Raw genomic sequence first — 72,089 nt, forward strand, 5'->3', positions numbered from 1 at the left:
TGGGATCGACCCTTACTCACGTAAGGTATTACTTGGACGACTCAGTGCACTTGTTGGTTAGTTATGCGGAGTTGTGAAAAGTGTGATCACAATTTCGTGCACCAAGTTTTTGGCGCCGTTGCTGAGGATTGTTCGAGTTTGGATAACTGATGGTTCATCTTGTTTCTTAGATTGGGTAATTTTATTTTATGTTTAAGTTTTTTATTTTTATTATAAAAAAATGTGTTTCCGAAAAAAAATCATTCAAAAATTTTTAAGAATGAATTCTAGAGCTTCATGAGATATGTTGAAACCTGGCTGGCTGTTAAGCCATGCCTAAGCTTTTGGACTGAGGTTTCCACTTTCCATTGTAAAAAGGACATGTCTGTATTTGTTATGCTAAAGCTTGGCTGGCCATTTGGCCATGTCTAATTCTTTTGGACCAAAGCTTTAGAATAACATTGCATGAGCCTTTGGATTCTTAAATCTAATATTGTTATTTACAATGTTTTGCTAAAGCTTGGTTGGCCATTTGACCATGTCTAATTCTTTTGGACCGAAGCTTTAGACTAACATTGCATGAATCCTGGAATTCTTATTAAAAATTTTGAATTTCTTATTTCTCTTTTTCCAAAATACTTTTTCGAAAAATATACAAAAAATTTAATAAAATCATAAAAACAAAAAATTGTGTTTCTTGTTTAAGTCTTGTGTCAAATTTTAAGTTTGGTGTCAATTGCATTTGTTTTAATTTTTCTTAAAATTTTCAAAAATTCATGCATTATGTTCTTCATGATCTTCAAGTTGTTCTTGATGATTTCCTTTGTTTAATCTTGTGATTTTCTTGTTTTGTGTTTTTTGTTGTTTTTCGTATGCATTTTCGAATTCATAGTGTCTAAACAACAAAAATTTCTTAGTTTGGTGTCTTGCATGTGTTTTTTTTCTTAAAAATTTTCAAAAATATGTTCTTGATGTTCATATTGATCTTCAAAGTGTTCTTGATGTTCATCCTGACATTCAAAGTGTTCTTGCATGTATTAATTGTTTTGATCTTAAATTTTTATGTCTTGTGTAATTTTATTGTTTTTCTCTTTCTTCATTAATTCAAAAAAATCAAAAATAATATCTTTTCCTTATTCTTCTCATAAATTTAGAAATTTTGAGTTGACTTGGTCAAAAAATTTTTAAATTTAATTGTTTCTTGTTAGTCAAGTCAAAATTTCAATTTAAAAATTCTATCTTTTCAAATCTTTTTCAAAATCAAATCTTTTTCATTTTTCTTTCATGTTTTTCGAAAATTATTCAAAATAAATTTTCAAAATCTTTTTCTTATTTTTATTTCATATTTTCGAAATTATTGCTAACAATTAATGTTTTGATTCAAAAATTTCGAGTTTGTTACTTTCCTGTTAAGAAAAGTTCAATCTTTAAATTCTAGAATCATATCTTTTAGTTTCTTGTTAGTCAAGTCATCAACTTTAATTTTAAAAATCAAATCTTTTTAATTTCCTTTTCAATCTTTTTCAAAATCAATTTCAAATCATATCTTTTTCAAAATTTAATTTCAAAATCTTTTTCTAACTTCTTATCTTTTCAAAATTTATTTTTCAAATCTTTTTCAACCAACTACTTGACTTGTTTGTTTTAATTTTAAAAGTTTACTATTTCTTATCTTTTTCAAAACCACCTAACTACTTTTCTCTCTCTAATTTTCGAAAACCACTAACAACTTTTTCAAAATTCTTTTTAATTAACTAATTGTTTTAAATTCTAATTTTATTTTATTTCTTTAATACTTTCAAATACTAACCAATAATTAAAATAAAAACAAAAATATTTCTTTTTTCTTTTAATTAATATTCGAATTCACTCTCTCTCTCTCATTTCTTTCTATTTATTTATTTATTTATTTACTAACACTTCTCTTCTACTCATAATTCGAACCCTCTCCCTCTTTCTGTGTTCGAATTCTTCTTATTCTCTCTCTACCTCATTCTTCCATTCTTCTATTCTTATATTCACATAAAGAAATCTCTATACTGTGACATAGAGGATTCCTCTTCTCTCTTTGTCTCTTTTTTTTCATATGAGCAGGAACAGGGATAAGGATATTCTTGTTGAAGCTGATCTTGAACCTGAAAGGACTCTGAAGAGGAAGCTAAGAGAAGCTAAAGCACAACACTTTGGAGAGGACCTTACAGAAATTTTTGAAAAAGAAGCAGACATGGCAGCCAAACCCAATAACAATGGTGGAGATGCAAGGAAGATGCTTGGTGACTTTACTGCACCAACTTCCGACTTCTATGGAAGAAGCATCTCAATTCCTGTAATTGGAGCAAACAACTTTGAGCTTAAGCCTCAATTAGTTTCTCTAATGCAGTAGAATTGCAAGTTTCATGGACTTCCATTGGAAGATCCTCATCAGTTTTTAGCTGAATTCTTGCAAATCTGTAATACTGTTAAGACCAATTGGGTTAATCCCGAGGTCTACAGACTTATGCTTTTCCCCTTTGCTGTAAGAGACAGAGCTAGGATATGGTTGGACTCACAACCTAAAGAAAGCCTGAACTCTTAGGAAAAGTTGGTCAATGCTTTCTTGGCCAAATTCTTTCTAACTCAAAAGATGAGCAAGCTTAGAGTGGAAGTCCAAACCTTCAGACGGAAGGAAGGTGAATCCCTCTATGAAGCTTGGGAAAGATACAAACAATTGATCAGAAGGTGTCCTTCTGACATGCTTTTAGAATGGAGCATCTTATGTATATTCTATGATGGTCTGTCTGAATTGTCCAAGATGTCATTGGACCACTCTACTGGTGGATCTCTTCATCTGAAGAAAACGCCTGCAGAAGCCCAGGAACTCATTGAAATGGTTGCAAATAACCAGTTCATGTACACTTCTGAAAGAAATTCTGTGAATAATGGGATAACTCAGAAGAAAAGAGTTCTTGAAATTGATACTCTGAATGCCATATTGGCTCAGAATAAAATATTGACTCAGTAGGTCAATCTGATTTCTCAAAATTTGACTGGAATGCAAGCTGCATCCGACAGTACTAAAGAAGCCTCCTCTGAAAGAGAAGCTTATGACCCTGAGAATCCTGCAATGAAAGAGGTGAATTACATGAGAGAATCCTATGGAAACACTTACAATCCTTCATGGAGGAATTGTCCTAATTTTTCATGGAAGGATCAGCAGAAGCCTAATCAAGGCTTCAATAATATTAACTATGGGAGAAATAAGTTTGGCAATAACAAGCCTTTTCCATCATCTTCTCAGCAACAGATAGAGAATTCTAAGTAGAGCATCTCTGACTTAGCAACCATAGTCTCTGATCTAACTAAGACCACTCACAGTTTCATGACTGAAACAAAGTCCTCCATTAGAAATCTGGAGGCACAAGTGGGTCAGCAGAGTAAAAGAGTTACTGAAACTCCTCCTAGTACTCTCTCAAGCAATACAGAAGAAAATCCAAAGAGAGAGTGCAAGGCCATAACTATATCCAAAGTGGCCGAACCTGGAGAGAGTAAAAAGGCAGTGATTTCCAATGAGGAAGACCTTGCTGGACGTCCACTGACCAATAAGAAGTTCCATATTGAAGAACCAAAGGGATCTGAGGCTCATACAGAGACCATAGAGATCCCATGGAACTTAATGCTGCAGTTCATGAGCTCTGATGAAGATTCTTCCTCTGAAGAGGATGAAGATATTATTGAAGAGCAAGTTGCTCGGTATCTTGGAGCAATCATGAAGCTGAATGCCAAGTTATTTGGTAATGAGACTTGGGAGGATGGACCTCCATTGCTCATCAATGAACTGAAACGCCTTGGTTCAGCAGGAATTACCTCAGAAGAAACCGGATCCCGGAAGATTCTTAATACCTTGTACCATAGGCACCATGACCTTTGAGAAGGCTTTGTGTGACCTGGGGTCAGGTATCAACCTCATGCCATTCTTTGTAATGGAGAAACTAGGGATCTTTGAGGTACAAGCTATAAGAATCTCACTAGAGATGACAGACAAATCAAAGAAACAGGCTTAAGGACTTGTAGAGGATGTCTTAGTGAAGGTTGAAGGCCTTTACATCCCTGCTGACTTCATAATCCTAGACACTGGGAAGGATGAAGATGAATCCATCATCCTTGGAACACCCTTCCTAGCCACAGCAAGGGCTGTGATTGATGTGGACAGAGGAGAGTTAGTCCTTCAATTGAATGAGGACTGCCTTGTGTTTAAGGCTCAAGGATCTTCTTCTATAACCATGGAGAGGAAGCATGAAAGGCTTCTCTCAATACAGAGTCAAGCAGAGCCCCCACATTCAAACACTAAGTTTGGTGTTGGGAGGCCACCCTCATGCTCTGAGTCTCTGTGAAGCTCTCTAAAAGCTCATTTTCAAGCTATTGACATTAAAGAAGTGCTTATTCGGAGGCAACCTAATGTTATTTAATTATATTTATTTATAAACATTTGTTTTCCATTCTTATGTTATGTTTTCTTTAGGTTGATGATCATGTGGAGTCATAAAAACAGCTACAGAAGTAAAGCGGAATAAAAAAAACAGCATCAAAAATAGCACATCCTGGAGGACAGGCTTACTGGTGTTTAAACGCCAGTAAGGATAGCAAAATGGGCGTTTAACGCCCAATCTGGCAGCATTCTGGGCGTTAAACGCCAGAATTGGCAGACAGACTGGCATTTAACACCAGAAAAGGGTGTCTGGATAGCGTTAAATGCCAGAAAAGGGCATCAGCCTGGCATTTAACGCCAGAAAAGGTAGCAGAGATGGCGTTAAACGCCAGAAATGGCACACAGAGGGCGTTTAAACGCCAGAAAGGTGCAGGGACCCAAATTCTTTGACACCTCAGGATCTGTGGACCCCATAGGATCACCAACTACCCCAACTCTCTTTCTCTCCTCTTCACACCTTTCCATAACACTCTTCCCCAAATACCCTTGACCAATCACATCAACACCTATTCTCCAAACACCATTCACCTATCAAGTCATACCCTCTTCCCCATGATCTCTTCACCACTCACATCCATCCACTATTCAAATTCAAAATATTTCCCTCCCAAACCCAACCCACACGAATTCCCTCTCTTTCTTACCCTATAAATACCCCTCCTTACCACCTTCAATTTCACACATCATAAACACTTAAACCCCCCTTGGCCAAATTCAAAATACCCCTCTATCTCCTCCATTTCTTCTTCTTCTCCTCCTTTCTTTCTTCTTTTGCTTGAGGACGAGCAAAACTTTTAAGTTTGGTGTGGGAAAAAGCTATGCTTTTTGTTTTTCCATAACCATTAATGGCACCTAAGGCCGGATAAACCTCTAGAAAGAGGAAAGGAAAGGCAGTTGCTTCCACCTCCGAGTCATAAAAGATGGAGAGATTCATCTCAAAGGTCCATCAAGACCACTTCTATGAAGTTGTGGCCAAGAAAAAGGTGATCCCCGAGGTCCCCTTCATGCTCAAAAAGAGTGAATATCCGGAGATCCGACGTGAGGTTCGGAGAAGAGATTGGGAACTTCTCACCAACCCCATCCAACAAGTCAGAATCTTAATGGTTCAAGAGTTCTATGTTAATGCATAGATCACTAAGAACCATGATCAAAGTGTGAACCCGCACCCAAAGAATTGGCTCACAATGGTTCGGGGAAAATACTTGGATTTCAGTCTGGAAACTGTAAGGTTGGCATTCAACTTGCCAATAATGAGAGGAGACTCTCATCCTTTCACTAGAAGAGTCAACTTTGATCAAAGGTTGGACCAATTCCTTACAGGCATTTGTGTGGAAGGAGCACAATGGAAGAGAGACTCAAAAGGCAAGCCGGTTCAATTGAGAAGGCCTAACCTCAAACCCGTGGCTAGGGGATAGTTGGAGTTCATCCAACGCTCTATCATTCCTACTAGTAACCGGTCCGAAGTAACTGTGGATCGGGCTATCATGATCCATAGTATCATGATTGGAGAGGAAGTGGAAATTCATGAGATCATACCTCTAGAACTATACAAGGTGGCTGACAATCCCTCCACTTTGGCAAGGTTAGCCTTTCCTCATCTCATTTGTCACCTATGCAATTCAGCCGAAATTGTCATAGAAGAAGATATCCTCATTGAAGGGGACAAACCCATCATTAAGAAAAGGAAGGAGCAAACAAGAGAGCCCACTCATGGACCTCAACAAAAGCATGAGGAAGTCCCTCATCAAGAAATCCCTAAGATGACTCAAGGGATGCATTTCCATCCACACTACTATTGGGAGCAACTCAACACCTCTTTAGGAGAATTGAGTTCCAACATTGAGCAACTAAGAGTAAAGCACCAAGAGCACTCCATCATCCTCCATGAAATCAGAGAGGACCAAAAGGCCATGAGAGAGGAGCAACAAAGGCAAGGAAGAGACATAGAGGAGCTCAAGCACTCCATAGGATCTTCAAGAGGAAGAACTAGCCGCCGTCACTAAGGTGGACCCGTTCTTTAATTTTCTTGTTCTTATTTTTCTGTTTTTCGTTTCTATGCTTTATGTTTTGTCTATGTTTGTGCCTTCATTACATGATCATTAGTGTATAAGTGTCTATGTCTTAAAGCTATGAATGATTCCATGAATCTCTCACCTTTCTTAAATGAAAAAATGTTTTTATTTGCAAAAGAACAAGAAGTACATGAATTTCGAATTCTATCTTGAAAATAGTTTAATTATTTTGATGTGGTGGCAATACTATTTGTTTTCTGAATGAACGCTTGAACAGTGCATACTTTTGATAGTGAAGTTTATGAATGTTAAAATTGTTGGCTCCTGAAAGAATAATGAAAAAAGAGAAATGTTATTGATAATCTGAAAAATCATAAAATTGATTCTTGAAGCAAGAAAAAGCAGTGAAAAACACAAATCTTGCGGAAAAAAGAGGCGAAAAATAAAAAAAAAAAGAAGGAAAAAGAAAAAGCAAGCAGAAAAAGCCAGTTGCTCTTTAAACCAAAAGGCAAGAGCAAAAATCCAGTAACCCTTTAAGCTAAAAGACAAGGGTAAAAAGGATCTAAGGCTTTGAGCATCAATGGATAGGAGGGCCCAAAGGAATAAAATCCTGGCCTAAGCGGCTAAATCAAGCTGTCCCTAACCATGTGCTTTTGGCATGAAGGTGTCAAGTGAAAAAGCTTAAGACTGAGCGGTTAAAGTCGTGGTCCAAAGCAAAAAGAGTGTGCGTAAGAACTCTGGGCACCTCTAACTGGGGACTCTAGCAAAGCTGAGTCACAATCTGAAAAGGTTCACCCAGTTATATGTCTGTGACATTTATGTATCTGGTGGTAATACTGGAAAACAAAATGCTTAGGGTCACGGCCAAGACTCATAAAGTAGCTGTGTTCAAGAATCAACATACTAAACTAGGAGAATCAATAACACTATCTGAATTCTGAGTTCCTATGGATGCCAATCATTCTGAACTTCAAAGGATAAAGTGAGATGCTAAAACTGTTCAAAAGCAAAAAGCTACTAGTCCCGCTCATCTAGCTGAAACTAATCTTCATTGATATTTTTGGAATTTATTGTATATTCTCTTCTTTTTATCCTATTTTGTTTTTAGTTCCTTGGGGACAAGCAACAATTTAAGTTTGGTGTTGTGATGAGCGGATAATTTATACCCTTTTTGGCATTGTTTTTACATAGTTTTTAGTATGTTTTAATTACTTTTTATTATATTTTTATTAGTTTTTATGAAAAAATCATATTTCTGAACTTTACTATGAGTTTGTGTGTTTTTCTGTGATTTCAGGTATTTTCTGGCTGAAATTGAGGGACCTGAGCAAAAGTCTGATTCAGAGGCTGAGAAAGGACTGCAGATGCTGTTGGATTCTGACCATACTACACGTCGAGTGGAATTTCTGGAGCTACAAAAGCCCAATTCTCGCGCTCTTAATTGCGTTGGAAAGTAGATATCTTGGGCTTTCCAGCAATATATAATAGTCCATACTTTGCCTGAGATCTGATGGCCCAAACTGGCGTTAAACTCCAGCTAGAAACTTTTTGGCGTAAAACGCCAAAACAGGCACCCAAGCTGGCGTTTAACTCCAAGAATGGCCTATGCATGTTAAAGCTTCAATGCTCAGCCAAGCACACACCAAGTGGGCCCTGGAAGTGGATTTCTACACTATCTGCACTTAGTTACTTATTTTCTGTAATCCCTAGTAACTAGTTAGTATAAATAGCACTTTTTACTATTGTATTCGAATCTTTTTGACAGTTGGGACTTTTATGTTACAATTAGAGGCTGGCCATACGGCCATGCCTAGACCTTTTTCTTATGTATTTTTTACGGTGGAGTTTCTACACCTCATAGATTAAGGTGCAGAGCTCTGCTGTTCTTCATAAATTAATGCAAGTACTATTGTTTCTCTTTCAATTCACGCCTACTTCTTCTCCAAGATATACTCTCATACTTAATTCAGTTAAGTCAGAATGAAGGGGTGACCCGTGACAATCACCCACTATCTTCGTTACTCGCTTAGCCAAGATCCGCGTGCCTGACAACCACAAGCGTACATGATGTTCAACGTAGTCATTGGACGACATCAAGAGTATATTCTCTTAGGTCTCTAATCCATGATTTTCATCGCCTCTCTTGACAACAGAGCATCCGAATCCATAAGATTAGAACCTTCGTGGTATAGGCTAGAACCAATTGGCAACATTCCTGAGATCCGAAAAGTCTAAACCTTGTCTGTGGTATTCCGAGCAGGATCTGGGAAGGGATGACTGTGACGAGCTTCAAACTCGCGAATGTTGGGCGCAGTGACAGTGTGCAAAAGGATAGAGAGATCCTATTCCAACGCTAGTGAGAACCGACAGATGATTAGCCGTGCGGTAGCTGTACCTGGTATTTTTCATCCGAGACGAGAAATCCGACAGTTGATTAGCCGTGCAGAAACTATACCTGGTATTTTTCATCCGAGAGGATCATACAGCTTGCCATGGAAGGGAGCATGCATGGTTGGATGAAGACAATAGGAAAGCAGAGGTTCAGAAGCAACAAAGCATCTCCAAACGCTTATCTGAAACTCCCACCAATGAATTACATGAGTACCTTTATTTTATTTTATGTTTTATTTATCTTTTAATTATCAAAACCTCATAATCATTTGAATCCGCCTGACTAATATTTATGGGATGACCATATCATGCTTCAAGCCGACAATCTCCGTGGGATCGACCCTTACTCACGTAAGGTATTACTTGGACGACCCAGTGCACTTGCTGGTTAGTTGTGCGGAGTTGTGAAAAGTGTGACCACAATTTCGTGCACCACACGCGTACGCGTGAATAAGCAAATTCACAGACTTCACGCTTAAGCATGATGCACGCGTACGCGTGGGTAAGCAGAACGTTGGCCCTTCAACATTGAGTCAAATGCCAATGACAGCAAAGTATCTGGTTTTTTCTGAAAGGCGTGGCCATCAAACGTTGACTCCAACGTGAAGCATCAGGACTTGCAATTCAAACTGATCTCTTCTCAACAGCAAGAAAAACCAATTGGACAACTTCAACCCAATTCCATCAAGACCAAAAGCCCAATTCAGGGATTGAAGATCAATGAAAGAAAGTGTATAAATAGCTTAGAATTTAAGTTAGAGAGGGACTTTTACTTCACTTTTCAATTTTTGGTTCAATTGAGTTTTCTGCAATTCTTTAATTTTCAGCAATGTATCTTTCGATTTCAATTTCCATTTTTAGAGCTATGAACAACTAAACCCCTTTCATTGGGTGATACGCACAAAACTTGTCTCTCAGCAAATTTTCTTCGGCAAGTGTACCGAATTTGTCGTCAAGTAAAAACTCACAATAGAGTGAGGTCGAATCCCACAGAGATTGATTGCTCAAGCAACTTTAATTAGAGGAATGTTCTAGTTGAGCGAACCAGAATTTGATTTGAGATTTGCAGAAAATTAAATGGCAGGAAAGTAAATAGCAGAAACAGTAATTGCTAGAAATAAAGAGCTGAATGTAAATGGCGGAAAGTAAATTGCAGAATCTTAAACGGGAATGGGGCAATTTCTCATAAAAGTAAATGGCAGAAATTAAAGAGAATGGGTAAGATCAGAAATGGGGAGTTCATTGGGCTCAGGAGATGTTGCATTCTCCGGATCAAGTTCATTTTCATCTCTTCCTCAATCAATGCATTCATTGATCTCCTTGGCAATCTTAAGTGATCGAATTCCAATTTCTTGGTAATTCAATCTCTGAAATCTTGATCAATAGCCAATTCCTTGGTCAATTGCTCTTGAGAAGAGATGAAGTATGGTCACTGATTATACCACATGCATTTCCCAAATCAAGTATTGGTAGGATTATAGTCACATATCCATCCAAACCCAATTTGGTCCAGCATGAGAAAGCATTTCTAGCATGATCTCTTCATTCCTCTTTCAAGGTTCAGAAGAGATCCAAGTATGAGTAGCTTCTTTTCCAAGATAACTACCCAATTGGATGAAGATCGAAAGCTTTCTAGTAAAATCAAGAGAAAAGATAGAAGAAGGAGAATGAAAACTAATATTGATCCATCAAATTACAACAGAGCTCCCTAACCCAATGAAAGGGGTTTAGTTGTTCATAGCTCTGGAAAATGAAAACCAAGATGGAGAATACATGATGAAAGTAAAACTAGAAGTGCAGAGAAAGTAAAATACAAAGAGTAGTTCTATGCCAAAGGCCCCCTAAAGTTTCCAACCCCCTAACTAATTCAAAGCTACTCCTATATATACTACTCTTCTCATCTTCTAGTTGGCTCTTCAAGTCTTGGGTATGGGCCTCTGAATCTTGAGTTTGAAGCAGTTATCCTTTTCATTGGGCTTAGCTTTGCTTGCAGAGAGAAAAGGTGAAGTAGGCAGGGACTTTGACTCAGGACGTTAGTGGTGTCAACGTTAAGTGAAAGTGTGGGTTCGAGAACGTCAGAGACAATCACCTTTTTCACTAACGTTCCTAACCCAAATATGATCACATTGACTTCAACGTTAGTGGCACTAACGTGACCACTAACGTTGCCTCTTGGTCCTTCGCACACGTTATTGGGACTTACCTTTCCCAATAACGTGGAGAGTCCTCCCTTGTCCCTACGTTAGAGTCCATGTTAACTAGGTTAACGTGGCTTCTAACGTAGCAGTGCCAATTCTTTGAGAACGTTAGTGACACTTACCTTTGTCACTAACGTTCCAATGTGCCCCTATTTCCCACGTTAGAGTCCACGTTAACTAAGTTAACGTGCCTTCTAACGTAGTCATGCTAGCCATCTCCAACGTTAGTGACAAAGGTGAGTGTCACTAACGTTGGCTCATCATCTCTTTATCTACGTTAGCTTCCACGTTAACTAAGTTAACGTGGGAGTTAACGTTGCTCATGGTGGCTCTTGGTGGTTCACCCCAACATTAGTGACAAAGGTAAGTGTCACTAACGTTGGCTATCAATTGCTCTCTCCACGTTAGCTTCCACGTTAACTAAGTTAACGTGGGAGTTAACGTGGCTTATAGAGGCTTGGCTAACGTTAGTGACAAAGGTGAATGTCACTAACGTTGGCTTCTCTTTTGCTTCTTAACGTTAGAGTCCACGTTAACTTAACGTTAACTAAGTTAACGTGGCCACTTATGAGCTTGGTCCAACGTTAGTGACAAAGGTAAGTGTCACTAATGTTGGCTCTATTTTCTTTCTTCCATGTTAGAGTTCATGTTAACTTAGTTAACGTGACTCTTAACGTGGGTTATGATGGCTTCGAGAGCGTTATTGGCGATTACTTTTCTCATTAACATTGCAAGCTAGCTCCCATTCCACGTTAGTGGTCACGTTAGTTAGACTAACGTGGCTGATAACGTGGTTCTTCCTTGCTTCCTTTGTCCTGAAATCAAGCAATAAAGTGCATCAAAGTTCTAATCCAAATCATGAGACATGCATCCTCTAATTTGTCATATAATTCATGCAAAATTCTCATGAAATCATGTAAAGTGCACAATGTATGCTTGAATCAAGATGTAAGTGAATATCTATCCAAAACTAGCTTATTTTCTAAGAAAATGCATGAAACTACCTTAAAAATAGTAAAGAAAAGGTCAGTGAAACTGGCCAAAATGCCCTAGCATCACAACACCAAACTTAAAGCTTGCTTGTCCCTAAGCAAGTACTGGAACAAGAGAATGATGAATGGAATGCCAAGAGAAAATGAGTCATTCTTGTGGAAGTCATGTTCTTGGTTTTATGGTGGTTTCATGCATAGCAACTTAGGTTCATTCCTTCACTGGCTTTCAGACCTGTATCATGTTCTAGAATACTCACTTGATTGCATCCTATGAGACTTTTATTCATTGATCCTTTTGTTGTCATTTCAGGGCTTATTTGTGTTCTTAGGCTAAGTGCTCTGTAAGGGGGCAACTCTTTAAAATAAGCTTTCAGCCAACACTCCCGACCCAGTTGGTTCAAGGTGCTAGGTGTTGAGACACCCCTAAGGACTTACTTCCTCAAGTCTCTCCCCCATACATACACACCACAAGCACATGGTTTGTTTATTTTCTTTCCTTGAGGTCTTGGTGTCCAGCACCTCTTTGGGCTACTAAATGTTCTGTAGCAAAGATTGCTCTTGATAGTGGACTTTCAACTGATAATCCCGGGTTAGTTAACCCAAGTTACCAGGTGATAAAGCACCCCTGAGAGCTTAGTAATCTAAGCAGATCCTTGGTACAGGAACACCACAGACACATCCCTCAAGACTCAAACCCTTGGTGCCTAGCCTCTTTTCTTGCTATTTTTCTTTTATTCTTTAACTTTGATTGTTTCTTTCCCTTTTTCTTATTAGGATCTTGTTATTTAGCTAGTCTCATGGGGTGTGTTCAAAGCATATGATTTAGGACAGATAGTTGTCTTCCCACCTTGTTGGTGAACCAACTTAGCTAACTTATGACTACACCATAAACTTAGGAACTTACTCCATAGTATGAACTCCACTCTGGTCTTTTATAAAACACTCATTCTCTTTTCATTTGATTCAAAAGGACAAGCATACAATTAAGTAAGGAAATGATGCAGTAATGACATTCAGACTAGCAATCCTAGACCTAAGCAATGAAAAACTTAAAAGACAGAATTTAAAAGGGTTCCAACTAACGAGTAACTATTCATCAAAAGTGCATTCGGACTTCCAACTTTCAACATTCTAAGTACATGGAATTAAGTAACAATACAACCTTCGGGTGATGGTTTCTAGTTGCCCTTTTTTTTGTCATCATCCTAGTCTTTGCTACCTCACTTCCTTGGGTGAAGGAGCACCATTTCCTTATAAGATTCCTGCAAAGTTATTGGAAGTTGCTTGTTCCCAAAGTACTTGAGAAATAGTTAGCTTGCATGTATGCTTGTGACTTCTGAACTTAATTTAGTGTGTGAACACCAAACTTAGTTCTTTGCTTAGTACAAAACCTTGCATATATGCAGAGAACCTCATATCTTGTTATTAACAAAACAATTATTAACTAAAATCTAACTACATCTAAGTGGTTTCCCTTGATTGGTTGGAGCTAGCAATGTGCTTTGGGAGTGGAGTGTGATTCTAACTAAGATCCTTTGGTGGAACACCAAACTTAGAATTACACTTTCACTCTTGGATTGTTTTGGTGTGGAACACCAAACTTAGCTCCTCGCAATACATGGGAAACAACTTGTGACCTTTATTGAAATAAAGATGAAAAGGAAACTACCTGAGGTTGGGTTGCCTCCCAACAGAGCGCTCTTTTATCGTCGCTAGCTTGACGATTCCTCAATTACTTGAGATGATACTTTACTCTGGGGTTTTCCCCCATGTTGCCCATATAATGTTTGAGTCTTTGTCCGGTCACAGTGAACGTCCTCTCTGAACCTTCATCCATGATTTCTATGTGCCCATATGGCGAGACCTTTGTGACAAGGAAGGGTCCTGACCACCTTGACTTGAGTTTGCCAGGGAACAGTCTCAATTTGGAGTTGTAAAAGAGTACTTGTTGCCCCTTTTCAAAACTCCTTGGTGCCAGATGCAGGTCATGTCTTCTCTTCGCCTTTTCTTTATAAATCTTGGCATTTTCATAGGCTTGAGATCTAATTCCTCCATCTCTTGCAGTTGCAGGATCCTCTTTGCACCAGCAGCAATGATGTCAAAATTTAGTATCTTGAGAGCCCAGAGAGCTTTGTATTCCAGCTCCAGTGGTAAATGACAAGCTTTCCCATACACCAGTTGATATGGGGACTGATGAGCGGATAATTTATACGCTTTTTGTCATTGTTTTTAGTATGTTTTTAGTAGGATCTTGTTACTTTTAGGGATGTTTTCATTAGTTTTTATGTTAAATTCACATTTCTAGACTTCACTATGAGTTTGTGTGTTTTTCTGTGATTTCAGGTATTTTCTGGCTGAAATTGAGGGACTTGAGCAAAAATCAGATTCAGAGGTTGAAGAAGGACTGCTGATGCTGTTGGATTCTGACCTCCCTACACTCAAAGTGTATTTTCTGGAGCTACAGAACTTGAAATGGCGCGCTTCCAATTGAGTTGAAAAGTAGACATCCAGGGCTTTCCAGTAATGTATAATAATCCATACTTTGCCTAATTTTAGATGACGCAAACTGGCGTTCAACGCCAGCTCTCTGCCCAATTCTGGCGTCCAGCGCCAGAAACAAGTTGCAAAGTGGAGTTCAACGCCCAAAATGGCACAAAAGCTGGCGTTCAACTCCAGAAAGAGCCTCTGCACGTGTAACATTCAAGCTCAGCCCAAGCACACACCAAGTGGGCCCCGGAAGTGGATTTATGCATCAATTACTTACTTTTGTAAACCCTAGTGGCTAGTTTATTATAAATAGAACTTGGTATCATTGTATTCACAGTCTTGGTTACTCCGGTTCCCCTCTGGGGCCGAGACCAATGAACTCCATTATCACTTATGTATTTTCAACGGTAGAGTTTTTACACTCCATAGATTAAGGTGTGGAGCTCTGCTGTTCCTCAAAGATTAATGCAAAGTACTACTGTTTTCTATTCAATTCATCTTATTTCGCTTCTAAGATATTCATTCACACTTCAATCTGAATGTGATGAATGTGACAATCATCATCATTCCCTATGAACGCGTGCCTGACAACCACTTTCGTTCTACATTAGATTGAATGAGTATCTCTTAGATCTCTTAATCGGAATCTTCGTGGTGTAAGCTAGAATGATGGCGGCATTCAAGAGAATCCGGAAAGTCTAAACCTTGTCTGTGGTATTCCGAGTAGGATTCAATGATTGAATGACTGTGACGAGCTTCAAACTCGCGATTGCTGGGCGTAGTGACAGATGCAAAAGGATAGTAAATCCTATTGCAGCATGATCGAAAACCGACAGATGAATAGCCGTGCCGTGACAGGGTGCGTTGACCATTTTCACTGAGAGGATAGGATGCAACCATTGACAAGGGTGATGCCTCCAGACAATTAGCCGTGCCGTGACAGGGCATTTGGATCATTTTCCTGAGAGAAGACCGAAAGTAGCCATTGACAATGGTAATGCATTACATAGAGCCAGCCATGGAAAGGAGTAAGATTGATTGGATGAAGACTGCAGGAAAGCAGAGGTTTAGAGGAACGAATGCATCTCCATACGCTTATCTGAAATTCCCACCAATGAGTTACATAAGTATTTCTATCCTTATTTTATTAATTAATTTCGAAAACCCTACCACTACTTTATATCCGCCTGACTGAGATTTACAAGGTGACCATAGCTTGCTTCATACCAACAATCTCCATGGGATTCGACCCTTACTCACGTAAGGTATTACTTGGACGACCCAGTGCACTTGCTGGTTAGTTGTGCGAAGTTGTGAACCATGGTATTGGCATCGTGTTTTTGGTGCCATTGCCAGGGAAAGAAAGAGCAATGAATTTTACATAATCAAAGTGTAATCACAATTTCTGCGCACCAAGTTTTTGGCGCCGTTGCCGGGGATTGTTCGAGTTTGGACAACTGACGGTTCATTGTGTTGCTCAGATTAGGTAATTTTATTTTTGTTTTATTTTCAAAAATTTTTCAAAAATCTTTCAAAATGTTCTCCTTTGTTTTCAAAAAAAAAATTAAAAAAAAAATGTTTTCAAAAATATATTTTTCTTCAGAATTTTTAAGAATGAATTCTAGTGTTTCATGAAGCATGTTTAAACCTATCTAGCTGTAAAGCCTTACCCAAACTGCTTTGGAATTGGCCTTCAACTAATCACCTCAGTGGAGCCATGCCCAATCCTTCTGGATAGGGTATGTCAGGTGTGTCATGTCTGAGTTACATACTAAAGCTTGGCTGGCTATTAAGCCATGCCTGACCCTTTGATTGGAGCTTTAGAGCATAAGATTCCTGGAATTCATATTAAAAATTTTGGAATCCTTATTTTTGTTTTTCACATTAATTTTATAAAAAAAAATTAAAAGAAAATACAAAAAAATTAGAAAATCATAAAAATCAAAAATATTTTTTGTGTTTCTTGTTTGAGTCTTGAGTCATGTTATAAGTTTGGTGTCAATTGCATGTGCATTTTGCATTTTTCGAAAATTTTCATGCATTCATAGTGTTCTTCATGATCTTCAAGTTGTTCTTGGTAAGTCTTCTTGTTTGATCTTTGCATTTGCATGTTTTTGTGTCTTTTCTTGTTTTTCATATGCATTCTTGAATTCTTAGTGTCTAAGCATTAAAGAATTCTAAGTTTGGTGTCTTGCATGTTTTCTCTGCATTAAAAATTTTTCAAAAATATGTTCTTGATGTTCATCATGATCTTCATAGTGTTCTTGATGTTCATCTTGACATTCATAGCATTCTTGCATGCATCACATGTTTTGATCTAAAACTCTCATGCATTGCATCATTTTTCTTGTTTTTCTCTCTCATCATAAAAATTCAAAAAAATAAAAAAAATATCTTTCCTTTTTTTTTCCTTAAAATTTCGAAAATTAGATTTGACTTTTTCAAAAATTTTTAAAATCTAGTTGTTTTTATGAGTCAAATCAAATTTTCAATTTAAAAATCTTATCTTTTTCAAAATCTTTTTCAAAAATCAAATCTTTTTCAATTTTCTTAGTTATTTTCGAAAATTCTAAAAACATTTTTCAAAAATATTTTTCTTACTTTTATATCAAATTTTCGAAAATAATAATAACAATTAATGTTTTTATTCAAAAATTTCAAGTTTGTTACTTGCTTGTCAAGAAAGATTCAAACTTTAAGTTCTAGAATCATATCTTGTGATTTCTTGTGAATCAAGTCATTAATTGAGATTTTAAAAATCAAATCTTTTTCAAAAACTAATTTCTATCATATCTCTTCAAAAATATCTTCTTATCTTATCTTTTTCAAAAATTTGATTTCAAAATATCTTTTCTAACTTCCTAACTTCTTATCTTTTTAAAATTTGTTTCAACTAACTAACTAACTTTTTGTTTGTTTCTTATCTTTTTCAAAACTACCTAACTAACTCTCTCTCTCTAATTTTCGAAAATATCTTCCCTCTTTTTCAAAATTTCTTTTTAATTAGACTAATTATTTTATTTTTTATTTGAATTTTCGAAAAACTACTAACCTTTTTCAAAAACTATTTTCGAAAATCACTAACTCTTTTTCAAAAATTATTTTCGAAAATTTTCTCCTCCTCTCTTCCCCTTCTATTTATTTATTCATCTACTAACATCTCTTCCTCACATCACCAAAAATCCGAACCCTCTCTCTCTCTCTGAGTTCAGATTTCCTTCTTCTTTTCTTCTACTAACACAAGGACCTCTATACTGTGGTATAAAGGATCCATATTATTATTATTATTATTTCTGTGGCCTCTTCTTTGTCATATGAGCAGGAGCAAGGACAAGAATATTCTTGTTGAAGCAGATCCAGAACCTGAAAGGACTCTGAAGAGAAAACTAAGAGAAGCTAAAATACAACAATCCAGAGATAACCTTTCAGAAATTTTCGAACAAGAAGAGGAGATGGCAGCCAAAAATAATAATAATGCAAGGAGGATGCTTGGTGACTTTACTGCACTTAATTCCAATTTACATGGAAGAAGCATCTCCATTCCTGCCATTGGAGCAAACAACTTTGAGCTGAAACCTCAGCTAGTTTCTCTGATGCAGCAGAACTGCAAGTTTCATGGACTTCCATCTGAAGATCCTTTTCAGTTCTTAACTGAATTCTTGCAGATCTGTGATACTGTTAAGACTAATGGAGTAGATCCTGAAGTCTACAGGCTCATGCTTTTCCCTTTTGCTGTAAGAGACAAAGCTAGAATATGGTTGGACTCTCAACCCAAAGACAGCCTGAACTCTTGGGATAAGCTGGTCACGGGTTTCTTAGCCAAGTTTTTTCCTCCTCAAAAGCTGAGCAAGCTTAGACCTGATGTTCAAACCTTCAGATAAAAAGAAGGTGAATCCCTCTATGAAGCTTGGGAAAGATACAAGTAGCTGACCAAAAAGTGTCCTTCTGACATGCTTTCAGAATGGACCATCCTGGATATATTCTATGATGGTTTATCTGAGCTATCAAAGATGTCATTGGATACTTCTGCAGGTGGATCCATTCACCTAAAGAAAATGCCTGCAGAAGCTCAAGAACTCATTAACATGGTTGCTAATAACCAGTTCATGTACACTTCTGAGAGGAATCCTGTGAGTAATGGGACGCCTATGAAGAAGGGAGTTCTTGAAGTTGATACTCTGAATGCCATATTGGCTCAGAACAAAATATTGACTCAGCAAGTCAATATGATTTCTCAGAGTCTGAATGGAGTGCAAGCCGCATCCAATAGTACTCAAGAGGCTTCTTATGAAGAAGAAGCTTATGATCCTGAAAACCCTGCAATAGCAGAGGTGAATTACTTAGGTGAACCTTATGGAAACACCTATAATCCATCATGGAGAAATCATCCAAATCTCTCATGGAAGGATCAAAGGCCTCAACAAGGCTTTGATAATGGTGGAAGAAACAGGTTTAACAATAATAAACCTTTTCCATCATCCACTCAGCAACAGACAGAGAACTCTGAACAAAATACCTCCAATTTAGCAAACTTAGTCTCTGATCTATCCAAGGCCACTGTAAGTTTCATGAATGAAACAAGGTCTTCCATTAGAAATTTGGAAGCACAAGTGGGCCAGCTGAGTAAAAGGATCACTGAAATCCCTCCTAGTACTCTCCCAAGCAATACAGAAGAGAATCCAAAAGGAGAGTGCAAGGCCATTGACATAAGCACCATGGCCGAACCTGTAAGGGAAGGAGAGGACGTGAATCCCAAGGAGGAAGACCTCCTGGGACGTCCAGTGATCAATAAGGAGCTTCCTTCTGAGGAACAAAAGGAATCTAAGACTCAACTAGAGACCATAGAGATTCCATTAAACCTCCTTATGCCCTTCATGAGCTTTGATGAGTATTCCTCTTCTGAAGAGAATGAAGATGTTACTGAAGAGCAAACTGCCAAGTTTCTTGGTGCAATCATGAAGCTGAATGCCAAATTATTTGGTATTGAAACTTGGGAAGATGAACCTCCCTTGTTTACCAATGAACTAAGTGATCTAGATCAACTGACATTGCCTCAGAAGAGACAGGATCCTGGAAAGTTCATAATACCTTGTACCATAGGCACCGTGATCTTTAAGGCTCTGTGTGACCTTGGTTCAGAAATAAACCTCATGCCCCTCTCTGTAATAGAGAAACTGGGAATCTATGGGGTACAAGCTGCTAAAATCTCATTAGAGATGGCAGACAATTCAAGAAAACAGGTTTATGGACAAGTAGAGGACGTGTTAGTAAAGGTTGAAGGCCTTTACATCCCTGCTGATTTCATAGTCCTGGATACTGGAAAGGAAGAGGATGAATCCATCATCCTAGGAAGACCTTTCCTAGCCACAGCAAGAGCTATGATTGATGTGGACAGAGGAGAATTGATCCTTCAACTAAATGAGGACAACCTTGTGTTTACAACTCAAGGATCTCTCTCTGCATCCATGGAGAGGAAGCAGAAAAAGTTTCTCTCAAAGCAGAGTCAACCAAAGCCCCACAGCCAGACTCTAAGTTTGGTGTTGGGAGGCCACAACCAAACTCTAAGTTTGGTGTTGAACTCCCATATCTAAACTCTAAGTTTGGTGTTGGAGAGTCTCAACAATGCTCTGAACATCTGTGAGGCTCCATGAGAGCCCACTGTCAAGCTATTGACATTAAAGAAGCGCTTGTTGGGAGGCAACCCAATTTTTATTTATCTAACTATATTTTTCTTAGTTATATGTCTTTATAGGTTCATGATCATGTAGAATCACAAAATTAATATAAAAATTGAAAACGGAATCAAAAACAGCAAAAGAAAAATCACACCTTGGAGGAAGCATCTGCCTGGCGTTCAACGCCAGAACACAGCATTGTTCTGGCGCTGAACGCCTAAAATGGGCAGTATCTGGGCGCTGAACGCCCAAAATGGGCATCATCTGGGCGCTGAACGCCAGAATTACACCCTGGAGAGGAGCTGGCACTGAACGCCCAGAACAAGCATGGTTCTGGCGTTCAACGCCAGAAATGGGCAACAAATGGGCGTTGAACGCCCAAAATGGGCACCAACCTGGCGCTGAACACCCAAAGTTGTGTGCAAGGGCATTTTACATGCCTAATTTGGTGCAAGGTTGTAAATCCTTGAACACCTCAGGATCTGTGGACCCCACAGGATCATCTAGGATCTGTGGACCCCACAGGATCCCCACCTACCTCCACTCACTTCTTCTCACCCATCTTTCACACAATCCCATAAACACTCTTCCCAAAAACCCTTCACCAATCACCTCAATTTCTCTTCCCCATCACCTCTTCACCACTCACATCCATCCACTCTTCCCCATAAACCTACCTCATAAACTCCACCTACCTTCAAAATTCAAAATCAATTTCCCACCCAAACCCACCCTAAATGGCCGAAACTCCACTCCCCTCCCATCCCTATATATAACCCTCCATTCTTCCTCATTTTCACACAACACAACCCTCTCTTCTCTTCTTGGCCGAAACACAACCCCTTCTCCCTCTCCTCCATTTCTTCTTCTTCTTCATCTATTCTCTCTTCTCTTGCTCGAGGGCGAGCAAAATTCTAAGTTTGGTGTGGTAAAAGCATAAGCTTTTTGTTTTTCCATTACCATTGATGGCACCTAAGACCGGAGAATCCTCTAGAAAAGGAAAAGCGAAGACAAAAGCTTCCACCTCCGAGTCATGGGAGATGGAAAGGTTCATCTCCAAAGCCCATCAAGACCACTTCTATGATGTTGTGGCCAAGAAGAAGGTGATCCCCGAGGTCCCTTTCAAACTCAAAAGAAATGAGTATCCAGAGATCTGACATGAAATTCAAAGAAGAGGCTGGAAAGTTCTAACAAATCCCATCCAACAAGTCGGCATCCTAATGGTTCAAGAGTTCTATGCCAATGCATGGATCACCAAGAACCATGATCAAAGTAAGAACCCGGATCCAAAGAACTATGTTACAATGGTTTGGGGGAAATACTTAGATTTTAGTCCGGAAAATGTAAGGTTGGCGTTTAACTTGCCAAACATGGAAGAGAACGCACGCCCCTACACAAGGAGAGTCAACTTTGATCAAAGGTTGGACCAAGTCCTTATGGACATATGTGTGGAAGGAGCTCAATGGAAGATTGACTCCAAAGGCAAGCCGGTTCAACTAAGAAGATTGGACCTCAAGCCTGTGGCTAGAGGATGGTTGGAATTCATCCAATGCTCCATCATCCCCATTAGCAACTGGTCTGAAGTTACTATAGACCGGGCCATCATGATCCATAGCATCATGATTGGAGAAGAGGTGGAAATTCATGAGATTATACCTCAAGAACTCTACAAGGTGGCTGACAAGTCCTCTACTATGGTAAGGTTAGCCTTTCCTCACCTCATCTGCCACCTATGCAATTCGGCTGGGGTTGACATAGAGGGAGATATCCTCATTAAAGAGGACAAGCCCATCACTAAGAAAAAGATGGAGCAAGCAAGAGAGCCCATTCATGGAGCTCAAGAGGCATATGAAGCTCATCACCATGAGATCCCGGAGATACCTCAAATGCATTTTCCTCCACAAAACTATTGGGAGCAAATCAACTCCTCCCTAGGAGAATTGAGTTCCAATATGGGACAACTAAGGGTGGAACATCAAGAGCACTTCATCATCCTTCATGAAATAAGAGAAGATCAAAAAGGAATGAGGGAGGAGCAACAAAGACAAGGAAGAGACATAGAAGAGCTCAAGGACATCATTGGTTCCTCAAGAAGGAAACGCCACCATCACTAAGGTGGATTCATTCCTTGTTCTTATTTCTTCTGTTTTTTGTTTTCTATGTTATGTGCTTATCTATGTTTGTGTCTTCATTACATGATCATTAGTAGTTAGTAACTATGTCTTAAAGTTATGAATGTCCTATGAATCCATCACCTCTTTTAAATGAAAAATGTTTTAATTCAAAAGAACAAGAAGTACATGAGTTTCGAATTTATCCTTGAACTTAGTTTAATTATATTGATGTGGTGACAATGCTTCTTGTTTTCTGAATGAATGCTTGAACAGTGCATATGTCTTTTGAAGTTGTTGTTTAAGAATGTTAAATATGTTGGCTCTTGAAAGAATGATGACTAGGAGACATGTTATTTGATAATCTAAAAAATCATAAAAATGATTCTTGAAGCAAGAAAAAGCAGCAAAGAACAAAGCTTGCAGAAAAAAAAAGAAAATAAATAAATAAAATAGGCAAAAAAAATAGAAAGAAAAAGAAAAAGCAAGCAGAAAAAGCCAAAAGCTCTTAAAACCAAGAGGCAAGAGCAAAAAGCCAGTAACCCTTAAAACCAAAAGGCAAGGGTAAATAAAAAGGATCCCAAGGCTTTGAGCATCAGTGGATAGGAGGGCCTAAAGGAATAAAATCCTGGTCTAAGCGGCTAAACCAAGCTGTCCCTAACCATGTGCTTGTGGCGTGTAGGTGTCAAGTGAAAACTTGAGACTGAGCGGTTAAAGTCAAGGTCCAAAGCAAAAAAAGAGTGTGCTTAAGAACCCTGGACACCTCTAATTGGAGACTTTAGCAAAGCTGAGTCACAATCTGAAAAGGTTCACCCAATTATGTGTCTGTGGCATTTATGTATCCGGTGGTAATACTGGAAAACAAAGTGCTTAGGGCCACGGCCAAGACTCATAAAATAGCTATGTTCAAGAATCATCATACTGAACTAGGAGAATCAATAACACTATCTGAACTCTGAGTTCCTATAGATGCCAATCATTCTGAACTTCAATGGATAAAGTGAGATGCCAAAACTATTCAAGAGGCAAAAAGCTATAAGTCCCGCTCATATGATTGAAGCTATGTTTCATTGATAGTTTGGAATTTATAGTATATTCTCTTCTTTTTATCCTATTTGATTTTCAGTTGCTTGGGGACAAGCAACAATTTAAGTTTGGTGTTGTGATGAGCGGATAATTTATACGCTTTTTGGCATTGTTTTTAGTATGTTTTTAGTAGGATCTAGTTACTTTTAGGGATGTTTTCATTAGTTTTTATGTTAAATTCACATTTATGGACTTCACTATGAGTTTGTGTATTTTTCTGTGATTTCAGGTAGTTTCTGGCTGAAATTGAGGGACTTGAGCAAAAATCAGATTCAGAGGTTGAAGAAGGACTGCTGATGCTGTTGGATTCTGACCTCCCTGCACTCAAAGTGGATTTTCTGGGGCTACAAAACTCGAAAAAGCGCGCTTCCAATTGGAAAGTAGACATCCAGGGCTTTCCAGCAATGTATAATAGTCCATACTTTGCTCAAGTTTAGATGACGCAAACTGGCGTTCAACGCCAGCTCTCTGCCTAATTCTGGCGTCCAGCGCCAGAAACAAGTTGCAAAGTGGAGTTCAACGCCCAAAATGGCACAAAAGCTGGCGTTCAACTCCAGAAAGAGCCTCTGCACGTGTAACATTCAAGCTCAGCCCAAGCACACACCAAGTAGGCCCCGGAAGTGGATTTATGCATCAATTACTTACTTTTTTAAACCCTAGTGGCTAGTTTATTATAAATAGAACTTGCTATCATTGTATTCACAGTCTTGGTTACTCCGGTTCCCCTATGGGGCCGAGACCAATGAACTCCATTATCACTTATGTATTTTCAACGGTAGAGTTTCTACACTCCATAGATTAAGGTGTGGAGCTCTGCTGTTCCTCAAAGATTAATGCAAAGTGCTACTGTTTTCTATTCAATTCATCTTATTTCGCTTCTAAGATATTCATTCGCACTTCAATCTGAATGTGATGAACGTGACAATCATCATCATTCCCTATGAACGCGTGCCTGACAACCACTTCCGTTCTACATTAGATTGAATGAGTATCTCTTAGATCTCTTAATCGGAATCTTTGTGGTGTAAGCTAGAATGATGGCGGCATTCAAGAGAATCCGGAAAGTCTAAACCTTGTCTGTGGTATTCCGAGTAGGATTCAATGATTGAATGACTGTGACGAGCTTCAAACTCGCGATTGCTGGGCGTAGTGACAGACGCAAAAGGATAGTAAATCCTATTCCAGCATGATCGAAAACCGACAGATGAATAGCCGTGCCGTGACAGGGTGCGTTGACCATTTTCACTGAGAGGATAGGATGCAACCATTGACAAGGGTGATGCCTCCAGACGATTAGCCGTGCCGTGACAGGACATTTGGATCATTTTCCCGAGAGAAGACCGAAAGTAGCCATTGACAATGGTAATGCATTACGTAAAGCCAACAATGGAAAGGAGTAAAACTGATTGAATGAAGACAGCAGGAAAGCAGAGGTTCAGAGGAACGAATGCATCTCCATACGCTTGTCTGAAATTCCCACCAATGAGTTACATAAGTATTTCTATCCTTATTTTATTAATTAATTTCGAAAACCCCATCACTACTTTATATCCACCTGACTGAGATTTACAAGGTGACAATAGCTTGCTTCATACCAACAATCTCCATGGGATTCGACCCTTACTCACGTAAGGTATTACTTGGACGACCCAGTGCACTTGCTGGTTAGTTGTGCGAAGTTGTGAACCATGGTATTGGCATCGTGTTTTTGGTGCCATTGCCAGGGAAAGAAAGAGCAATGAATTTTACATAATCAAAGTGTAATCACAATTTCTGCGCACCAGGGACATTCCAAGTGGAGTTTTGAATGTTGTTCTGTATGCCCAAAGAGCATCATCCAGCTTCTTTGACCAATCCTTTCTTGATGCACCCACAGTCTTTTCCAGAATCCTTTTTAGCTCTCTGTTGGATATCTCTGTTTGCCCACTTGTTTGGGGATGGTAAGGCGTGGCCACCTTGTGTTTTACCCCATATCGTAGGAGAAGAGCTTCTAGTGGTCTGTTACAAAAATGGCTCCCTCCATCACTGATGAGTGCTCGTGGGACTCCAAACCGACTAAAGATACTCTTCTTGAGGAAGTTCATGACCACCTTGTTATCATTCGTTGGGGTTGCAATACCCTCTACCCACTTGGAAACGTAATCCACTGCTACCAAGATGTACTTGTTTGAATATGAGGTTGGGAATGGTCCCATGAAATCGATTCCCCACACATCAAACAGTTCCAGTTCCAAGATGAAATTTTGTGGCATCTCATTTCTTTTGGGCAAGTTTTCAGATCTTTGGTATTCATTGCACCTCTTTACTAGTTCTTTGGCATCCTTGAAAAGGGTGGGCCAAAAGAATCCGCTTTGTAACACCTTTGCTGCAGTTCTGTCCCCTACAAAGTGACCTCCAAAGCATGAGCCGTGGCAATTCCATAGGACCTCTCGTCCTTCTTCTTCCGAAACACATCTTCTAAGGATTCCATCTGATCACTTCTTGAAGAGATATGGCCCATCCCAGACAAAGTATTTTGCATCATTCATGAGCTTCCTTTTTTGATGTTTATTGATCTCTGGAGGTAAGGCCCCAGTTGCCTTGAAGTTGGCAATGTCTGCGAACCATGGTGCTTTGTGAACTGTCATCATCTGCTCATCAGGGAAGAGCTCGTTCACACTTGTATCATGTGTTCTACTTTCCTCATGAGGGATTCTGGATAGGTGATCTGCTACCTTGTTCTCTACTCCTTTCTTGTCTCTGATTTCAATATTGAATTCCTGCAACAATAAGATCCATCTTATTAGTCTTGGTTTTGATTCTTGCTTCGCAAACAAGTATTTAAGTGCTGTGTGATCTGTGAAAACAATTACTTTAGCACCGATGAGGTATGATCTAAACTTGTCAAATGCAAAAACTATTGTTAGCAACTCCTTTTCAGTAGTGGTATAATTTCTTTGAGTATCATTGAGGACTTTGCTAGCATAGTATATCACATGGACTAAGTTATCTTTCCTCTGTCCTAACACTGCCCCAACTGCAAAATCAGATGCATCGCACATCAATTCAAATGGTAAGTTCCAATCAGGTGGGGAAATGATAGGAGCAGAGGACAACCTTATTTTCAAATTTTCAAATGCTAGCATGCATGATTCATCGAAGATAAATGGTGTATCAGAAACAAGGAGATTGCTTAAGGGCTTGGCTATTTTTGAAAAATCTTTAATAAATCTTCTGTAAAAGCCAGCATGCCCTAAAAAGCTCCTAATTGCCTTGACATCACTGGGTGGAGGCAGTTTTTCAATAAGTTCCACTTTAGCCCTGTCCACTTCAATGCCTTGGTTAGAAAACTTATGGCCAAGGACTATTCTTCCTGTCACCATAAAGTGACACTTCTCCCAGTTCAAGACCAGATTGGTCTCTTGGCACCTTTTCAATACTAAGGCAAGGTGACTCAGGCAGCTAGTAAAGAAATCTCCGAATACTGAGAATTCATCCATAAAAACTTCAATGAATTTCTCTATCATATCTGAGAAGATAGAAAGCATACAGCATTGGAAAGTTACAGGTGCATTACATAGCCCAAATGACATGCGCTTGTCGGCAAACACTCCATATGGACAAGTAAATGAAGTTTTCTCTTGGTCTTTGGGATCAACCACTATTTGGTTGTATCCTGAATAACCATCAAGAAAATAGTAATATGCGTGTCCTGCGAGTCTTTCCAACATCTGATCCATAAATGGGAGGGGAAATGGTCCTTTCGTGTAACCTCATTGAGTTTCCGATAGTCTATGCACATCCGCCATCCTGTGACGGTTCTTGTAGGAATTAGTTCGTTCTTCTCATTGGGAACTACAGTGATTCCTCTCTTTTTGGGCATGACATGCACGGGACTGACACAGGGGCTGTCTGAGATCGGGTAGATTACCCCTCCCTGCCATAACTTCATAACTTCTTTCTGTACAACTTCCTTCATGATTGGGTTCAGCCTCCTTTGGGATTGAATGGATGGTTCGGCATCATCTTCCAGTAGTATCTTATGCATGCATATGGTTGAACTTATTCTTTTCAGGTCAGCAAGAGTCCATCCAATGGCATCCTTGCCTTCGCAATACTTTGAGTAGTTCATCCTCTTGATCTTGGCTGAGGCACGAGCTTATGATCACTGGGTAACTTTCATTTTCTCCTAAGTATGCATATTTGAGAGTGGGTGGCAGTGCTTTGAGTTCAAGTTTGGGTGCTTCTGACTTTTCGTTCTCTTCTTTTGATGCCCCTTGTATATGAATCTCTGCTGTTGCAACCTCTTCACTAAATGTTGACTCCTTCTCTGTTAACCCTTCAGGTTCTTCTTCTTCAAAACTCTCCTGCACTGCATCTTCAAGTGAGTCCAACCTCATACATTCTCCCAATTGTTCTGGTGGGTAACTCATGGCTTTGAACACATTGAATGTCATCCTTTCATTGTGTAATCTCAGGGTGAGGTCCCCCTTTTGTACATCAATGACAGCTCCAGCAGTGGCCAAGAACGGCCTTCCCAGGATAATGGAAGCCTTGGTTTCCTCCTGCATGTCCAGCACTACAAAGTCTGCTGGGAAGATGAAATCTCCCACTTTCACCAGCAAATCTTCTACTACGCCATGAGAGAACTTGAACGATCTGTCTGCCAGTTGTAGGGCCATCTTTGTTGGTTTAGCCTCTTCAATCTTCATATTTCTCATCATGGCTAACGACATCAAATTTATGCTGGCTCCTAAGTCACATAGAGCCTTTTCCACTGTGATTTCCCCTATGATACAAGGGATCTGAAAACTCCTGGGATCCTTCAATTTCTGGGATCCTTCACAGTCTCGTTGTTCTTTCAGCTCCTCTTCTTAGTCATTAGCTCCTTTAAAAACTTGGTGTAGAGTGGCATTTGTTCTATTGCTTCAGCAAAGGGTATGCTGATTTGTAGTTTCTTGAAGATTTCCAAAAATCTCAAAAACTGTTTGTCATCCCCCTTTTTCTTCAATTGCTGAGGGTATGGAACTCTTGGGACGTCCAGCTTTGGCATCCCTTCTTCGTTTTGCAAAATTGAAGTGGAAGCTTGAGCTCCATCTTGCTTTTCTCCCTTTTTATTTGAGCCCTCTTCCTGTGGTTTCTGGGAGAATTCCTTCAGTTTCTTCCCACTCCTAAGGGTGATAGCTTGACACTCCTCCCTTTTGTGTGAGTCAGTATCACTATGAAGGTTGTGGCTGGAAATCTGCTTGAATAGGTAGCCAATTTATGTCTCAAGTTTCTTGATGACAGCATCTTGATTCTGCATATTGGACTGCACTTCCTCTCGGAATACTTTACTGTCTTGGATCTCTTGGCATATGCCTTCAAGTAAGTTTTCAATCCTTGAGAGTCTGTCATCAGATGATGGTGGATTGGGATTAGAGGTAGAAGGATGAGGAGTGTTATTTTGGTCTTGATATGGATGTAGAGAGGTGTTGTTATATTGGTGTTGATATGTTCTCTGTGTGAATTGTTGGTGAGCTGCATTGTTGTTGGGGTTGTGATGTCTCTGATCTTGGCCTTGATCTTGTTGATTCCCCCACCCAAAGTTTGGGTGATTCCTCCAACCAGGGTTATAGGTCTTGGAGTATGGGTCATGATTTTGTCTAGGTGAATTCCCAATGTAGTTGGCTTGCTCCTGCTCACTCTCTGCCTCTGCATTCACTCCCTCTTGGGTTGTTGGTGAGGTGGTGATTGCTGCTACTTGGTTCCTCTTCATCTTCTTAGTGAGGTCAGCTAATTGCTTGGTAATGAGCTTATTTTGGGCCAGCAGAGCTTCTACATTGTTTAGCTCCATCACTCCTCTAGTGTTCCCTCTTTCGGAGGCATAGAAGTAGTCATTCTCTGCTACAGTTTCAATGACATCTATGGCCTCCTCAATGGTCTTTTTCTTGTTCAGAGATCCCCCGGATGAGTGGTCCACTGCCTTCTTTGATTCATAGGAAAGGCCTTCATAGAAAATGTGTAGCTGCACCCATTCATTGAACATATCTGGTGGACACCTCCTTGTTAGGTCCTTAAACCTCTCCCATGCTTCATATAGAGTCTCACCATCCTGCTGCCTGAAAGTTTGAACCTCAACTCTCAGCCTGTTGATTCTTTGAGGAGGATAGAATCTGGCTAAAAATTTGTTTACCACATCTTTCCAGGTTGTCAAACTCTCCTTAGGGAAGGATTTCAGCCATTTAGATGCCTTATCCTTGAGTGAGAAAGGGAACAAAAGTAGTCTATAGGTGTCAGGATGAACACCGTTAGACTTCACAGTATCACATATCCTCAGGAAGGTGGTTAGATGTTGATTGGGGTCTTCTTGGACGCCTCCTCCGAATGAACAGTTGTTCTGAACAAGGGTAATGAGCTGTGGTTTTAGTTCAAAGTTGTTGGCATGTATGGTTGGCTTTTGAATGCTACTCCCACAGTTTCCTGGGTTTGGGTTGATGTAGGAGCCTAGAACTCTTCTCTCTTGCCCAGCATGATTTGCTAAACCTTCTCTGCCATGGTTGTGAGCCTCTTCTTCATGAATGTTCTCCATATTCTCCTCCATGTTTGGTTCAAAGTACTCTTCCTCTTCCTCAGCACCAACTACTCTCTTTCCTCTTGCTTCCCTCCTTAATCTAAGGAAGGTCCTCTCAGGTTCAGAATTAAAAGAAGTTGAAGCCCCGCTTCTCCTCCCTGTCATACAACCAACAAGGTACAAGCAAGGAAATAGATCCAGAAACTATTCTAAAAAAAATGCTGTTAGTGTGAGTGATGCATTATATCAAACAGATAGTGGGTGAGTGAAACAGAGTGTAAACAACTGAAATGAAGGGGTTAAAGGGATGGGAATACGAAACAACTGAAACCGAAAGTAAAGTGCTCAAACAGAAATTTAAATCAACAGAATAACAAATGCTCAATCTAGTGATCCTCCAACTTAATCATTGTTGATATAAAATCAATCCCCGGCAATGGCACCATAATCTTGATACGCACAAAACTTGTCTCTCAACTAATTTTCTTCGGCAAGTGTACCGAATTTGTCGTCAAATAAAAACTCACAATAGAGTGAGGTCGAATCCCACAGAGATTGTTTGCTCAAGCAACTTTAATTAGAGGAATGTTCTAGTTGAGCGAACCAGAATTTGATTTGAGATTTGCAAAAAATTAAATGGCGGGAAAGTAAATAGCAGAAACAGTAATTGCTAGAAATAAAGAGCTGAATGTAAATGGCGGAAAGTAAATTGCAGAATCTTAAACGGGAATGGGGCAATTGCTCATAAAAGTAAATGGCAGAAATTAAAGAGAATGGGTAAGATCAGAAATGGGGAGTTCATTGGGCTCAGAAGATGTTTCATTCTCCGGATCAAGTTCATTTTCATCTCTTCCTCAATCAATGCATTCATTGATCTCCTTGGCAATCTTAAGTGATCGAATTCCAATTTCTTGGTAATTCAATCTCTCAAATTTTGATCAATAGCCAATTCATTGGTCAATTGCTCATGAGAAGAGATGAAGTATGGTCACTGATTATACCACATGCATTTCCCAAATCAAGTATTGGTAGGATTATAGTCACATATCCATCCAAACCCAATTTGGTCCAGCATGAGAAAGCATTTCTAGCATGATCTCTTCATTCCTCTTTCAAGGTTCAGAAGAGATCCAAGTATGAATAGCTTCTTTTCGAAGATAACTACCCAATTGGATGAAGATCGAAAGCTTTCTAGTAAAATCAAGAGAAAAGATAGAAGAAGCAGAATGAAAACTAATATTGATCCATCAAATTACAACAGAGCTCCCTAACCCAATGAAAGGGGTTTAGTTGTTCATAGCTCTGGAAAATAAAAACCAAGATGGAGAATACATGATGAAAGTAAAACTAGAAGCGCAGAGAAAGTAAAATACAAAGAGTAGTTCTATGCCAAAGGCACCCTAAAGTTTCCAACCCCCTAACTAATTCAAAGCTACTCCTATATATACTACTCTTCTCATCTTCTAGTTGGCTCTTCAAGTCTTGGGTATGGGCCTCTGAATCTTGAGTTTGAAGCAGTTATCCTTTTCATTGGGCTTAGCTTTGCTTGCAGAGAGAAAATGTGAAGTAGGCAGGGACTTTGACTCAGGACGTTAGTGGTGTCAACATTAAGTGAAAGTGTGGGTTCGAGAACGTTAGTGACAATCACCTTTTTCACTAACGTTCCTAACCCAAATATGATCACGTTGACTTCAACGTTAGTGGCACTAACGTGACCAGTAACGTTGCCTCTTGGTCCTTCGCACACGTTATTGGGACTTACCTTTCCCAATAACGTGGAGAGTCCTCCCTTGTCCCTACGTTAGAGTCCACGTTAACTAGGTTAACGTGGCTTCTAATGTAGCAGTGCCAATTCTTCAAGAACGTTAGTGACACTTACCTTTGTCACTAACGTTCCAATGTTCCCCTATTTCCCACATTAGAGTCCACATTAACTAAGTTAACGTAGCTTCTAACGTAGTCATGCTAGCCATCTCCAACGTTAGTGACAAAGGTGAGTGTCACTAACGTTGGCTCATCATCTCTTTATCTACGTTAGCTTCCACGTTAACTAAGTTAACGTTGCTCATGGTGGCTCTTGGTGGTTCACCCCAACGTTAGTGACAAAGGTAAGTGTCACTAACATTGGCTATCAATTGCTCTCTCCAAGTTAGCTTGCACGTTAACTAAGTTAACGTGGGAGTTAACGTGGCTTATGGAGGCTTGGCCAACGCTAGTGACAAAGGTGAATATCACTAACGTTGGCTTCTCTTTTGCTTCTTAATGTTAGAGTCCACGTTAACTAAGTTAACGTAGCTCTTAACGTGGCCACTTATGAGCTTGGTCCAACATTAGTGACAAAGGTAAGTGTCACTAACGTATGCTCCATTTTCTTTCTTCCACGTTAGAGTTCACGATAACTTAGTTAACGTGACTCTTAACGTGGGTTATGAGGGCTTCGAGAGCGTTATTGGCGATTACTTTTCTCATTAACGTTGCAAGCTAGCTCCCATTCCACGTTAGTGGTCACGTTAGTTAGACTAACGTGGCTGCTAACGTGGTTCCTCCTTGCTTCCTTTGTCCTAAAATCAAGCAATAAAGTGCATCAAAGTTCTAATCCAAATCATGAGACATGCATCCTCTAATTTGTCATATAATTCATGCAAAATTCTCATGAAATCATGTAAAGTGCACAATGTATGCTTGAATCAAGATGTAAGTGAATATCTACCTAAAACTAGCTTATTTTCTAAGAAAATGCATGAAACTACCTTAAAAACAGTAAAGAAAAGGTCAGTAAAACTAGCCAAAATGCCCTGGCATCACTGGGTTAGGGAGCTCTATTGTAATTCAATGGATCAATAGTAGTTTTCATCTTCTTCTTCTTTCTTTTCTCTTGATTTTTGTTAGAAAGCTTTCGGTCTTAATTCAATTGGATAGTTGTCTTGAGAGAGAAGCTATCCATAATTGGAATTCTTCGGATCCTTGAGAGAGGGATGAAGAATTCATGCTAGAATTGCTTTTTCACATTGGATTAGATTCGGGGTTGGATGGATATAGTGACATGAAATCCTACCAATACTTTAATCTATAAATTTGTGTGGTATAATCAGTGACCGAACTTCAACTCTTCCCATGAGCAATTAAATCAAGACATTGGGCAATTGTTTATGCTTAGAGAGATTGGTGAGCCAAGACATTGCGATCCAATCATCTAAGATTGCCAAGCAATGTCAATGAATGCATTGATTGAGGAAGAGACGAAAATGATTTGATATGGAGAGTTCAATATCTCCCAAAACCCAAGCTTCCCCATCTCTGATCTACCCATTCTATTTACTTTCTGCTCTTTAATTTCATGCTAATTTCCCATTCCTATTTAATTTCCAGCAATTTAAGATTCTGTCATTTAATTTCATGTAATTTAATTTTTGCCATTTAATTTCTTGCAATTTAAGTTTCCCGCCAATTTTACTTTCTGTAATTCTCAATCTAATCTGATTTCGCTCAACTAGCACAATTCTCCAATTAACAATGATCAATCTACCAATCCCTGTGGGATTCGGCCTCACTCTATAGTGAGTTTTTACTTGACAACAATCCGGTGCACTTGCCAGTAGGAAATTTGTTGAGAGATGGTTTCCGAGTAAATCAAGTTTACGGTGCCGTTGCCAGGGATTGGTTTTGTATTGACAATTATTAAATTGGAGGAAAACTAGATTGAGCACTTTTCTTTTCTTTTGAATTTTAATTTCAGTTGTTCATTTTTGTTCTCTGCAATTTTTAGTTGTTTTTCTTTAATTTTACCTTACTTGTTTACCGTCCAGCAAGTTAACCCACTAACCATTTGATAAATTGCTCTAACCAAGCTAACTATACTCTATTTTAGTGGACTTTGCATTTGCTGCTTTGTGTACTTGTTCATTATATGACAGGTAGAAGAGAGGCCTCAACCTCATTTGATAGTGAACTGGAAAGAACCTTCCTGAGATTAAGGAGGGAAGCAAGAGGATGGAGAGATGTTGGTGCAGAAGAAGAGGAGGAAGATTTGGATATAACCATGGAGGATGATATGGAAAACCATCACGAAGGAGAGGTGAATAACCATGCCCGAAGAGGTGGAACCAACCCTGCTGGACAAGAGAGGAGAGTTCTGGGATCATACATCAATCCAAACCCAGGAAACTGTGGTAGCAGCATTCAGAAGCCAACTATCCATGCTAATAACTTTGAATTGAAGCCTCAGCTCATAACTCTAGTCCAGAACAACTGTTCTTTTGGAAAAAGTGCTCAAGAGGACCCTAATGAGCATCTCACTAAATTCCAAAGGATATGTGACACGGTTAAATCTAATGGTGTTCACCCTGACACCTATAGATTGCTACTGTTTCCATTTTCTTTGAGGGATAAAGCATCGAAATGGCTGGAATCATTTCCCAAGGAAAGCATGACAACCTGGGAGGATGTGGTGAATAGATTCTTAACAAGGTTCTACCCTCCACAAAAAGTTAACAGGCTGAGAACTGAAGTGCAGACATTCAGATAGCAAGATGGTGAGACTATTTATGAAGCCTGGGAGAGATTCAAGGATTTGACAAGGAAATGCCCCCCTGATGTGTTTAATGAGTGAGTGCAACTTCATATCTTCTATGAAGGGCTGAATTGTGAATCAAAGAAAGTTGTAGACCACTCATCTGGAGGTTTCCTAAACAAGAAGAAGACCATTGAAGAAGCCATTGATGTTATACAGACAGTGGCTGACAATGAGTATTTTTATGCCTCAGATAGGAGCAACAACAGGGGAATCTTGGAATTAAACCAAATGGATGCAATCCTGGCCCAGGACAAGATGATCACCAAGCAACTGGCTGAATTGACCAAGTAAATGGAGAAGAATCAGGCTGCAACAATCCACACTCAACCATCACCTCAAGGAGAGTTGGAAACAGAAGAAGGAGTTAACTGGGAGGAAGTTAATTACCTTGGAAATTCATCCAGGCAAGCTAATGATCCATATTCTAAAACCTATAATTCTGGTTAGAGAAACTACCCAAACTTTGGGTGGGGGAACCAACAAAACCAAGGCCAAGACCACAGACCACACAATCCAACCCAGTATAACAACTCCACTCACCAAAACTCCAGCCAAAGACCATACCAGACCACACAAAACACTTACTCATAGCCACCATACCAAAGCCATAACAACCACTCTCAACACCACAATTTCAACCAACCAGCACCACACGATGATGACAGAATGGCAAGGATGGAAGCTATGCTTGCAAACCTTGACAAGGAATTTGAGGATATGAAGAAATTCAAGGAAGAAGTAAGAGGGAGTATAAAAAGCCGAGGAGAGGTTATTAAGAATCTCAAATCTCAAGTAGGACATCTTTCACAGTAGATTCCAAAGTCCACTGATAGTTTTCCAAGTAACACTGAGAAAAATCCAAGAGGGGAAATGAAGAAGGTGAGACGGGAAGAGTGTAAGGAAATTACTCTTGCAAATGAAGAAATCCTGGAAGAAGATACCAGTAAGCCAACAGAACAGAGCCAAGGAATTTCCCAGAACAACTTGGAGAGAAAGGAACAAGAAACTAGATCTGTACAAAGAAAAGAATCAACAGGGAAGGAAATTCAGAAATCCAATGTGCCAAGGGCACCATTTCCTCAGAGACTCCTGGGAGGTGAGAAAGAGAGGTCATATTCAAGATTTCTAGATATGTTTGCATCTCTCAGTGTCAACATCCCCTTTATCAAAACTCTCCAACAGATGCCTACATACATCAAGTGCATGAAAGAGGTGCTGAACAAGAAAGGAACCTTAAAAGGGGGAGAGACAGTGACAATGAACAAGGAATGTAGTGCCCTCATCAAGAAGGACGTGCTCCTGAAAAAAAAAAGATCCAGGGAGCTTTCATATTCCCTGTGTCATAGGAGAAACAAAAATTGACAGAGGATTTTGTGATCTAGGAGCTAGCATAAATGTGATGCCTTTGTCTCTTATGAAGAAGTTACAAATCAATGAGTTGAGATCCACGGATGTAATCATACAATTGGCTGATAAAACTCAGAAGCAGGCTGAAGGAGTAGTCGAAAATGTGTTGGTAAAAGTGGAAAATTACTTCCTCCCCACAGACTTTGTTGTTCTAGACATGGAAGAAAGTTACCTCCATCCCATTATTCTGGGGAGACCATTTCTAGCCACTACTAGAGCACTTATAGATGTGGAACAAGGAGAGTTAATCCTGAGAATACATGATGAACATCTCACCTTCCATGTTTTTAAACCTACATCTGAATCTGAGCCAGAACCTAAAAAGTCGAAGGATGATCACAGAAAAATGTGCTTGGAGGAAAGCAACAATGAATCAACAGCTGAACCCCTGAAACAGTCCTTGATGAACAAGCAAAAATTTCAAGAGATACAACAACCAAGAGAATTCAAGGAAGAGCTGAAGCCACAAGAATCAGGAAGAGCAACCAACAAGGATCTCCCTAACACAAGAGTCAATGGAGCACTACTAGAAGAAGAAAAAAGAGTTGTGAAGAAATTGCCAAGGGAATGAAGAAACAAGAAGGTTCCTACAGAAGGTTTCTTCCCTGGAGACAAGGTGATATCAATCCACCATCCACCAATTCCACCCTATCTTCCAACCATTCCATCCCAGTTACCTCAAGTGTTCACAATCAGAAAAGTCCTTTCCCTGGAGCATTTGGAAATTATCAAGGAATCAAATGGGGACAATTTCACAGTGAGAGGAGAGGATCTCAAGCATTATAATCTGCCCTAACAGTAAACCAACCGTCAAGCTAATGACGCTAAAGAAGCGCTCCATGGGAGGCAGCCCATGATTTAGTTTCCTTGTTTTTAATACTTCAGTATAAATAATAATTGTTGCTCTAACATGAATTCAAGCTCTCATAGACAATGTTGACAACTATCCATGACATTGTGAATCATATAATCTACTTCTAAGTTTGGTGTGCCTACAGACACACTAAGATACCTTTCAAAAATGATGATCATATTGCCATCATGTTGACATGTGTTTCTTGGAATATATAGCCAAACATTAAGTTTGGTGTTGTGATATATTGCAAGAACAAGGCATGAGAGTCAAAGTTCTTTTGAGTTTGGAAAGTCATGAAAGTGCAACCATGTTTATAATTTTTAGTTCATGTTTAGAAATGGGAAAATAAAGTGTTTCTCATGATTGTTTAGCCAAAAGTGACACTAATCTCGTTGAGATCTCAATGACAATACTTGGAGGAAGTAACACTTTGAACTATATAACCAAACACTAAGTTTGGTGTCCTCTAAGACTATATGTAAGAGCACCAAAAAGAGTCATGGTTGGTTAAACAAGCATAAGGAATGGTAGTCAAATTTTTAGTTTTAAATATTAATTGTTCTCTTGCCGCCACTTGTTAGTACTTACCCCTTTTGTCTTGTTATGATGGTTAGGTGAGCAGAGAGCTATTTAATGAAAGGGACAAGAAAAATAAGGGTAAAACTAGCATAAAGACAAAAGGAGATCACATGGCTTGGAAGGTTGCTTCGTAAGGATAGAATTCTGCACATCCTTGAAAGAAGCCCTTAGAAGACCGACCTCACATGCCTTATGAAGAGGCAACTTTTGTCCTCATTCATCTTTACATGCAAACCCTTCATTCATAACCTATCCCAAAGAATCCTAGCCATCCAATCTTCACTAAAGCTTACTATAAATGTCCTCACCTGAACCGTGCATGTGAACTAGAGTTTCACACCTCTTGTACTCCAGAAATTCAACTATTGTATTCTCTAAAACCAAGACCCAACAACCGTGTTCTTTATGCAACAAGGCATCTGTGTTCACTTGCCTCCATAATACTACCTTGCCTTCAAACTACATTTCCACCGAGAGTGCATCATACTAGCCATCCCTCTTCATAAACCTTCAACCTCTACTCGGGTAACCATCAAGGAAAGTATGGCATCTTCTTCAAGTTTCAAAAGAAGGAGAGGAAAAGAACCTATTACTGAGGAAGGTGAAAAGGACTATGATCAATGGAAGTTTAGATCATGGTATCACCAAATGCAACTTGGATGGATGAATGACAAAAAGATATATCCAGAAATTTCTTTCCAGCTACCTGAGGATGGATGCCCAGAAATAAGAGCCAAGATCAGAAAGAGAAAACGGGAAGCGCTTGATGCCAGGGCGTTTTGGCCAGTTTCACTAACATTTTCTTTATTATTTTAGGGTAGTTTCATGCACTTTCTTAGGAAATAGGCAAGTTTTGGGTAGATAATCACTTACATCTTGATTCAAGCAACACTATGATTTTTTACATCATTTTATGAGAATTATGTGGGAATTGAATGATAAAATAGATGATGCATGATATCATAACTTGGATTAGAGCTTTGATGCATTGTATTTGCTTGATTTCAGGACAAAGGAAGCAAGGAAGAGCCACGTTAGCAGCCACGTTAATCTAATTAACGTGACCACTAACGTGGAATGGGAATGAACTCACAACGTTAATCAGAAAAGTGATCGCCAATAACGCTTTCGAAGCCATCATAGCCCACGTTAATTGCCACGTTAACTATATTAACGTGGTAGTTAACGTGGAAGAAAAGGGAGCTCCAGCGTTAGTGGTAAAAGTGAATACTACTAACGCTCCAAAATGGGCAATTGGCCACGTTAAGAGTCACGTTAACCTAGTTAACGTGAACTCTAACGTGGAAGGGGCAAACAATGCCAACGTTAGTGATACTCACCTTTGTCACTAACGTTGGACTAAGCCAACATTGCCCACGTTAGTGGTCATGTTAAGACCATTAACGTGAAGAGTAACGTGGAGCCATGCATGATAAGCCAACGTTAGTGACACTCACCTTTGTCACTAACGTTGGAGATGGCAATCTTCAACACGTTAAGAGTCACGTTAACTAAGTTAACGTGAACTCTAACGTGGGAAGGTGAGGCATTTGGAGCGTTAGTGACAAAGGTAAGTGTCACTAACGCTCTCGAGGCTAAGGCATGCCCACGTTAAGAGCCACGTTAGTTATACTAACGTGAACTCTAACGTGAGGAAAGGAGGGGCTAAGGGCAACGTTATTGGAAAAGGTAAACGCCAATAACGCTTGCGATGGACCAAGAGGCAACGTTAGTGGTCATGTTAGTGCCACTAACGTTGAAGTTAACGTGAACCATCTTGGGCTAGGAACGTTAGTGCAAAAGGTGATTGTCACTAACGTTCTCGAACCCATATTTTCACTTAAACGTTAACACCACTAACGTCCTAGCTAAAATCCATGCCTACTTCACACTTTCTCTGCAAGTAAAGCTGAGCCCACTAAAGACTCCAAACTGCTTCAACTCAAGATCCAAAGGCTCATATCCAAGATTTGAAGAGCCAACTAGAAGAGTAGAAGAGTAGTATATATAGGAGTAGTTTTGAACTAGAGAAAGGGCTTTTGGATTGGGAGAACCACTCTCTGTATAATTTTACTTTCTCTGCAACTTCTAGTTTTACTTTCAGAATGCATTCTCCAGCTTTGTTTTCCATTCCCAGAGCTATGAACAACTAAACCCCTTTCATTGGGTTAGGGAGCTCTGTTGTAATTTGATGGATCAATAATAGTTTTCATTATTCTTCTTCTTTCTTTTCTCTTGATTTTACTAGAAAACTTTCAATATTCATCCAATTGAGTAGTTGTCTTAGAAAAGAAGCTATTCATACTTGGATCTCTTCAGAACCTTGGAAGAGGAATGAAGAGATCATGCTAGAAATACTTTCTCATGTTGGACCAAATTGGGGTTTGGATGGATATAGTGACATATAATCCTACTAACACTTTGATTTGGAAATACATATGGTATAATCAGTGACCATACTTCATCTCATCTCATGAGCAATTGGACCAAGGAATTAGCTATTGATCAAGATTTGAGAGATTGAATTACCAAGGAATTAGAATTCAATCACTTAAGATTGCCAAGGAGATCAATGAATGCATTGATTGAGGAAGATATGAAAATGAACTTAATCCGGAGAATGCAACATCTCCTAAACCCAATGACTTCCCCATTTCTGATCTCACCCATTCTCTTTAATTTCTGCAATTTACTTTCATGCTAAATTTCCCATTCCCCATTTAAGATTCTGCAATTTACTTTCCGTCATTTATGTTCAGCTCTTTATTTCCAGCATTTACAGTTTATGCTATTTACCTGCAACTCTCACATCAAATTTTGCTTAGCTCAACTAGAACATTCCTCTAATTAAAGTTGATTGACCAATCAATCCCTGTGGGATTCGACCTCACTCTATTGTGAGTTTTTACTTGATGACAATTTGGTATACTTGCCGAGGGAGATTTGTTAAGAGACAAGTTTCCGTGCATCAAGTTTATGGCGCCGTTGCTGGGGATTGATTTTGTATCAACAATGATTAATTTGGTGGATAACTAGGTTGAGCATTTTTTTTATTTTGTTTGATTTAATTTCATTTGAGTAATTCACTTTCAGTTTAGCTGTTTTCTTCCTTTTCCCCTACCTTTTTTTTTAGTTGTTTACAATTCAGTTCACTAACCCACTAACTGTTTGATATATTGCATCACTCACACTAACAGCATTTCTAACAAGAATACTCTCTGTATCTACCCCCTTCTTGCTTTTGCCTTGTTGTTTGTATGACAGGTAGAAGAAGCGGGACTTCAACTTCCTTTGATTCTGAACCTGAGAGGACCTTCCTTAGATTAAGGAGGGAAGCAAGAGGAAAGAGAGTAGTTGGTACAGAGGAAGAAGAGGAGTATTTTGAACCATTCATGGATGAGAATATAGAGAACCATCATAAAGAAGAAGCTCACAACCATGGCAGAGAAGGCCCAGTGCATCATGCTAGGCAAGAGAGAAGAGTTCTGAGTTCTTACATCAACCAAAACCCAAGAAACTGTGGAAGTAGCATCCAAAAGCCAACCATACATGCCAACAATTTTGAACTAAAGCCACAGCTCATCACCCTTATTTAGAACAACTGTTCATTCAGAGGAAGTGTTCAAGAAGACCCCAATCAACATCTAACCACCTTCATGAGGATATGTGATACTGTGAGGTCTAATGGTGTTCATCCTGACACCTATAGACTGCTCCTATTCCCCTTCTCACTCAAGGTTAAGGCATCTAAATGGCTGGAATCCTTCCCGAAGGAGAGCTTAACAACCTGGGAAGATGTGGTGAACAAATTCTTGGCTAGATTCTATCCTCCTCAAAGAATCAATAGGTTGAGAGCTGAGGTTCAAACCTTCAGGCAACAAGATGGTGAGACTCTATATGAAGCATGGGAGAGGTTTAAGGACTTGACAAGAAGGTGCCCGCCAGATATGTTCAATGAATGGGTGCAGTTACACATTTTCTATGAAGGTCTTTCTTACAAATCAAAGAAGGTAGTAGACCACTCATCTAGGGGATTTCTGAACAAGAAGAAGACCATTGAAGAAGCCATAGATGTCATTGAGACTGTAGCCGAGAATGACTACTTCTATGCCTCTGAAAGAGGGAACACTAGAGGAGTAATGGAGCTAAACAACGTGGATGCACTGCTGGCCCAGAACAAGCTGATTACCAAGCAGCTGACTGACCTTACCAAGAAGATGGAGAGGAACCAAGTAGCAGCAATCACCACCTCATCAATAACTCAAGAAGGAGTAAATACAGAGGCAGAGGGTGATCAAGAACAAGCCAACTATATTGAAAACTCACCCAGGCAGGCACATGATCCATACTCCAAGACTTACAATCCTGGTTGGAGGAACCACCCAAACTTTGGGTGGGGAAACCAACAAGATCAAGGCCAAGATCAGAGACACCACAACCCCAACAACAATGCAGCTCACCAACATTCTACACAGAGATCATATCAGCACCTACCTAACAACACACCTCAACATCCATACCAAAGCCAAAATGGCCCATCTCATCCCTCCAATCTCAACCCACCATCATCCGAAGACAGACTCTCAAGGATTGAGACTCTACTTGAAGGCATATGTAAGGAAATCCAAGATAACAAAGTGTTCAAAGAGGAGGTGCAAGCCAATATCAAGAACCAGGGAGACACCATCAAGAGGTTGGAATTTCAAGTGGGATACCTCTCTGAGAAGATCCCCAAACCTACTGACAGCTTCCCAAGTGACACAGAGAAAAACTCGAGAGGTGAAGCAAAGAAAGTAAGATGGGAAGACTGCAAGATGGTCACTATAAGTGATAAGGGGACTGAGGAAGAGCTGAACAAATCATTAGAACAACCTGGAGATACATCAGCAGAGAAGCAGGAGGAGGGTCACCAAGAAACCAAAATTTCACAGAAGGAGATGCTGAAACTCTATGCACCTTTTTCCCAAAAACTCAAGGGTGGTGTGGAAAAGAGAATATACTCAAAATTCCTTGATATGTTTGCATCTCTCCATGTGAACATACCATTCATCAAGGCTCTCCAACAAATGCCCTCATACATTAAGTATATAAAAGAGTTGCTGACCAGGAAAAGCTCACTCAAAGGAGGGCAAACAATAGTGATGAATAAGGAGTGCAGTGCTCTCATTCAACCAGAGTTGCCTACAAAAAGGGAGTTTTCACATCCCCTGTGCCATAGGAGAAACAATGTTTGATAAAGGACTCTGTGACCTGGGAGCAAGCATCAACTTAATGCCTTTATCCCTTATGAAGAAGCTGCAAATCAATGAGCTAATGCCCACAGACGTAGTCATCAGGCTGGCTGACAAAACTCAAAAACAAGCAGTGGGAGTGGTTGAAAACGTGTTGGTAAAAGTGGGAACTTGCTTCCTTCCCACAGATTTTGTCATATTGGAAATGGAAGAGAGTCATATCCACCCAATCATATTGGGAAGACCATTCCTAGCTACAGCCCGAGCGCTTATAGATGTGGAGCGAGGAGAGCTAATATTGAGGATACATGATGAACAACTTACTTTCAATGTCTTTAAACCCTCACAAGAAGCAGATCAGGAAAACAAAGAACCAAGGGAAGATCACAACAAAGCATTAGTGGAAGAAACAAGCATTGAAGCAAAAGCTGTACACCTGGGAATCCCTTTGGTTGATGAACAAGATAGTCAACAATTGTCACAGCAAAAAGAAAACCAGGAGGAACCTAAACCACCAGAGTCATATGAGACCAGCAACAAAATTTCATTGGAAAAGGAGGTCACAAAGAGCAGGGCAACAGTAAAAGAAACAAAGAAGAAGGCACCAAGGAGGTGGAGGAACAAGAAGATCCTACAGAGGATTTTTCTCCAAGGGACAAAGTGATCTCAGCTTATTTTCCAGTTATCCCACCTCATCTCCCCACCATCCCATTCCAGCTACCTAAAATTTTCACCATCAACAGAATTCTCTCCCTAGAACATATGGAGATTCTTGATGAAGCCAATGAAGATAGATTTACTGCAAGGGGGAGGATTTGAAGCACTACCAACCACCCTGACAAAGTCAGAACGTCAAGCTAGTGACGCTAAAGAAGTGCTTCATGTGAGGCAACCCATGTTTTATATGCTTTTAAAAGTAGTTAATAATGCAAGGTTCATGAAGTCCAAATCAACTTTGACATACACTTGACTGAATCTTTCCTTTTTGCAACACATAGTGAAGAACAAGTTTGGTGTTCAAGGCACACTAAGAGAACATGAATGCAATTCATATCATGTCACTCTTAGAACCTTGAATAATTCCTTTTACACCACATGACCACAAACTAAGTTTGGTGTCACTAATGTTGCATACATGGATAATCAATTAGTCAGTTGGTTTGTACTCATGAATGGCACTTAGTTAGTTAACAACAAAAAAAAATTTTAAAAGTAGTTATTCTTTCCTTTTAAATGTTTTCGCCACTATCCACAAATTCATTAATCACATTTCTTTTGTTTTGTAGGAAAATTGATGGGACAATTGAAGGAGGAAGGGTTCAGCCACTTCAAAAGAGGAGGACTATACACATGTCTTCAAGGGAAATGCATTGGGAAATGTTGCCATGCAACATTGGAAGAAGAACAAGATTGGAAACTGAACCAACCCCATCATAAAGTTGATGATCCTTGTGCCCATCCCATACTAAACCCCATCCGTTCATCATAGTCCTACACATTCAATCCACACCTTTCATCTACTCACCACTTCTCTATATAAGAGGTTCTTATTCCATACTCCATTTTACATTCCAATTTTCATCCGTTACACTTCCTACTTTTGGCACCCAACTCCTCTTACCCCATCAAAAACACTATCACTCACTCCCTTCACTACACTCCATCTTAACCGGCCGAACTCCATCATAACCAATAATTCTCAACACCTTCACATCTCAAAAGTCACTGATGGCATCATCAAGCTCCAAGAGGCAAAAAAGGGAAGGAGCCTATGGAGCAACGCCCTTTCGATGAGAAGAAATTCAAAACCTTTCACCATGAATTGCAATATAGATGGATGGTTGATAAGGAGATCATATATGAGCTAGGCTTTCAAGTCAGAAAAACTGAGTGCCCCGAAATCACAGAGAAGGTGGAAAAGAGAAGATGGGAGCTCCTTACTGATCCAGTCATAAAAGTAAATGCAAGTCTTGTAAGAGAGTTTTATGCAAATGCAGTCAGGTATAATAAGGCAGATGACTCCTATATAAGCTTCGTGAGAGGGGTAACCGTGGACTTCAGCCCCGTGAGCATCATGAGGGCATTAAAGCTACGAGCCATACCATTTGCAGAAGAAAGCTATCACTCCAGAATAGATAGCAGCCCCAATCATGACCAGATTGTACAAGATATTTGCGTGCAAGGAGCTAATTGGGTACGAGATCCTCAGGGGAAACCCAAGTTCATCAAGAGAGGGACCTCACCCCTGAAGCAAAGGGGTGGTTTGAAATTGTAAGGAGATCCATCCTTCCTGCCGGGAATAACTCAGAGGTGAATCTTAAGAGAGCAACAATGGTGCAATGTATACTTAAAGGGGGAGAGATCAAAGTCCATGAACTTATAGCTCAAGGTATTAGGAAGATGGCTGAAAAGAGCGATTCTGGAGGAAGGTTAGGCTACCCCAGCACTATTTTTCGTCTGTGTGACAAGGCTGGGGTGGTGTTCGAGGATAAGGACCCCGAGTGGATAAAAGTGGGCATCCCAATTACTGTTCGATGGATGCATGCGGTTGCATCTCCCCTACCTCAACGAAAGCCAAGAAAGAGGCCAGCCCATCAAGTAGTAGAAGGACAAAACTTAGAGGAGCAAGCCCTTCTAGACATGCACCAGCTACAGGAAGCCATTGATGGCTTATCTAGATAATACTTGGAAAATCAAGGGGCACAGAAAGAATTGTAACTACAGTTGGTAAGCCGTCAATAAGAATTACTCTCTGGATGGATGAATCAACAGGGGGAATGGCAAAAGCAATTGATGGAGCAGCAACTAGAACAAGGGAAACATTGGGGTGAATCCTTCCATAAGATAGAGCAAAGGCAAGATCAACAACAAGAAGCCATCCAAAAGCTAATCAACATCCAAGCACATCAAGGTGCACACATACATGAAATGCATCGGAAACAACTGGAACAGGCAGAACTCTTTGATGAATACAGAGCGTTCGCAGAAGGAGTTTACATGAACGAGACTGGACATCATGTAAACACTCAAGCCAGGCTCGGGTACTTAGTTGGACAACTGTCTGTACTACACCCGGGAATCACAAGATATGAAGAAGTAAAGGATGAATTAGTGCGAGAAGAAAGAGAGAGGGTAGAAAAGAGTCATGAATCAGTAAGGAAGGCACTTGAGGAGTGAAAGAAAGCCAGACTAGCACGGATACGAGGAAACACAAGTGGACACAAAGAGGACAAACAAGAGGGAGAGTATGAGCACCTCCATGACTAAAAGGTGGTGGAGTTCCCCCTTTGTTCCATCTTTTTTAAGTTTTAAATAAGAAAAATCATGTATGAAATAGAACATGCTTCCATGGTAATTTAGGATTTTAAATTCTGCCTTTAAGTTTTTACTGCTTAGGTCTATGCTAGCTGTGCTAAATGATCTGCTTCATTTTCACCTTGCTTACTTGTATGCTTGTCCTTTTGAATCAAATAAAAAGAGAATGTATGCTATGAAAGACCAGAGTGAGGTTCATATTGTGGAGTAAGTTCCTAAGTTTGTGGTGTGGTAATAGATTAGCCAAGTTGGTTCAACAACAAGGTAGGAAGGCAACTATCTGTCCTGAATCATATGCTTGAAACATACCCCATGAGACTAGCTACATAACAAGATCCTAATAAGAAAAGGGGAAAGAAAAATGAAAGTTGAGAAATAAAGAAAAAGAGTAAGAAATAAGGCTAGGCACCAAGGGTTGAATCTTAAGGCATGTGTCTGTGGTGCTCCTGTGCAAGAGATATACTTGGATGAATAAGCTCTCAGGGGTGCCTTATCACTTGGTAACTTAGGTTAACTAACCCGGGATTATCAGCTGAAAGTCCACTATCAAGAGTAACCCTTGCTACAGAGCACTTAGTAACCCAAAGAGGTGCTGGACACCAAGGTCTCAAGAATAAAAATAACAAACCATGTGCCTGTGGTGTGAATGTATAGGGGAAAGAGACTTGAGGGAGTAAGTCCTTAGGGGTGTCTCAACACCCAGCACCTTGGACAAACTGGTTCAGGAGTGCTGGCTGAAAGCTTATCTTAAAAAGTCGTCCCCTTACAAAGCACCTAGTCTAAGGAACACAATCAAACCCTGAAAAGAAAAAAGGATCAATAAATAAAAGTCTCATAGGGTGCAATCAAGTGAGTATTCCAGGGCATGATAAAGGTCTGAAAGCCAGCAAAGGAATGAACCTAAGTTGTTATACATGAAACCTCATAAAACCAAGGACATGACTTCCACAATAATGATTCATTTCTCTTGTCATTTCATTCATCATTCTCTTGTTCCAGTACTTGCTTAGGGACAAGCAAGCTTTAGTTTGGTGTTGTGATGCCAGGGCATTTTGGCCAGTTTCATTGACCTTTTCTTTATTGTTTTAGGGGTAGTTTCATGCACTTTCTTAGGAAATAAGTAAGTTTTGGGTAGATAATCACTTACATCTTGATTCAAGCAACACTATGATTTTTTACATCATTTTATGAGAATTATGCAGGAATTGAATGATAAAATAGATGATGCATGATATCATAACTTGGATTAGAGCTTTGATGCATTGTATTTGCTTGATTTTAGGATAAAGGAAGCAAGGAAGAGCCACGTTAGCAGCCACGTTAATCTAATTAACGTGACCACTAACGTGGAATGGGAATGAACTCACAACGTTAATGAGAAAAGTGATCGCCAATAATGCTTTCGAAGCCATCATAGCCCACGTTAATTGCCACGTTAACTATATTAATGTGGTAGTTAACGTGGAAAAAAAGGGAGCTCCAGCATTAGTGGTAAAAGTGAATACCACTAACGCTCTAAAATGGGCAATTGGCCACGTTAAGAGTCACGTTAACCTAGTTAACGTGAACTCTAACGTGGAAGGGGCAAACAATGCCAACATTAGTGACACTCACCTTTGTCACTAACGTTGGACTAAGCCAACATTGCCTACGTTAGTGGTCACATTAAGACCACTAACGTGAAGAGTAACGTGGAGCCAAGCATGATAAGCCAACGTTAGTGACACTCACCTTTGTCACTAACGTTGGAGATGGCAATCTTCAACACGTTAAGAGTCACATTAACTAAGTTAACGTGAACTCTAACATGGGAAGGTGAGGCGTTTGAAGCGTTAGTGACAAAGGTAAGTGTCACTAACGCTCTCGAGGCTAAGGCATGCCCACGTTAAGAGCCACGTTAGTTATACTAACGTGAGGAACGGAGGGGCTAAGGGCAACGTTATTGGAAAAGGTAAACGCCAATAACGCTTGCGATGAACCAAGAGGCAACGTTAGTGGTCACGTTAGTGCCACTAACGTTGAAGTTAACGTGAACCATCTTGGGCTAGGAACGTTAGTGCAAAAGGTGATTATCAGTAACGTTCTCGAACCCACATTTTCACTTAAACGTTAACACCACTAACATCCTAGCTAAACTCCATGCCTACTTCACACTTTCTCTGCAAGTAAAGCTGAGCCCACTGAAGATCCAAACTACTTCAACTCAAGATCCAAAGGCCCATATCCAAGATTTGAAGAGCCAACTAGAAGAGTAGAAGAGTAGTATATATAGGAGTAGTTTTGAACTAGAGAAAGGGCTTTTGGATTGGGAGAACCACTCTCTATATAATTTTACTTTCTCTACAACTTCTAGTTTTACTTTCAAAATGCATTCTCCATCTTTGTTTTCCATTCCCAGAGCTATGAACGACTAACCCCTTTCATTGGGTTAGGGAGCTCTGTTGTAATTTGATGGATCAATAATAGTTTTCATTATTCTTCTTCTTTCTTTTCTCTTGATTTTACTAGAAAACTTTCAATCTTCATCCAATTGGGTAGATGTCTTAGAAAAGAAGCTATTCATACTTGGATCTCTTCAGAACCTTGGAAGAGGAATGAAGAGATCATGCTAGAAATACTTTCTCATGTTGGACCAAATTGGGGTTTGGATGGATATAGTGACATATAATCCTACCAACACTTTGATTTGGAAATACATGTGGTATAATCAGTGACCATACTTCTTCTCTTCTCATGAGCAATTGGACCAAGGAATTAGCTATTGATTAAGATTTGAGAGATTGAATTACCAAGGAATTGGAATTCAATCACTTAAGATTGCCAAGGAGATCAATGAATGCATTGATTGAGGAAGAGATGAAAATGAACTTGATCCGGAGAATGCAACATCTCCTAAACCCAATGACTTCCCCATTTCTGATCTCACCCATTCTCTTTAATTTCTGCAATTTACTTTCATGCTAAATTCCCCATTCCCCATTTAAGATTCTGCAATTTACTTTCCTTCATTTATGTTCAGCTCTTTATTTCCAGCATTTACATTTTCTGCTATTTACTTTCCCGCCATTTAATTTCCTACAACTCTCACATCAAATTCTGCTTAGCTCAACTAGAACATTACTCTAATTAAAGTTGATTGACCAATCAATCCCTGTGGGATTCGACCTCACTCTATTGTGAGTTTTTACTTGACAACAATTCGGTATACTTGTCGAGGGAGATTTGTTAAGAGACAAGTTTCCGTGCATCAGCGCTCACCTCACCAATCACCAGGATTAATGCCAATATCATAAGGGAGTTTTATGCTAACACTGCAAGGCTGGATATGACCGAAGCTCCAACGTACAAGAGTTATGTACGAGGTGTGGAAGTAGACTTTAGTCCGAAGACCATTATGAAGGTCTTGGGACTAAGGCCAGCACATTTTGATGAGCCAAGGTACCAAGAAAGGCTGAATGGGAACCCAAATTATGATGAAATCTCTAGTGATATATGTGTGTTTAATGCTGACTTGGAAAGGGACAATCAAGGAGGGCACAAGTACTTGAAAATGGAAGATCTCATCCCTGAAGCAAAAGGTTGGTATGAGCTGATAAAGAGATCAATTCTGGGCACAGTGAACACCTCGGAAGTTAACAAGCAAAGGGCTGTCATGCTACACTGTATAATGGTGGGAGGAGAGATAAAAGTTCATGAGATCATTACAAATGATATTCAAAAGGTTGCAGAGAAAAATTCTGCTGAAGCCTGGCTCTATTACCCGAGCACCATTATGAGGTTATGCATGAAGGCCAAAGTGCCAATGGAGGATGCAAACCCAACATGGCTACATCCAGGCATGCCAATGACCCTCGAAAAGAAGATGAATGTCACAGAGGCACAACAAAGTCAAAGACCACAAAAGAGGCAAAGGAGAGAAGAGCCATGGGAGGAAGAAGAACAAGAGGAAGAACAAGAAGAAGAGCAACAATTCCAACCACAAACCAACATGGACATAGGCCGGATGCAAGAAGAAATTGAAAGGCTATTCGAACAGTACTTGAGGGTCCAAGAGAAACAAGAAGAATTTCATTCATAGTACATGAGAGCTCAAGAGAGACAAGAGGAGCTTCAGTTGAGGATGATGAGCCAGCAGAGAGATTTTGAGTCAAGACCTATAGTTATGCAAAGAGAACAAGCTTCACAATTTCAAGGATCTTTCAACCAGCTGGCCTAACTTCAACTTGATAACATGAGAGCTTTCAGGGAGTTTACGACTCTTCAGGATGCAAGGTATGAAGTTCAAGCTGATTATAACATAAATTCTCAAATCAAGCTCAACTACCTTGCAGAGCATCTACATAGTATGGACCCAGCATTTCCAATTTATGATCAATACTTCAAGGAAAGAAGTGACATAGAAGTATACAAAGCAGTACGCCTTGAAGACAGAGTGGAAGAGACAATGAAGAAAGCTGGATTCTGGATAAAGCTAAAGGTAAAAGGCAAGGGAGAAACTAGTAAGCAAGCAAGCGAGAAAAAGAAGAAAGACAAAAAGGACAAAAAATGAAAGGTGGACTTGCTCCTTGATTATTCCATTCAATAAAGAAACAACATGTCTGTTTTAGTTTATAGTAACTTTTAGTTTAAGTCTTTTTGCATTCTGTTATGTTTAAATTTTGCAATAAGTGTGCTAGCCTAGGTGTGTGTGCTTTCACTTTCACCTGTTTAAATGCTTGTCTTGTCCCCTGAGTCTTTTCAATTTCAATAAAAGAAATGTTTGAATAAGAAGTGGAATAGTTCCTTTTTAGCAAGAAGTGAAATAACAGTAAGTGGTGGTATGTATGTTTGATTGTGTAGTAGCTCACTTATAATGAATAAAAGATAGATTGTTCCCCTTTTAGTGAAAACTAGCATGTTGTCTATGAATCTTAGTAAATAAAAGTCCTTGGATGAAAGAGAAACAAACAAAAAGAAAGAAAAAGAAAAGCCAAAAGTGGCAGCAAAAAAACAAAAGAAAGCAAAGAATAAGGCTAGACACCAATAGCTTGGACCTTAGGACATATGCCTCTGGTGTCTTTGTACTAGGATCTTCTTGGATGATTAGGTTCTATGGAGTGCTTTAACACTTGGTAACTTGGGTTAACTAACCCGGGATTATCAACCGAAAGTCCATTATCAAGAGCAACCTAGTTACAAGACATTTAGTAACCCAAAGAGGTGCTGGGCATCAATGTCTTAAGAAGAATTGTGAGTCAAGTGTCTGTAGTGAAAATGTTTTGAGTACAAATAAGCAAGAAACTGCTACAACACATGACACTGAGCTAAAGTTTACAGGAAAAGAAAATAAAGAAAAGCAACTATCAAGGATGAGTGAATAATAAGAGGTCATAGCAGTGTGTTAATTGATGCTTAAAGGAGACAGTCTATACCTAAAGATCAATAAGAAGTGAGTTACTGCATTTTCTGCATAAAACCCCATTAACTAATAATAATGACTTGCTGATATGAACATCCCCTTCTGTTTCATTCTTTCTTCTTAATAATTCAGTACTTGCTTAGGGACAAACAAGATTTAAGTTTAGTGTTATGATGCCAGGGCATCTTAGGCTAGTTTCACTAGCCTTTTTTCTTTGTTTTTAATAAGTTTTATGCACTTTCTTGAGTTATAAGTAAGCAATTGGGCTAAAAATTCATGCATGCCTAGATTCATCCAACTATGGATAATTTGATGCAATTTCATGAGAATTATGCTATAATTACTTGTGTGCTAAGAATGATGAGAATTGTGCTGACTTTAGCAAGGCTTTGATGCATATATTGGTTGATGACAGGTGAAGGAAGGCATGGAAAGAAGTTAAAGGAGGAGCATAGAAAAGATGAAGAATAAGCAACGTTGGTGGCCAAGTTGGACCACCAACGTTGCCTCCAACATTGGAAGAGAGGCAGAGCAAGTCTCTGCATAAATTGCTGATGCTCACATTGGAGGGAGCGTTGGACATCCAACGTTACCCCTAACGTGGTGATAAAAAGTTCAATTCTGGAGCTAAATAAATTTTGAGTGACGCGTATGCATCTATGACGCGTACACGTGAAAGAGCAAAATTTCTGTATCCACGCGCAAGCGTGAGTCACGCGCACGCGTGGAATGGCAAAATTGACCATCCACGCATACGTGTGGGTCACGCGTACGTGTCAACAAACGAATGTTGGAGGTCCAACGTTGCCTCAAACACTTCCTCCAACGTCTGTGACGAGGAGCCCAGAATTTGGAGTTGAGAAACTTGAATCGACGCGCACGCGTTAGTGAAGCGTACACGTGGATGGGAAAAATGGCAATTCACGCGTAAGCGTGGTGTACGCACATACGTGAATAAGCAAAATCTCAGCCATCATGCGCACGCATGGTGCACGCATATGCGTGAATAAGCAAATTCACAAACTTCACGCTTAAGCGTGATGTACGCGTACGTGTGGGTAAGCAGAACATTGGCCCTCCAACGTTAAGTCAAACGCCAATGACAGCAAAGTATCTGATTTTTTCTGGTTTCTTCTGAAAGGCGTTTGAGTCAACGTTGGCCACGTTGACTCCAACGTGAAGCATCAGGACTTGCAATTCAAACAGATCTCTTCTCAACAGCAAGAAAAACCAATTGGAGCAACTTCAACCCAATTCTATCAAGGCCAAAAGCCCAATTCAGAGATTGAAGATCAATGGAAGAAAGTGTATAAATAGCTTAGAATTTAAGTTAGAGAGGGACTTTTACTTCACTTTTCAATTTTCGGTTCAATTGAGTTTTCTGCAATTCTTTAATTTTCAGCAATGTATCTTTCGATTTCAATTTCCATTTTTAGAGCTATGAACAACTAAACCCCTTTCATTGAGTTAGGGAGCTCTATTGTAATTCAATGGATCAATAGTAGTTTTCATCTTCTTCTTCTTTCTTTTCTCTTGATTTTTGTTAGAAAGCTTTCGGTCTTAATTCAATTGGATAGTTGTCTTGAGAGAGAAGCTATCCATAATTGGAATTCTTCGGATCCTTGAGAGAGGGATGAAGAATTCATGCTAGAATTGCTTTTTCACATTGAATTAGATTGGGGGTTGGATGGATATAGTGACATGTAATCCTACCAATACTTTAATCTATGAATTTGTGTGGTATAATCAGTGACCGAACTTCAACTCTTCCCATGAGCAATTAAATCAAGACATTGGATAATTGTTCATGCTTAAAGAGATTGGTGAGCCAAGACATTGGGATCCAATCATCTAAGATTGCCAAGCAATGTCAATGAATGCATTGATTGAGGAAGAGATGAAAATGATTTGATCTGGAGAGTTCAATATCTCCCAAAACCCAATGAGCTTCCCCATCTCTGATCTACCCATTCTATTTACTTTCTGCTCTTTAATTTCATGCTAATTTCCCATTCCCATTTAATTTCCAGCAATTTAAGATTCTGTCATTTAATTTCATGCAATTTAATTTCTTGCAATTTAAGTTTCCCACCAATTTTACTTTCTGCAATTCTCAATCAAATCTGATTTCACTCAACTAGCACAATTCTCCAATTAACATTGATCAATCTACCAATCCCTGTGGGATTCGACCTCACTCTACAGTGAGTTTTTATTAGACGACAATCCAGTGCACTTGCCAGTAGAAAATTTGTTGAGACGGTTTCCGAGTGAATCAAAGAGTACGTGCAAGGGCACTCTGATACTTAAGTCCGTTTAATATGTATTTATGTATATCCAAGATAAAACATCTTACCTTCTTATATGAGATGAGGTATTAGCAGTTATACTGTTAGCATTCATTTTCATTGATAGATAATGATGGCATATTAGGTTGTTATAATATTTGTTTCTGGTATGCAAATCTGAGTTATAAAATTTGGAAGAATTATAACGCACAAAGCCGAGTTATAATGTAAGGAGTCGATTTATGGCTTTTTAATTGGATTGTAATAGTCATATCAGATACCGAAATATTAAAATTAAAACTAAATATTTAACGATTTTATGTGTATATTAAATATCAGTTAAAATTTGATTATAAAAATTATCAGAATTTCCACTATTTATTTTGGGTTATTTTTAAAAAATTTATTAACATTTCATAAATTAAATAAATATACGAAAGGAAAGGATCAGCAGGATAAACCAAACTAAGCTTTTATTTTTGTATATTTCAGATTTAATGAAATATAATAAATGTTAAGGTTATGTGACTTGTAAATAACGTTCATCTCCTTTTTATTATGGTGGTTGCTCCGATTCATTGAAAAATAAATGGCGAAAGCTAGTGCACTCTAGCCAAAGTTGAGAGTGCAACACTCTTTAAAAGTTAACCTACTATCAAAAGTTATTAGGTAAATTAAATTTATTATTATTGTTATTTTATTTTATTTTATTTTATTTTTTGTCATGGGCTGAACAAACAAATTATTACTAACCAAAACAACTAATCCCCTCATTCAACACAGGATGACCGTTACACCACAAAAGTACTCAAGAAAACTTGATGGAATTCCTCCATTACTCTGTTATTGTTATTGCCGATGTGATGTCTTCAAACATCTTTACTATTTTGTTTGTTGGCGGTGCTTCCACTATTGTTCTGGCTAGCCAGAGATTTAGACTCTCTTGAACCCACTCCCTTCCACCTCTGCCATGAATAACCTTCAAAGCCTGAGAAATCACTGCCATAGAAGAGGGAGACGCCTGTTTATCGCCACTACTGGCTAGCTAATTCCAAATGCAAAAGCGATTCTGTAGAATAACCCTTATCTCCATGAAGAAGCCATGATTCTCAGATGACGACGCTCATGGCCAACTGACTCCATTAGATCTACACCGACAACAAAGAGACACCTCGATTCGCTAGTTACCCTTCTCCACCCTCCCCCAAATTGGAATGGTTGCTAAAAAACCTAGTTTGATGTTTTGGAGTCTCTCCTTAGCTCCGCCATAATTTTTTGGTGGATGGCTCGTGCTCCAAATCCTTTCCAATTTTCTCCCATTTATTATTGATTACACAGCTATTATGAAAAGATAAATATTTAGGTTTCTTCTTTCTTTATGAAATTAGCAAATTCCATATGTCTTGGGGCAAATAGAAAATGGTATGTTTTCGGGTATGGGCCAGTAAAAGCCCCCAACGGAAAGAAAAAAATGGTTACATAGGTTACTCTAAGGTTTTTACCCATTTATGCTACTCTCATGCTATTAGTGTGGCATCTTCTTGTCTGCTACTGCGACATCGGTCTTTTGTTTTTTGCTAGCTCGTTGCCTGAGTTTGGTGCAGCTATCTATATCATTCTTAAGTCGTACTATTAGTTTTTTTTCTTCCATTATTGTTTGACATGTTTATGCTTTTAATTTTATTTTTATAATAATTATCTTTTTTATTGTTATCTTTTGAATTTTGCTTTCGATTTGTGCTTTGTTAAGTTGTTGAAACTTTGTGCATAGTGTGTCCAACTTTGTTAGTATTTCCAATCACAAATTTGTAATCTATTGAAAGAGAACTCAACTAGTGATAGAATAAACTAATACCTCTTGTTAGGTTAGGATTATAATGGTAGGAGTTCTTTTATAATCTGTAATCAACAATTTTGTAGTAGTGTGATGCTAGGAGCTCTTCTTTCTTTATCGTTTATTGATTATGGAATTTTAAATTATGATTTTCTTTTGGTATGAGAGTGTGAATATGTCTTGTTCAAGCTGGTTTTTTGGTTGCTGAGATTTTTTTGTATGAAGTTAACATTAGATTGTCAAGTTTGATTTAGTTTTATAATTTCTGTAAAATTTTTATACAATTTTTCTACAGGAACAAAGAAATATCAATGAAATAGCATGGTTTCATGATTGTCTCCTAATTTGTGCTTAAGTATGAAAACATGCTTTTTAGGACCTTGATTAGCTAAATTTAATTCACCTTTGATTCCACTAGATGCCTTGATGTGTTTGTTAGTGAATTCAGGATGAAAAGGCTAGGAATGGATCAAAAGGGTGAAGAGAAAAAGCATGCAAGTGGAGAACTCATGAAGAAACAAGGATTTGGGATGCTGAGATCGACGCGCACGCGCAGCAGACATGCGCGTGTGGAATACGAGGTCGTATGGCGACGCGTACGCGTACATGGCAGGTACGCGTGGATAGCAAATTGTCAAGCGACGCGTACGCGTGACCCACGCGTACGCGACGATGCTCGAACATGACTCACTTAAAGGCAAAATACTGGGGCAAATTCTGGGCTTCCCAGGCCCATATCCAACTTATTTCTGAGGCTATTCAAGGCAGAATTCAAGGGGGAGTCAACACCTTCCATCATATTAGTTTTAGTTTAGTTTAGTTTTGGAGAAAAAGTTAGTTTCTAGAGATAGAAGCTCTCACTTCTCTCTAGAATTAGGATTAGATTAGGGTTTTAGTTCTCTTCTCTTAGACTAGATCTACTTCTACTCTTGCTCCAATTTTCCTTTTGCTTAATGAATTTTTATGTAGATCTCTATTTCTCTTTCAAAATAATTTATGATTTCCATGTCTTTTTATGTTTCTTTAATTTTCTATTATGGATCTCTTGTCTTTGTAGTTAGATCTCTCTTTAATTCTTGCAATTCATGTTGTTTACCTTTATTGCCTTTTATGTGTTTGATGAAATGCTTCTTCTAGTTATGAGTTAGATTTTGTTCCTCTTGGATTTGGTTGAGTAATTAGTGACTCTTGAGTTATCTAACTCTTTTGTTGATTGATAATTGGAAGTTGCTAATTGACTTGAATGCCACTAAAGCTAGTCTTTCATTATGATTTGGCTAGGACTTGTGGAATCAAGTTAATTCATCCACTTGACTTTCCTTCATAGTTAGAGGTTAACTAAGTGGGTGTAATGGACAATTCTCATCACAATTGATGTTGATAATAAGGATAGGACTTCTAGTTTTCATACCTTGCCAAGAGCTTTCATAGTTGTTAGTTTATTTCCTTTGCCATTTATATTTCTTGTCTCTTAATTCAAAAACCCCAAAACATACTTCATAGCCAATAACAAGAACATTTTATTGCAATTCCTACGGAGAACGACCCGAAGTTTGAATATTTCGGTTATTAATTTTAGGGGTTTGTTACTTGTGACAACAAAATTTTTGTATGAAAGGATTATTGTGGGTTTAGAAACTATACTTCGGCGACATTTCATTAGTGAAATTCTAAACCGTCAATATTCCATTCATCAACCCTATCGAGCTCCATTCAGACCACACAAATCACACGAGCTTGTTCCTCTCTCCGTTAACGAGCTACTTCTTCTCTCCGTTGCTGCCGCTGCTGCTCGCATCGCACGAGCCCCTCCGCCGCTGCTCTCATCACGTTGCTCCCTTTGTTGCCATCGTCGAAGAGCCCTCTCTGCTGCTCTCATCGCGTCTGCTCCTTTCATTGCCGTCGTCGTAGAGCTCTCTCCGCCACACAGGTTATCTTTTCAACAACTATTGTATCCATGTATTCAAGTATCCATGTTTTCTGTGACATATGTTCCTAGCTAGGTTTTCCTTTTAATTTTGTTTCAATTCATCACTTAACTAGATTATCTTGCTTTATATATATATATAAAACAAGATAATCTAACTACACAGATTACTGTAATTCATAGAAGGAATATATATATATATATATACACCAGATGGCCCGAAGTGGATCAAGGAGGGAAAGGGGAAGAAGGGTTAACAAAAATAGAAAATGCAGTTATGTATGCAGAAAAAATAAAAAAGCAGAAACTAAATAATTAATATGGTAAAACCAGCCATTAATATTAGCGCTAGTTCTAGCGGTAGTCTGCCTGCACTAGCTAAGGGAGAAAGAGATATATGATATAAAATTATATTTTATTAATTGGAAATGTGATTGAAAAGAAGAAGGGGAAAGAAGAAGAGCTGGAGAGCTTACAAGCAAACTCTCAGAGCTTCTCTCTCTAACCTCTCTCTATGATTGTGTAAAAATGAAGGGTGCCTCACAATGAGAACGAGGCCTCCTTTTATAATTAAAAATCTTACTATTTCTACAGTACAGGTAAACATGACCTACACTATAGCTACAGTACAGGTTTCAAATAGTTCCGGTAATTGTCTTGGCATTATTACAATATTTTCGATTTTAATCATCAGCTAGACAAACATCGAAATAGTCTTCCTCAAGTTGACTATCTTTGCTTTCTTCATCACTTTCTTCTTTAGATGAGGACTCTTCATCTTCCTGAAGCAAGTGAAGGATCTGTTGAAGATTTCCTTTGATTGACTGCTTCGATTGTGAGCCTGCAATGGCTGCCTAAATTTGTGCCTTTTGATTGAGAAACGAGGCCGTTTCTGGGTCTGAGATCTTCTGACTCTTGGGATTGGTTTTGAACCATTCTCTGACCTTTTCTGGATAGGCCATTGATAAATCAAATTAAGACCACCATTTGACATAAGCATGCTGGTGCACGAAATTGTGATCTCAGGCAACGGCGCCAGAAACTCTGTACGCACGTCTTATTAAATCGTTTTTCATTCACAACTTCGATACAACTAACCAGCAAGTGCACTGGTTCGTCCAAGTAATAAACCTTACGTGAGTAAGGGTCGATCCCACGGAGATTGTTGGTATGAAGCAAGCTATGGTCACCTTGTAGATCTCATTCAGGCGGATATAAAATAGTTATGGAGTTTTCGAAAATATATAATAAAATAAGGATAGAAATACTTATGTAAATCATTGGTGAGAATTTCAGATAAGCGCATAGAGATGCTTTCGTTCCTCTGAACCTCTACTTTCCTGCTGTCTTCATCCAATCAATCCTACTCCTTTCCATGGCTGGCTTTATGTAAAGACATCACCGTTGTCAATGGCTACTTTTAATCCTCTCTGGAAAATGGTCCGATGCGCTGTCACTGCATGGCTAATTGTCTGGAGGCATCACCCTTGTCAATGGCTACATCCTATCCTCTTGTGAAAATGGTCCAAATGCTCTGTCACAGCACGGCTAATCATCTGAGGTTCTCGATCATACTGGAATAGGATTCACCCTCCTTTTGCGTCTGTCACTACGCCCAGCATTCGCGAGTTTGAAGTTCGTCACAGTCATTCAATCCCAGAGTCCTACTCGGAATACCACAGACAAGGTTTATACTTTCCGGACTCTCATGAATGCTGCCATCAATCTAGCTTATGCCACGAAGATTCTGATTAAGAGATCCAAGAGATACTCATTCAATCTAAGGTAGAACGAAAGTGGTTGTCAGGCACGCATTCATAGGAAATGATGATGATTGTCACGTTCATCACATTCAGGTTGAAGTGCGAATGAATATCTTAGAAGCGGAACAAGTTGAATTGAATAGAAAAACAGTAGTACTTTGCATTAATCTTTGAGGAACAGCAGAGCTCCACACCTTAATCTATGGAGTGCAGAAACTCTACTGTTAAAAATACATAAGTGAAAGGTCCAGGCATGGCCGAATAGCCAGCCCCCATGATCTAAGAACTAGGCGTCCAAAGATGTCTAATACAATAGTAAAAAGTCCTATTTATAATAAACTAGTTACTAGGGTTTACAGAAGTAAGTAATTGATGTATAAATCCACTTCCGGGGCCCACTTGGTGTGTGCTTGGGCTGAACTTGAATGTTACACGTGCAGAGGCTCTTTCTGGAGTTGAACGCCAGGTTGTAACGTATTTCTGGCGTTCAACTCTGGTTTGTGACTTGTTTCTGGCGTTTAACTCCAGACAGCAGCGTAGAACTGGCGTTCAACGCCCTTTTACGTCATCTAAACTCGGCCAAAGTATGGACTATTATATATTGCTGGAAAGCCCTGGATGTCTACTTTCCAACGCAATTGGAAGCCCGCAATTTTGAGGTCTGTAGCTCCAAAAAATCCACTTTGAGTGCAGGGAGGTCAGAATCCAACAGCATCAGCAGTCCTTCTTCTAACTTTGAATCTGATTTTTGCTCAAGTCCCTCAATTTCAGCCAGAAAATACCTGAAATCACAGAAAAATACACAAACTCATAGTAAAGTCCAGAAATGTGAATTTAACATAAAAACTAATGAAAACATCCCTAAAAGTAACTAGATTCTACTAAAAACATACTAAAAACAATGCCAAAAAGCGTATAAATTATCCGCTCATCACAACACCAAACTTAAATTGTTGCTTGTCCCCAAGCAACTGAAAATCAAGTAGGATAAAAAGAAGAGAATATACTATAAATTCCAAACTATCAATGAAACATAGCTCCAATCAGATGAGCGAGACTTGTAGCTTTTTGCCTCTTGAATAGTTTTGGCATCTCACTTTATCCATTGAGGTTCAGAATGATTGGCATCTATAGGAACTCAGAGTTCAGATAGTGTTATTGACTCTCCTAGTTCAGTATGATGATTCTTGAACACAGCTATTTTATGAGTCTTGGCCGTGGCCCTAAGCACTTTGTTTTCCAGTATTACCACCGGATATATAAATGCCACAGGCACATAACTGGGTGAACCTTTTCAGATTGTGACTCAGCTTTGCTAAAGTCCCCAATTAGAGGTGTCCAGGATTCTTAAGCACACTCTTTTTTTTGCTTTGGACCTTGACTTTAACCGCTCAGTCTCAAGTTTTCACTTGACACCTTCACGCCACAAGCACATGGTTAGGGACAGCTTGGTTTAGCCGCTTAGACCAGGATTTTATTCCTTTAGGCCCTCCTATCCACTGATGCTCAAATCCTTGGGATCCTTTTTGTTACCCTTGCCTTTTGGTTTTAAGGGTTATTGGCTTTTTGCTCTTGCCTCTTGGTTTTAAGAGCTTTTGGCTTTTTCTGCTTGCTTTTTCTTTTTCTTTCTATTTTTTTTTCGCTATTTTTTTTTCTGCAAGCTTTGTTCTTTGCTGCTTTTTCTTGCTTCAAGAATCATTTTTATGATTTTTCAGATTATCAAATAACATGTCTCCTTGTCATCATTCTTTCAAGAGCCAACATATTTAACATTCTTAAACAACAACTTCAAAAGATATATGCACTGTTCAAGCATTCATTCAGAAAACAAGAAGCATTGTCACCACATCAATATAATTAAACTAAGTTCAAGGATAAATTCGAAACTCATGTACTTCTTGTTCTTTTGAATTAAAACATTTTTCATTTAAGAGAGGTGATGGATTCATAGGTCATTCATAACTTTAATACAAAGTTACTAAATACTAATGATCATGTAATGAAGACACAAACATGGATAAGCACTTAACATAGAAAACAAAAAACAGAGAATGTAAGAACAAGGAATGAGTCCACCTTAGTGATGGTGGCGTTTCCTTCTTGAGTAACCAATGATGTCCTTGAGCTCTTCTATGTCTCTTCCTTGTCTTTGTTGCTCCTCCCTCATTGCTTTTTGATCTTCTCTAATTTCATGAAGGATGATGGAGTGCTCTTGATGTTCCACCCTTAATTGTCCCATGTCGGAACTTAATTCTCCTAGGGAGGTGTTGATTTGCTCCCAAAAATTCTGTGGAGGAAAGTGCATCCCTTGAGGTATCTCAGGAATTTCTTGATGATGAGCTTCTTCATGTGACTGTTGAGATCCATGAATGTGCTCTCTTGTTTGCTCCATCCTTTTCTTAGTGATGGGCTTGTGAGATGAATCTTTCCATCTCCCATGGCTCAGAGGTAAAAGCAATTGCCTTCCCTTTTCTCTTTCTTGAGGTTTCTCTGGCCTTAGTTGCCGTCAATGGTAATGGAAAAACAAAAAAAAGCTATGCTTTTACCACACCAAACTTAGAATGTTGCTCGCCCTCGAGCAAAAGAAGAAAGAATAGAAGAAGAAGAAGAAGATATGGAGGAGATAGAGGGATGTATTCGGCCAAGAAGGGGAAGAGAGGGTTGTGTTGTGTGAAAATGAGGAAGAATGGAGGGCTATATATAAGGAAGGGAGGGTGGGTAAGGTTCGGCCATATAGGGTGGGTTTGGGTGGGAAATTGATTTTGAATTTTGAAGGTAGGTGGAGTTTATGAGATAGGTTTATGGGGAAGAGTGGATGGATGTGAGTGGTGAAGTGGTGATAGGAAAGAGAGATTGAGGTGATTGGTGAGAGTTTTGGGGAAGAGTGTTTATGGGATTGTGTAAAAGAGGGGTGAGAAGAAGTGAGTGGAGGTAGGTGGGGATCCTGTGGGGTCCACAAATCCTGAGGTGTTCAAGGATTTACAACCTTGCACCAAATTAGGCATGCAAAATGCCCTTGCACACAACTCTGGGCGTTCAGCGCCAGATTGGTGCTTGTTCTAGGCGTTGAACGCCCATTTGTTGCCCATTTCTGGCGTTGAACGCCAGAACCATGCTTGTTCTGGGCGTTCAGCGCCAGATCTTCTCCAGGATGCAATTCTGGCATTCAAACGCCCAGATACTACCCATTTTGGGCATTCAGTGCCAGAACCATGCTCTGTTCTGGCGTTGAACGCCAGCCAGATGCTTCTTACTGGCGTTTAAACGCCAGTAAGGTCTTCCTCCAGGGTGTGATTTTTCTTCTGCTGTTTTTGATTCCGTTTTCAATTTTTATATTTATTTTGTGACTCCACATGATCATGAACCTAATAAAACATGAAAGAACAAGAAAAATAGAATTAGATAAATAAAAATTGGGTTGCCTTCCAACAAGTGCTTCTTTAATGTTAATAGCTTGACAGTGGGCTCTCATGGAGCCTCACAGATGTTCAGAGCATTGTTGAGACTTCCCAACACCAAACTTAGAGTTTGGATATGGGAGTTCAACACCAAACTTAGAGTTTGGTTGTGGCCTCCCAACACCAAACTTAGAGTTTGACTGTGGGGGCTTTGATTGACTCTGCAGTGAGAGAAGCTTTTTATGCTTCCTCTCCATGGGTACAGAGAGAGATCCTTGAGTTTTAAACACAAGGTTGTCCTCATTTAATTGAAGGGTCAATTCTCCTCTGTCAACATCAATCACAGCTTTTGCTGTGGCTAGGAATGGTCTTCCAAGAATGATGGATTCATCCTCATCCTTCCCAGTATCCAAGATTATGAAATCAGCAGGAATGTAAAGGTCTTTATCCTTTACTAACATGTCCTCTACTTGTCCATAAGCTATTTTCATGGATTTGTCTGCCATTTCTAATGAGAAATTGGCTTCCTGTACCTCAAGGGTTCTTAGTTTCTCCATTACAGAGAGTGGCATGAGGTTTATTCTTGACCCAAGGTCACACAGAGCCTTCTCAAAGGTCATGGTACCTACGGTACAAGGTATTATGAACTTTCCAGGATCCTGTTTCTTCTGAAGCAATGTCAGTTGATCCAGATCACTCAGTTCATTAGTGAACAAGGGAGGTTCATCTTCCCAAGTCTCAATACCAAATAGTTTGGCATTCAGCTTCATGATTGCACCAAGGTACTTGGTAACTTGCTCTTCAGTAACATCCTCATTCTCTTCAGAAGATGAATACTCATCAGAGCTCATGAATGGCATAAGGAGGTTTAATGGAATCTCTATGGTCTCTAGATGAGCCTCAGATTCCTTTGGTTCCTCAAAGGGAAACTCCTTATTGATCACTGGACGTCCCAGGAGGTCTTCCTCACTGGGATTCACGTCCTCTCCTTCCCTTATAGGTTCGGCCATGGTGATTAATTCAATGGCCTTGCACTCTCCTTTTGGATTTTCTTCTGTATTGCTTGGGAGAGTACTAGGAGGGATTTCAGTGATCCTTTTACTCAGCTGGCCCACTTGTGCCTCCAAATTTCTAATGGAGGACCTTGTTTCATTCATGAAACTTACAGTGGCCTTAGATAGATCAGAGACTAAATTTGCTAAATTAGAGGTATTTTGTTCAGAGTTCTCTATCTGTTGCTGAGTAGATGATGGAAAAGGCTTGCTATTGCTAAACCTGTATCTTCCACCATTATTAAAGCCTTGTTGAGGCTTTTGTTGATCCTTCCATGAGAGATTTGGATGATTTCTCCATGATGGATTATAGGTGTTTCCATAAGGTTCACCTAAGTAATTTACCTCTGCTATTGCAGGGTTCTCAGGATCATAAGCTTCTTCTTCAGAAGATGCCTCTTGAGTACTGTTGGATGCAGCTTGCATTCCATTCAGACTCTGAGAAATCATATTGACTTGCTGAGTCAATATTTTGTTCTGAGCCAATATGGCATTCAGAGTATCAATTTCAAGAACACCCTTCTTCATAGACGTCCCATTGCTCACAGGATTCCTCTCAGAAGTGTACATGAACTGGTTATTAGCAACCATGTCAATGAGTTCTTGAGCTTCTGCAGGCGTTTTCTTTAGGTGAATGGATCCACCTGCAGAAGTATCCAATGACATTTTAGCTAATTCAGATAGACCATCATAGAATATATCCAGGATGGTCCATTCTAAAAGCATGTCAGAAGGACACTTTTTGGTCAGTCCTTTGTATCTCTCCCAAGCTTCATAGAGGGATTCACCTTCTTTCTATCTAAAGGTCTAAATATCCACTCTAAGCTTACTCAGCTTTTGAGGAGGAAAGAACTTGGCTAAGAAAGCCTTGACCAGCTTATCCCAAGAGTTCAGGCTATCCTTAGGTTGAGAGTCCAACCATATTCTAGCTCTGTCTCTCACAGCAAAAGAGAAAAGCATGAGCCTGTAGACTTCAGGATCTACTCCATTAGTCTTAACAGTATCACAGATCTGCAAGAATTCAGTTAAGAACTGAAAAAGATCTTCAGATGGAAGTCCATGAAACTTGTAGTTCTGCTGCATCAGAGAAACTAATTGAGGTTTAAGCTCAAAATTGTTTGCTCCAATGGCAGGAATGGAGATGCTTCTTCCATGTAAATTGGAATTAGGTGCAGTAAAGTCACCAAGCATCCTCCTTGCATTATTATTATTTTCGGCTGCCATCTTCTCTTCCTGTTCGAAAATTTCTGAAAGGTGCTTGCTGGATTGTTGTAATTTAGCTTCTCTTAGTTTTCTCTTTAGAGTCCTTTCAGGTTCTGGATCTGCTTCAACAAGAATGTTCTTGTCCTTGCTCCTGCTCATATGAAAAAGAGGGACAGAAAAATAATAATAATAGGGATCCTTTTTACCACAGTATAGAGGTCCCTGTGTGAGTAGAAGAACAGAAGAAAAAAATTCGAACACTGATGGAAGAGGGGGTTCGGATTTTTTTTGTGAGTGAGGAAGAGATAAATAAACAAATAGAAGAAGATGAGAGGGGGGAGTGAATTTTCGAAAATAATTTTTTTGAAAAGGAGTTAGTGATTTTTGAAAATAGTTTTTGAAAAAGGTTAGTAATTTTTTTGAAAATTTAAAATCAAAAGTTAAAATAATTAGTTAATTAAAAAGAAATTTTGAAAAAGAGGGAAGATATTTTCGAAAATTAGAGAGAGAGAGTTAGTTAGGTAGTTTTGAAAAAGATAAGAAACAAACAAAAAGTTAGTTAGTTAGTTGAAACAAATTTTGAAAATCAATTTTGAAAAGATAAGAAGTTAGAAAGGATATTTTAAAATCAAATTTTGAAAAAGATAAGATAAGAAGATATTTTTGAAAAGATATGATTGAAATTAGTTTTTGAAAAAGATTTGATTTTTAGAATCACAATTAATGACTTGATTCACAAGAAATCACAAGATATGATTCTAGAACTTAAAGTTTGAATCTTTCTTAACAAGTAAGTAACAAACTTGAAATTTTTGAATCAAGACATTAATTGATGATGTTATTTTCGAAAATTAGGAGATAAAGATAAGAAAAAGATTTTTGAAAAATATTTTTTTTTTGAATTTTCGAAAATAACTAAGAAAAATAAAAAAGATTTGATTTTTGAAAAAGATTTTGAAAAAGATAAGATTTTTAAATTGAAAATTTGATTTGACTCATAAGAAACAACTAAATTTTTTTTAAAAAAAATTTTGAAAAAGTCAAATCTAATTTTCGAAATTTATGAGAAGAAAAAGGAGAAGATATTTTTTTGATTTTTTGAATTTTTATGATGAGAGAGAAAAACATTAAAAATGATGCAATGCATGAAAGTTATGGATCAAAACAATGAGTGCATGCAAGAATGCTATGAATGTCAAGATGAACACCAAGAACACTTTGAAGATCATGATGAACATCAAGAACATATTTTTGAAAAATTTTTAATGCAAAGAAAATATGCAAGACACCAAACTTAGAAATCTTTCATGTTCAGACACTATGAATGCAAAAATGCATATGAAAAACAAGAAAAGACACAAATCATGAAAACATCAAGATCAAACAAGAAGACTTACCAAGAACAACTTGAAGATCATGAAGAACACTATGAATGCATGAATTTTTTTCGAAAAATGCAAGATGAGTATGAAATTGACACCAAACTTAAAAATTGACTCAAGACTCAAACAAGCACACAAAAATATTTTTGATTTTTATGATTTTCTAAAATTTTTTTTGTATTTTTATTTTATATTTTTCGAAAATTATTTTGAAAAAGAAAAATAAGGATTCCAAAATTTTTAATATGAATTTCAGGAATCTTATGCTCTTTAGACTAAAGCTCCAATCAAAGGGTCAGGCATGGCTTAATAGCCAGCCAAGCTTTAGTATGTAACTCAGACATGACACGCCTAACATGCCCTATCCAGAAGAATTAGACATGGCTTTACAGCCAGCCAGGCTTCAACATGCTTCATAAAACACTAGAATTCATTCTTAAAAATTCTGAAGAAAAATATATTTTTGAAAACATTTTTTTTTAAATTTTTTTTTTCGAAAACAAAGGAGAAAATTTTGAAAGATTTTTGAAAAATTTTTTGAAAATAAAACAAAATAAAATTACCTAATTTGAGCAACAAGATGAACCGTCAGTTGTCCAAACTCGAACAATCCCCGGCAACGGTGCCAAAAACTTGGTGCACGAAATTGTGATATCAGGCAACGGCGCCAGAAACTCTGTACGCACGTCTTATTAAATCATTTTTCATTCACAACTTCGATACAACTAACCAGCAAGTGCACTGGGTCGTCCAAGTAATAAACCTTACGTGAGTAAAGGTCGATCCCACGGAGATTGTTGGTATGAAGCAAGCTATGGTCACCTTGTAGATCTCAGTCAGGCGGATATAAAATAGTTATGGAGTTTTCGAAAATATATAATAAAATAAGGATAGAAATACTTATGTAAATCATTGGTGAGAATTTCAAATAAGCACATAGAGATGCTTTCGTTCCTCTGAACCTCTGCTTTCCTGCTGTCTTCATCCAATCAATCCTACTCCTTTCCATGGCTGGCTTTATGTAAGGACATCACCGTTGTCAATGGCTACTTTTAATCCTCTCTGGAAAATGGTCCGATGCGCTGTCACTGCATGGCTAATCGTCTGGAGGCATCACCCTTGTCAATGGCTGCATCCTATCCTCTTGTGAAAATGGTCCAAATGCTCTGTCACAGCACGGCTAATCATCTGAGGTTCTCGATCATACTAGAATAGGATTCACCCTCCTTTTGCGTCTGTCACTACGCCCAGCATTCGCGAGTTTGAAGTTCGTCACAGTCATTCAATCCCAGAGTCCTACTCGGAATACCACAGACAAGGTTTAGACTTTCCGGACTCTCATGAATGCCGCCATCAATCTAGCTTATGCCACGAAGATTCTGATTAAGAGATCCAAGAGATACTCATTCAATCTAAGGTAGAACGGAAGTGGTTGTCAGGCACGCGTTCATAGGGAATGATGATGATTGTCACGTTCATCACATTCAGGTTGAAGTGCGAATGAATATCTTAGAAGTGGAACAAGTTGAATTGAATAGAAAAACAGTAGTACTTTGCATTAATCTTTGAGGAACAGCAGAGCTCCACACCTTAATCTATGGAGTGCAGAAACTCTACCGTTAAAAATACATAAGTGAAAGGTCCAGGCATGGCCGAATGGCCAGCCCCCATGATCTAAGAACTAGGCGTCCAAAGATGTCTAATACAATAGTAAAAAGTCCTATTTATAATAAACTAGTTACTAGGGTTTACAGAAGTAAGTAATTGATGTATAAATCCACTTCTGGGGCCCACTTGGTGTGTGTTTGGGCTGAGCTTGAATGTTACACGTGCAGAGGCTCTTTTTGGAGTTGAACGCTAGGTTGTAACGTATTTCTAGCGTTCAACTCTGGTTTGTGACTTGTTTCTGGCGTTTAACTCCAGACAGCAGCGTAGAATTGGCGTTCAACGCCCTTTTACGTCATCTAAACCCGGCCAAAGTATAGACTATTATATATTGCTGGAAAGCCCTGGATGTCTACTTTCTAACGCAATTGGAAGCACGCCATTTTGAGTTCTGTAGCTCCAGAAAATCCACTTTGAGTGCAGGGAGGTCAGAATCCAACAGCATCAGCAGTCCTTCTTCTACCTATGAATCTGATTTTTGCTCAAGTCCCTCAATTTCAGCCAGAAAATACCTGAAATCACAGAAAAATACACAAACTCATAGTAAAGTCCAGAAATGTGAATTTAACATAAAAACTAATGAAAACATCCCTAAAAGTAACTAGATTCTACTAAAAACATACTAAAAACAATGCCAAAAAGCGTATAAATTATCCGCTCATCACATGCCTTTGTGAGATTGGGAATGCTTTAGGATGGTCTGGTTTTGTATATTGATATTGCCACGATAATACCCATGACAATGAGAAAATTGAGAAAAATTTTAACATTACAGGAACACATGTTTCATGAATGTCAAATTTTGATTGAAATAGTTTATACCCTTCATCGGTAGGTGAGGGTAAGATTTCTGGGAGTTGCCCAAAGAAGTCCCACCATTGGTAGAACCAATTTGGAAAAACATAGTTTGAATTTCTTTTAAAATAAATTAACCATGAATGTCTATATTGAGTATTTTGAAATCAAAATACTTTAGTCCAGGCTTCCATGTAGTCCCAATAATTAAAACCTATTGGGTCATAGTTTTGACAAAACTTTTGATTTTTGTTTAGATTGTTCCCAAATCACTTTGGGGTCAGCACTTTAAGGATTTGGATTGTTGAATGGGTTATGAATTCAGGATTGGTTTTGTCCTTGTAGTGTTTAATAGATATTGAGTCAGTATCTACCAAAATTAACTCATAAAATTGGCGAGTTTTATTGGGTGAGATTGATTTGAAATGGAATCCGGTAGGAAAGATTTTTGGGATAACTTTGTTTGGAGATTCATCCCAAAATTCAGGCTCCATTTGGATAATGTTTGAATTCTTGTTTGTGGGGATATAATTGGCTTCGGCCTTTTGTGTTTTTGTTGTGATTGGATGTTTGTGGTGTTAGTGAGATGGATTTTTCTTTTGGTTTTTGTGCGATTGTTTTTTGTTTGGCTTCTTGGGATATGAGTTGGGTCAAGTCAAATTCTTCATCTGACTCACTGCATATATCAGCCCAAGATTTTTTGTTGATTTTGGTGACTCTTTCGTCTTGTAAAGCCAAAAGGGTTTAGATTGAGAAGGCGTAATCTGCCTTAGTTTTTTTGGCTTGATTAGTAGCTGGTTCAATAGATTGTTAGGTTGATTTTTTGGAGGGTTGTTGAGTAGAAGACCCAGATTCATGATCAAATTGAAGAGGCGATAATTGCCTTTTTAGGCATCCTACTGTTGCTTGATTCCCTGCAAATATTCACGTGTAAGAAAGTCAGGGAGAGAGTTTGAGTTGCCCTTGATGTGCTCAATTTCAAAGTCAAAAATGCTTAGGATAGCTTGCCATCTGGCAAAAATTTGCTTTGATACAAGATTTTTAACATCTTTTTGTAAGACTTCTTTAGCCGATTTGCAATCAACCCGGAACAAAAATTTTTGATTAAGTAAATCAGATTGAAATTTTGTGATGCACAAAACTATGGCTAAAATTTCTTTTTTGATTGTAGAATAGATTTGTTGAGTACTATTCTAATGTTTTGATGTAAATGCAATGATACATTCTTTATCATGCAATTTTTGTTTTAAGATACCACCATATCCTAAATCAGATACATCTATTTCAACGATTTTGAATGCATGAGGAACAGGTAGGTAAAGACAAGGAAGATTGCGAACTTTGGTTTTAAGAAATCGGATGATTTCGGAATGTTTGTCAGTCCAGGGTGAAGGATTTTTCTTAAGCCTATCATGAAGAGGCTTAATAAGATTACTAAGATTTGGAATGAAATCCGAGACATAATTAAGACATCCTAGGAACCTCTGGAGCTGAGGTTTGTCAATGATATAATCTGGAAACTTTTCTGCAAACAAAATTGATCGTTCAATTGGGGTTATTGTTCCTTGGAAAATCATATGACCAAGAAAACGGATTTTTTTTGGAAAAGGACAATTTTTTATTTGGAAACAGCAAGTCCGTTTTTTTGGATGATGTACATAAAAGTTTTAACATGTTTGAAGTGTTCTTCTAAGGTTTGAGAAAAGATTAAGACATCATCTATATAAACGATTACAAAAATTGAATATGGGTTGAAAATGTCGTTCATGATTTTTTGAAATTCAGAAGGAGCATTTTTCAGACCAAAAGGCATTACATTCCATTCATATTGACCGAATGGAACTATAAATGCAGTTTTATATCTGTCAGATTCTTTGATTTGGATTTGCCAAAAACCAGACTTCATATCAAACTTTGAAAAGATATTTGCTGAGTTTAGCCTATTGAGCAAATCCTTTTTGTTTGGGATAGGATAACGAATCCATTGTAAAGCTTGATTTAAAGGTTTGTAATTGATAACAAGCCTGGGAGTTCCTCATTCTATCTCAGATTTCTTGTTGACATAAAAAGCTGAGCAAGACCAAAGACTTTTACTTGGATGAATTAATCCTTTGTCCAAAAGATCTTTAATCTCCTTTTGCCAATACTGCAAAAGCTGCTCATTCATTTGAATGGGGCGAGCTTTTGTAGGGATCTGTGATTCTTTAAAATCTTTTTCATAAGGAAGATCAACAATGTGTGTTCTTTCCTTTTCCAGAAGGCATGAGGCAAATCTGAACAAATAGACTTTTCAATTTGGTTTAAAAGACTTTTGATTTTATCTTGAACCCTTGGTTGGGAAAGTTGGGATTCGAGAGTTTTGTAAGAGATTTCTTCTTTTAAAAAACAAATCTGTTTAGTTTTGGATTCAATTTGGTTTAAAGCTTTCTAGGTTGGTGAGTCGAGAAATTCAAAGAAACTTTCCTGTCCACCTACATAAGAGGTAATTCCAGGAAAATATGCTAGGTATGGAAACAAAAGGACTATAAAAGGTGTCCCCAAGACTACATTATTTTTTATATCTTTTTCTATGACGAAATTAGTTGGAATCCTAAGAATACCATTTTCAACAAAAGCATTAGTTAATTTAAAATTGATTTTTAGTCTTTCACCCGTTATCGAGCTAAGATGTTCAGTAGTTTTTTCAAAATACTTTGTGGGGATCAGACCTTCTTTAATACAATTTGAATCTGCACCTGTGTCAAAGAGTGTGATGGTTTCGAGAACAAAATCGTTAACGACAATTCGGATATTAACACGACATTTCATAAAAGAGAATATATTTATTAATCTCAAGATCTCTTTTCCATTATTGTCGTTAGAAATTTCATCTTCCTGTTTTTCAGAAAACTCAGGTTGTTTTTTAAGAGAGTCAAGTTGTCCATCATCAGACTCTTCACCTTGCATTAATTGCGAGAGAATGACTTGATGATCATCTTGATTTCTTTTGATTCCTTGGATTTCCTTCTTAAGGTTATTAACCTCAGTCTAGAGATTCTGAATGGTTATAAGACGAATAACTTGTTTTTCTAATTTTTTGAAAATGGGGTTGACATCATATTTATTGCTAAGGACAAGATTTTTGGGCTTCTTTTCTTTTTGTAAAGATTTTTTTTTAATTTAGAAAGAAAGTCTTTCTTTTGTTCTGGATCACCGATAGCCTCTATTGCTTCAAATAAGAGATCTTGATCTTTGGATAAAACATTAATTTCCTTGACATAAGAATCTGAGGATGATCCAATATCATCAACTTGGATATTATTAATATCATCCGAAGATTCGGGTCCAAAATCATCATCTGAACTTTCAATTAAAAGATTGTTAATCTGTTCCTCAATTTGAGGATCAAGGTTCAGATTATTAATCTTTCCTTTTAACCTACAATGTTTGCTAACATGTCCTGGTTTTTTACATGTATAGCAAATAATGGGTTTTTCTGGGGATACTTTTGGAAAC

General features: G+C 38.7%; 4 non-coding genes across 4 annotated transcripts; 2 read left to right on the forward strand and 2 right to left on the reverse strand.

Annotated features, from left to right (window-relative positions):
- Nucleotides 1–29,398: 29,398 nt before the first annotated feature.
- Nucleotides 29,399–29,505, forward strand: LOC148573685 (small nucleolar RNA R71). The gene has a single exon (XR_015905533.1). It is a non-coding gene; the product is annotated as a small nucleolar RNA R71 (small nucleolar RNA).
- A 4,915-nt stretch (nt 29,506–34,420) lies between these two features.
- LOC148573686 (small nucleolar RNA R71) lies at nt 34,421–34,527 on the reverse strand. Its single transcript, XR_015906661.1, has one exon. It is a non-coding gene; the product is annotated as a small nucleolar RNA R71 (small nucleolar RNA).
- Nucleotides 34,528–41,188: 6,661 nt separating this feature from the next.
- On the reverse strand, nt 41,189–41,295 carry LOC148573687 (small nucleolar RNA R71). The gene has a single exon (XR_015905487.1). It is a non-coding gene; the product is annotated as a small nucleolar RNA R71 (small nucleolar RNA).
- A 22,974-nt stretch (nt 41,296–64,269) lies between these two features.
- LOC148573688 (small nucleolar RNA R71) lies at nt 64,270–64,377 on the forward strand. The gene has a single exon (XR_015905537.1). It is a non-coding gene; the product is annotated as a small nucleolar RNA R71 (small nucleolar RNA).
- The last annotated feature ends 7,712 nt before the right edge of the window (nt 64,378–72,089 follow it).

The sequence above is a fragment of the Arachis ipaensis genome, chromosome B2 (genome assembly GCF_059453495.1).
Source record: "Arachis ipaensis isolate K30076 ecotype BB chromosome B2, ASM5945349v1, whole genome shotgun sequence".
In the NCBI taxonomy this organism is placed as follows: Eukaryota; Viridiplantae; Streptophyta; class Magnoliopsida; order Fabales; family Fabaceae; genus Arachis; species Arachis ipaensis.